This window comes from Morchella importuna (assembly GCF_003444635.1).
Source record: "Morchella importuna strain M04M26 chromosome Unknown Morimp01GS034, whole genome shotgun sequence".
In the NCBI taxonomy this organism is placed as follows: Eukaryota; Fungi; Ascomycota; class Pezizomycetes; order Pezizales; family Morchellaceae; genus Morchella; species Morchella importuna.
In genome coordinates, this window is record NW_025763431.1 from 1 (window position 1) to 63,124 (window position 63,124).

The window sequence follows — 63,124 nt, forward strand, 5'->3', positions numbered from 1 at the left end:
GTTCTCCTCTCCGCTACCTTACACTTCTCCATTCTCGCAACACTAACCACCGTATCCGCAGGTGCCGGTTTTACCATGGCGGACAAGCTAAAGCCCCTCATTGAGAAGGCCGGCTTTACGAATGTCCACCACGAATTAGCTAAGATCCCTGTCGGCCCTTGGGCGGCGAATCGCAAGCAAAAGACTATGGGCGCGTATGTCATGATGTCGGCCGAGACAGGCTTTGAAGCGTTTGGCATCCAGTTATTCACGACTGTGCTGGGAATGGGTTTGGAGGAGGCGAGGCATGTAATACAGATGTCGCTGAAGCAGGCACGAAATAGACATATCCATGGCTATGGCCAGCAGTGAGTTCATTCCACCTTGTTTGCTTATGATACGACGGCAGATAAGCAGTACTGACACCCCGGGGTAGCCATCTTTACTATGGGCAGAAACCGTTGGATGAGTAGGAGAAGATTCTTTATTGGTGGATAAATATCTAGTAAGGCTTTCAATTAAGTCAGCGTACTTCGAGTTGTGTCTTGATGCAAATGAAAAAAAAATGAAAAATACACGCCTCAAATATCCTGCATGTTGCGTGAGGAAACCCTTGGCGCGTACAGTGTAAGATAGGGGCCTGGGAGGTGATGCTCAAATCGACGCAATGTATGTAGCTGAGAAAAGGTTGTTCTTGTAAAGTAAGGAATCTGGCTCGCTAATCTCTTGATTCGAGTGATGAGAAATACTGCTTGGCATGAAATCTGGTAAAAATATCGAAATCAAGAGGCTTATTACTTTATTTTTAGCCTGTAGCACCATAAACGAAACTACTACTATTTCATGACGTTTCCGACACGACTCCTATACATGCCATACCCCCAGACATTCTTTTTTTGATGTGATGCAATATTTGGTCAGTAAGTTCGAACTGCATGAATAAGAGAATGTTACTATATTTCCCTTTGACTGTATTATTGAATACTTAAATAATGCATGAAGCTTGGCGTATTTTGGTATGGATGATAATTGGTGCCCCGAGAGAATAGGTAATATGCTGCATGGGGGTTGGTGAACTGAGGAGCATAAGATTGGGGGTAAGCTCTGGGGGAATACGAAGTGATGAGGTTGAATCAAATGCGCAAGAAAATGTAGATTAAATCGTGTCTTTCTAGTATAGAATAAATTCCATATATTACCTTACCCGCAACCTTCCCTATATCCGTATCGTATCATCGCGAATCGATGTATTTCGCTCCCCATCTTAGCTGCACCACGAAAGCCTACTGTCCATTATAGCTTCTTAAGTGTTGGCGAAAGCATCGGCACTCGGCCAGCTCTCTTCACACCGATTATAAACGAATTTGAGCATCACTCAACCATCCCGTGACAGAAACGAGATCCGATTATTAATGGTTGAGCCATTGCAAATAACCCTAACCCTGCGTAGCTCCCGAACTACAAACAGATCTTCAGGGATGCAAAGAACGCGGGGCTTGGATGGTTGACACTAGGGCTCTATGATTTTGTTTCTGACTGCGTGTTTTGGATGCCATGTCTCGCGCAATGAGAGTCTTCGCCTCTCCGACTCCTTTAACTCCCTTCATCAGCGTGTCCATCATAACTATCTGCGTACAGTGACGACATGTGAGCCAAACAAAAAATTGCCATCGAGATTTTCTATTCTCGAAGGAAGTGCTAACAAGTGAAACACCTATGAAAGTGTAGCGAGCCACCTTTCACATCCCCAATTCTTTCCGCCAGCGGAATTCAGGATTAAAAATATGGCGCCACGGCAAAATTGAAATAATAGATAAGGCCTGGGTCATCAGAATTCACACATAGGAGAAAGGCAAGGAATGCTGAATCTGAAGTCCCGAAGACTAGTTACCCTATATATTGGGCAAAGAGTTGTGTCCGTGTTATAGGGATACATGATTATTTTTGTCGTCACGAGCGCTTGATAAGAGATCCTCTTTTGGAACTATCACAAGGATCACTTGTACTCACTAAACTCGGCGCAACTAATCTGGAAGCGCGGTAAACACTATAGATATTACGAGTTCCCTCGTAGGCTCTGCTCTCTCGCGTCGCTTCGCAACCCCGCGCTTGCGAGGATTGGCGTTTGGAATAAATTAGACTCGACAGCTCGGTAAATATTGCAGCGAGCCCTTATGACACTCATGTATCGGACGCTGACCGATGGAATACTTTGCAGCTCTCTCCGTGACACGTCCTCACTAGGAAAAATACGGGTGAAGTACTCTCAAAGGCGAACTCATATAAATTACTCTTGGCCGACCAAGGTTATGTGCTGAAATTTTGAACTGCTCTTCTAAGCCTCGCTTTATCCCGTCTCTTAGCAGAAATGTACTAAAATATACTGCAGTTCCTCGCTTCGAGTGTCGAACGAGATGGCCCGGCATTGCTAGAGTGAGATATCCGCTCAGAGTCGCATGTTCGAGAATATATATATATCACACAGCAGGTTGACCCTCGCCGCTCCGAGCACGAGCCTGGCAGATGACAAAGGGGTGCCTCCGTATAATTAGATGTACGTATAGTGGTCCTCTAACCAGTGTCTCTCGTTCTTCCCTTATGACAGTTTGAAAGGGTTAGTGCCCACGACCCTATCGCCTTCCGACGCGGAGATCTAAGTATTATCTTTACTCCAGGAGATTTCTCGGCACCTGGGCTCAACATTGGAACGGTTTTAGATATGACAAATATATCTATCACTAGTCAATAAACTAGTCCAAACCTATATAACGAGACAGCATCTTCCGTTGTTACGGAGCGGCACCCAATAGTAAATCCAAATCTGTTAGTGTGTGTATCAATGATAAGGCCCCTTCATCACATATATAGCGCCCCACTCAGGATCTATATATTTTACGTCCGACGTCCAGATGCTCTCGAAGTCAATTCTGACCCTATCCGAGAATTTACTTAAGTCAGTTATTTCTTGAGCGTTTCGTATGGTTTCGTGTTTAATCGATTCTAAAATTCACTGCACGCTCGTACGCAGCGGTGAATTCCTTGCAGTTTTAACTAGAGGGCTTACCAAGATTAATACTGAGATTTGACGCCTCCTCCCATGTGGAAAGATCTTACCTGCCCCCAATCTCAAGGCCCATACTCAGGATCCACTATTATAGGGCCACTCGTGCCCCGATGAGAAGAGCGGATCTTGGTTCATCTCCCGTCTCTCGTGTTCTCGCCTCGACCCTACATTATCTCCCCGCCTTCCTAGAGAAATAGGGCGGGTCTTCTCTGTTACACCAGCATGAGTGAGTCGTGATAGTGGTCCAAGGAACAGCTAACGCTATGGCCAACCTTTTGAAACTGTTTGAGCTCGTCGCCCTTGTCTTATACTACTCACCATTGCAACAGTGAGCTCTTCATCTCTGCTAATATTGTAGGGGCTGCATTTTGTTGTTTGGAACGTTTAGGGGTCGTTCTACTTTGGTGGCGTCCTACTTTCCATTCTGTGGCTGAGAGTCCAGACAGCCTATTAACTATTACCTGACGAGAATATGAATGTGCCCTTTGTGATAAATATCAATACCATCGAAGTACTGACAGTTGAAAGAGCTTTGCGTTGCTCGTAAGAATCCATCCGTGTCTCCCAAGCTAAACACAGTTGTTCTCTGAATGTTCCTTCCATAACATAGAGCGAATCTTTCCTTAACTTGCCAATGACTCTCTCTATCTTTCCTGCTTAATTTCCGCCTCCTCCTCGGTAGGTCTTCGCTTTCTTGCACACCTCGCGAGGTCATCATAACACTTCGATAATGCCAGGAGTTGGTGTGTCATCGAGGCCTTCTTCGCCAGCCTCTCTCTTATGCAAAGCCTTGGCACACGCCCCAACTTTTCTTCCTTGCTTCCCACAGCCACCAAAATCCACCTGTTATCAATGATCCCTTGTCGCTCATTGAGCGCGGAATTTTGATTTTCCCTAACCGATACCCTATGAAATGTGCCGAGCCGTTCTAACGCCACTGGATTAATCCTGACTGACTCGTGCAACTCTGGCTGATCTAATATCTCCACGATGCCTCGCACCGGAAGTGCCCGAGGATACACGATGAGTCTTGGTTGGCATGAGGTGTGCGCCGCGACAATCTCTCTGCATTACACCGCGCGACGGATAAGTTGCTCATGTTTGCGTCCTTGCGCTGGCTCATAAGCTCGTTTTTTGGTGTAGACACGCGAATCTCCGAGTGTGCATCACAATAAATATCCACACACCCAAATAGGCGCTAATGTGATCGTTGCCTCGAAGGAAACTATTACCTGGGCTAATTTCCTGTTCAATCTGTGAAGGCCTCCCAATATAATGTCGTGTAATCCATTTGCAGAGCGAGCCAGATTGGTTTTCCACCGCCGTTACCTGCAAGGTATGCAAGCACCGCATTCGTCGAAAGCGAATTATTTGTGAATATGGTCCTTTCGAGAGGAAAGCGGTACATAAATGTACAGTTACTGAGGTGAAAGTGAAGGAGATGATGGACGCGTGTATTGTCATGAACTAGCTTTGGGATCAGGTGATTTCTCATAAATAAGATCTAATCGGTTAGGAACGTATGAACCCTCACTCTCTCTTTTTCTACCTATGAAACGTACGTGAACCTATAATCTTTTGAGAAAGCAGCTTTACTAATTCCACTATATAAGCGATGTCTGAGGCCGAGTCTCTCTTCTACCGACAAGTTCAATCGCACAATCAAGGCATTCCCCATCCAATTCGCGTGGCCGCAAGATCAAAGATATGAGAAACGGACCTGTCTTTCGTGTCGCCAGTTCGCAATCTCTCACTGTGGCGTTCCCGATGCGTGGGATGAGTGAGACACAATGCAAAGGGAGCAGGAATGGTACATAGTATCTAAGGAGATGGCGTCTCCTCGAGAGTCACCACCCTGTAGCTCTTCTATGATGACGCGCACGTTCGATGACCTTCGTAGGTATTAACTCTATGACACTGAAGATAGAGAGACTATTTGCTGACACAAGAGAGTGTGAAGCTGGAGAGTGACTATGAAATTGAGCTGTTGATTGGCGTACGATGGTTTAGGCTCTAATATGATGGCGTGTGTGATGTCGTAGATATAGCCTACTGCTGTGAATAGTGATATATCCATAGGATTGAGTTAGTCCATTCGCACCTTCAACGAGTGTCGCAGTCGTTTTCTTTCTCTACTTGGTAAGTGCTCCCAGAATTGGTTAATTATTTTGATAAAATAAAGCACTAATTACTATTCCCACCCTATAACTATATGCTCCCTTTGCCAGGTATACAGTCTCTTTATCCTGGGCCAAGCTCTGTCCATCCCAATATCTAGAACCAACTTTTCACTTGCGCGTTAGTATTGTAGTGAAATTTAGATTTGCTGGGAGCGTGTTGCGAGCCCATCTTCAAATGTTGAATAGACCTTTGATTGCAGGTTTCACTTCGTCGGTACGGTTCTCCAGGTACACAGAATGTATGTGGCAATTTGGGTGCGAAACTTGTCTTAATGTTTAATATCGGGAATGTTGCCATTGTTGTCTGGCTCGTAGTCTTTGTACTCCAAAAGAACTGGACTGTTATCTATCTCGGCCATCCGCTGGCTTCCAGAGCCTCCTCCAGGCCCTGTGACTTGGTTTTTGACTTTGTGATAGGGAATAAATAAGTCCGTTGCAGCGTCACCACTCAGTATCAACTTCCTCATCTTTGCACTTGGTCCCAAGCCGAGTGTCTTTGTATCAGGGTTTTCGGCAACACTGTGTACTTGGGAGGCCGTCAAAAGACTCATCCATATGACATCTTCGATAACGCGCCTAATTCTATCGTTCCAGCCCCCAAGGTCCTCAATCAGCCCTTCCAGACGCCTCTTTCCGGATGTTGACCACTGGAGCTTTCTTAACCAACCGCTGTTCGACTGCAAACCCTGCACCTGTGGGTCTTCCGGGACGAGAGAAGTGCCTCGCAAGAAGGTATCCAAGTCAAAACCGGTAGCAGAGTCGAGTGTAGTCAAGTTGTACTTCGCTTCAAGACTGGTATACTCTTTCAGCCTGGTAAAAAGCTGTATGATCATGGAAAGTGTATGGCTCTGGGTTGTAGGTGGAAGAGTTTTAAAGATGCCCCCATCGATGGCCGGCGTTTGCCCAAAAAGGAACGAAATACATGCTTTCATTCTTTGCTCCTCATCCTTCAGCCGAATTCGCAAGACTCCCGCATCAGACGCAAAGCGTTTGCTATTGCCACCAGAGCCGATATCTCGCCGATGAGGCTTAATATTGGTTGGACTAATCCTGGGATAGCTAAAGCTAGGCCCACAATCTCTGCCATATTTTTATGGTCTTAAATGCCCGCAGGAGGAGGTAGCTTTCGAATTTTGCGAGAAAGGCGCTCTGGGGATTCCTTGCACGTTTGTGTAGATACCTCAGGCTGGGGAAGAAGGTCAGGCATGTGTTTGACTATATACATGTAGTGTTGATGTCGTTAGAAACCTTTCTCTGTACTACATACATACATGTATATCTCCAACTGCGCCGCATCTTCACGTGGCTGTAGCCTAGAGCCCATCGTTTACCCCTGACAAGCTCCGAGCCGAGCCCAAGTGACGCGATCTGACGTGAGTCACAGTTTACCCGCATGCGCATATGTATGTAATTAAAATTTAACGAGCTCATGGGTTGTCATTGGTTGACCATTGAGTGTAAAGTACCTACAAAGTGGCTGTAAATCCGGGGGGGAACACGAACTGACATACATACAGGTATCTCTAAGCCACCAGAATCCGTTTCAATCCGGCCGATCCCCTGCTATCAATATATCTACCCTGGTGCCACTGTACGCTCTATCAAAATGCTCATCCCCTATCCAATTAGGACCGAATTTACCCAATTTCAGACTTCAAAGTCCCTCTAGATCAATGCTGGTATTGATAAAAACCTCGGAGCTTTGTTAATTGTATATATTGACATGCAGACTTAGGGATAGTGGAGAAATTTATTCCCGTGAAGCTGCGCCTTGAAACGATAATATTCGATGTACATCACCTCCACATCCCCGGGACCGGCAAGGAATTGAGATAGCTGATATTCTATATATATAAATCCCAACCTGGCACCTACTCAATCTTCTCTAGTTTATTCTCTCAACAGCATTATTGCTCTTTCCTTCAAGCCCTACAACCAATATGGATACTCAACAAGATGGAACAACTTACATCAAGTTACATCCCTCTACCACCTATGGGTGCTCGTCTAGATATACCTCCACTCGGGATTCTGTCCGCCAACAAGATACCAACAACTCCTTCTCCGTGGCAGCTTTATACTGCAAAAAGCTGGGCTCAAAGATTAAGGACGACATCGACCACTATGTCCACATAGGTACGAAGATGTTTGGCTCGGGAGGGTTCTCAAACGCAATTGGCGTCTCTGAAACTGGTGTCGCCAAGTTCCCTAAAATTGCTCCGGGCAGTGACGGATTCGGAAAAGGACTTCTATCGCGACCTGACCACCGAACTACGTACATGCCCGGTCGATCGAAGCACTCAGAGTAAACCCAAAGTTACCGCCGCGAACCGAATCACGCATCATGAGAAAAAAGGCGTCTGATCCGAAGACTTTCTGGGGGCCGGTGCCTGATCGCGATGCTATCCTGAATCTAGAGCCAGTTATACTTTTAGAAGACGCCGAAGACTATTTCGGCCGTGACTACCATGGCGACTCCTTCGATGAACGGCTGTGCCAGATTTACACCATGGTCCGGAATCCCGGGGGGGGGGGGGGGGGTAAGCGCCCTGTTTCCTTATCCACTGGCATGTACTGAGCGGCTTGAAAACTGGACTTCAATGTGGATTCAGATTGGTCGAGAAGGTTCATCGTAGCCGGAGAGTGAAGCGCGTGAAGTGATTGACCAGCTAGTGAGAGTTTGGGTCACCAGTTGCGTCTTCCTCATGTAGATGGTAGGTTTAGCTATCTTGATGTAGATCCGCATGATGTGTCTGTGACGATTGATAGATGCGATTGATACGGTCCCAGATGACTTCAATTACGAACGGGTTTAGATGGCATATTGCGTGTATATGTTTAACTATATTTTTCTTTACATGTAGTTAGTTTTCATTCCTGATAAATGGAAATTAAATATCTTCGATTTCTATGATTTCACTCCAGTATATTTGCGATCCCATAATCGAACTTGTATTCTTGGAAAAACTCACATCCTGTATTTTGATTCACCAGCGACCTCGTAAAGCTACATGACTCGCCGTCGTCACACAAAGACCCCCCAGTTGGTAATTACTTGGCGCATAGGGTATCACTCGCCCTTCTAAGCCTATCTCGGAGATCCCCGTGCTCGGTCGTTCCGCATGTAGCCACACGACAGACTAAATTCCGAGTATCGTATATAAGCCACATCCGACTTCCCAGCACTACCAGCTATCGTCATGGAGCTCTGTTTCCTTCTCTTTTCTGAACTGTCCTCCTGTTTTGATCGCGAGTGGTCAAGTAGGCAACATCAACATCGACTATGCAATCAGACCAGCCCACCGGGCTACGGACTTTATAACTACGTACGGAACCTACGTTTAGAAGCAGTTAGAGCTGGCGCATGGTATAACTTTGGGGGGATGATCCATACCGCGTACTAACTCAAAGACCAACTCAGATGCTAGGAGTCCCCGCTCCACCGACAAGCAGCCCAACGTCGACCAGGCCCTCTCCAACCTCTTTGGACATTGCCTCGCCTCTTCTATACACCTTTTGAAGTTCCGTAAGACATACATCTTAGTCTTCGAAGACCGAGGCCTAGGTGCTGCATGATCAACGAGCATCGTTTTCCTCCGCAACGACTACAAGTCTATCCCGCATCATGACATGGCCAAGCTTGCAACCTCCTCTAGGCCATCTGTATCTTCTCTCTCGAGTACCCCTCTATCTGCCTGCTCTTACGTCTGTGGTTTTCGTGGGCGATAAGGGATGGCCGGTCCTGAAGCTCTATGACAACGGGATGTATCCGGTTTATAGAAGTATGATCTTATTACCCCCCCCCCCCCCCAAAAAAAAAAAAAAAACTTCTTCAGGCTCTTTTCAAGGTCGTTTCCGTTTCTACGTACAGGAATGTTAGTTTAAATCTCATCTCTAGCTCTCCCTACCGCCTGCAAGTACTATCAGAGGGGGGTACTTACAAAGCCACAAGTTGCAGATTAATCCCATCTTAGCCCCCCCCCTCCCCCCCTTTTTTTTTGCAAGGGCTTCTAAGAAGTCCTTCCAACGTAGCCACTAGGCACCGGTAACCACTCCTCGGTAACTCTCCGACGGCGGCCTAGCCAGCCCGTCATCTGTTTTGTAGTAAGGATAGATGACCTTCTACAACTACCTCCATATTTTCCCCCATGGCTTTCGGAAGTCTCTTCATCCTATGCAGCGATGTTAGATACAAACGAAACATTTCTCTCTACAAAAATGTCATAGAGTGAAGGGAGATACGTACAAAAGATTCTGGACAAACTGCGTATCATGCTCTGGCTTGGGCGTTTTTCGTAGCTTTTAAAATTATGAAGTCTCCGACACGCAGATATAACCCTTCAATGGCTCAAAACTAACTCTTCACTACTCGTACAACTCCCGTATTGCCACCCAACATCTACCAGTAAGTGGCGGTATGTGTCATCTCCATAGGGAATAACCCATATGCATCAGACACTTGACGAAGCCCTTGCTCACTCCTACCACCTTACACGTCAGTTTAACTGCCAACCACCGAAAAACATAAAGGACAGGAACGTACAGCAGCCTAAGTGTACCGGGACACAATACCTTCACCATATCTGAATACTCGACATATAAAAATAGTCAAGCAGCTCATCCATCACCTCGTACTGCGACCAGGTAAGACAGTTGAGCCCCCAGATCCCACAAAGTGGTTATCATCACCATGCACAGTGATAACAACCACTATAAACCAAACCCCACGAGCCAAACCCCACGAGCCAAACCCCACGAGCCAAACCCCACATAAACCAAACCCCACATAAACCAAACCCCACATAAGCCAAACCCCGCAAACCAAACCCCACAAGCCAAATCCCAACGAGCCAAACCCCAATGCAAAATCCCACCGAGCTAACTATTTCCCAAAGAGCCAAATTACAACTCCCCCAGATGCTGCAACCCAAACTCCCCGAAAAACAGTCAACTCTATTGAGTGACAAAACAAATACCCAATCCCCAGCCAACGGTTCCGACGAAGACAGAGACCAGACACCCACTATGTCAACCCAAGAAGCCAACCAACCAACCAACCAGTCAGGCACAGAATCGTCATGCCGGCAATCGCAGAGTGATAGCTGTGCCCAACAATCCCACAAGCACAGAATCGTCATACCCATAAAAGGGCAGAGTGATAGCCGTGCATACCGCGGACAGTCCAGAACTCGTAAGCCATAGAGAAACGAACTGCCCACGGTATTGTATTGAGCCAAAAGGACTCTCTAGTCTAGGCCCAGAACTCCCCAAAGTTTAGGCCCAAACTAAAGAGTCAATCCCCCTCCACACAGTAAAATCTCACGCATTAATGTTATAATTTTTATCTATTGAAGAAAAAATAATTTTAGTGAAGGAAAAATAATCAAAGTAAATAAATAATCGAGAAGAAGGGATACTTAGCTTGTTGTTGAACCGACTGAAAAAGAGACGTCGATCCGAAATAAAATAAAAATAAAAGAAGTCCGTACTAGACGGAGAAGGGGGGGGGGGGGGTAAGTAGATTTGTGTTTTTGGTTTTTTGGGGAAGTTTTTTTGGGGGGGCAGTGTTGGGGGAATTATAAGTTTGGGGGGGGGGTGAGACATAGCGTTTGGTACAGGATATATGTATAAAATAATTAATAATGAAAAAAGGAAATTCTAGCTTCGTACCACTTGGCTCTGGGCAGCATCCCAGAGCCAAGTTTTTGTTTTTTGGTGATTGTTTTAGGTTTTTTTGTGTTTTTTTGTGATTGTTTTTTTAGGTTTTGTTTTTTGGAGTGGGGGGTAAAATAACTTTCTGGGGAAGTGCGGATAGACATAGGTTTCGAGACAAAGTTGATAAATATAAATAAGGAAAGGAAAAAAAAAAATTGGAAAAAATGAAATGTAAAGACAGGACGGGTACAAAAAGACCCAATTGACACACCGACACACCGACACACCGACACGTACTGAGAGCCCGAAGGCAAAAACGAAAGACACCCCTTTGAAGGGACATCAATCAAGGCTAGCCATGGCACGAAGGCCGAAAAAAAACGTTTGGTATTTTTTTAGGTTTTTGTGGGGTTTTCCGTAGAGAAAAAATGAAATGGTAACTTAGCTGTTCAAGTTCACATCAAGTGACACAAGTCCCGCAGGCAATATCCAGAAAAAAAGAATAAAAAAAAGGAGGGAAAGAAGAAAAGAAGGTAATGAAGATCAAAAATCAAAGTCCTAGAAGACAAGTTATCACACGAGGGCGAGGGGGGGGAAAGGTCAGCCCAGCGAATATAACGTGCAGCTAAAGAGTGCAGTCTAAAGCCACACATCACTGGACCACCTGCCCCCCCCCTCAGGGGGGTTGATTATTGTTCACGGTTATACGTACGTATACCTACCACGCGCCCCACAGAGAGAAATGTTGTCAAAAAAAAAATCCAGAGTCCAGGTCCAGTCAGTCCAGTTCCAGTTCCAGTTCCAGTCCAGTCCAGGTCCAGTTCCAGTTCCAGTTCCAGTCCAGTCCAGTACATCACATCACATCACACCACATCACGATTTCAAGATTATACGTACGTTCATTCCACCCATCCCATAGTCATTGTGCAAAGTTTTTCAGTCACTCGAGATAATACGTACGTTCATTTTTTCCACCCCTCGGTGGGCATTTCCTACACAGTGTGATCAACCGTGAGGTGTGAAGCTTCTGTGCAGGTCCACCGCACACCTCTGGTTTGTCCACAGAAGAAAAAAAAGAAGAAGAAGAAAGCATGTCAGTTAGTCACAGTTATACATACGTCCATGAGGCCCCCGCGGTGGGGGGCATCGATGTGTGGTGAGAAGAAGAGAGTCGTGATCAATCGAGAGGTGTGAAGCTTCTCTGCAGGCCCGCTGCACACTTCTTGTTTGACTACGGAGAAAGGAGAGAGAGAGATCAGTAAAAAAAAATTAAGGTTATACATACGTCAATGTAGTGTTGATGTGTTGATGAAGACTTTGTTGTCGAAAAAACATTTTGTCGTTGTTGTTGGTGGGGTAAAAAAAAGTGTGTTGGTGGAAAAAAAGTTTGTTGGTGGGGAGAAGAAGGAAGAGAAAAAAAAAAGTGGGGGGAAGGGCCTCTTTAAATACCTATAGGCAGGCGGGGCAACTGTGAAAATTGGGGGGGGGGGGGGGGGGAGGTAAACAATGGGTTGGGAGGGGGAACGCGCAATCGCGAGTGATATTCCATGATTCTCCACCCCCAAGTGCCAAGATTCGGAATTTTTACCCCACCACAACAGAACAGCAGCGACAGAAGGGCCTTAGTGGGGTGTTTACATCGATGTGTGTACCTAGTTGGGCAGAAATCTTTCTCTATGCGGCAAAAAAGGGGGAGGGAGAAGGGGTGGCATGTCGCTGCTTACACTGCGACCTTCAACCACATGTACATGTAGCTCTGAACCATCAACCTGCGAGCTCAACGTAGATGTACCCACCCACAGCTGCGTGTAATCACCGCCTAGCTACTACAACACAACATCCTTTACTCGTCCTCCCTCCCCAATTGTCTGCCCACACCAACCCTCTCTGCTCGTTTCCACCAACAGTCTACCCCCACCAATGTCAACACTGTAACCCAGGTAACCACATACTATCAGTACCACCACCACCACCTCCCACGTAAATCCTATCCCTCTACAATCCCCATAAGCTCCTACAATACAAACAGACCTCACAGACCTCACAGACCTCTTGCTCCTCTCCCTAGATACCGGTGAAAATTCTCTGTTGCCGACACACACACACACACACACACACAACCCCGCATATATCAGCTTAATCCTGTGCAAAACATCTTTGTAAATATTTACAAAACATATATATATCTACCAAGAGAAGCTGAGCTACTAGATGCCAATATAGCGTCTTATTTCGAGTCTCTGAGCTCAAGCCACTGTAGGTTGAGCAACTCATATAGCTAGCTCAATGTTGGAACGAAAAGGCTGTCTTTCCATCACTTCATACCCAGCCAGCAGACCGGCACATCACTCCACTTCCCAGACCCTCAAGCTCCACTTAAAGATAAAAAAAAATATCCTCGATATACCCCAATACCGCATCTTCCATAGGTCTCACTCGCTGAGTAGTAGAGAAATGATCTCCGCCCACCCTGCATCTGATTCGCCCTCCGAAACCCCTGCCTGCATGCTGCAGCTGCATGCAGGTCAACACTCGACGACAGGGAATCCATACCTGCGCCTCCTCTTAGCCCCGCAACCACCAGAACCTCCACATAGCTCTGCTCCAAACCAATTCTCCAGAACATTCTCTCCATCTTTTAACCACCTCGAATACCCTCACCCCCCCCCCCCCGATGGCCGAAGCAATAGGCGTAATCTCCGCCGTCCTCGGCGGTGCCGACGTCTGCCTCCGGTATCTCTCCCCTCCCCCCCCCCCCACTGGAGAACCCCCCACTAACCTCCCATTCAGCACCGGCCGAAGCCTCTACCAGCGCTACCGAAACTACAAAGACGCCGAACAAGACCTCAAAGACCTGACAGTGCTGCTGAAGAACCACTGGCTCAAAATCGAGGCCAAGCTCGGTCTCATCAAGGATCTCCAGGACGTTCTCGGCGAAACCCTACACCAGCACTTCACCGAGCTCTTCGAGATCCTGATCCGCAAGTTGGGAGAAGCCCAACACAAAATTGAGTCAGTGGACCGCAAACAGGGCCGTCTAAAACGTGCCAAGTTCGCCGCGCTGGTCAAGGAGTCGCTGGAAGCCGCCATTACAGAGCTAGATAAATGGCAGGCCCAGGTGGAGCTGCCGTATTACCTCATGGCGCGGATTAGTAACCCGCGCGTGGACGAGAAGCTGGCGGCGGTGACGCAACGGTCAAGGGGGGACACAAAGGGAGCTGAGGAGATTAAGCGCTTGCGCGACACGATGAAGAGTGAGAGCGATGGAGGAGGGACTACACCACGCGGCGGTGAGGGCGGCTGGGCAGGGAGAGGGGGAAAGAGCTGTTGGGTAGAGGCATCGAGGCTGAGTGACGGTGGGCGGGTGGTTGATCCGTACGCTAGCTCGGAGCTCAAGCTCGTCAAGCTGGCCGGCAAGGAGTATCTCGCCGACATCATCTTGATCAAGAACCTCCCCGATGAAGGCCAGATGGCGATGGCGGGGATCCGGGACGTGGCACGCATCCTCGCGCAGTCGGAGCCTTTAACGTTCGGCATCCTGAAGTGCTACGGCGTGGTGAAGGAGTTGCGAAACCACAAGTCAGAGATAGTTTTCCAGGTGCTCTTCTCGATCCCGGACAAGCTGGACCAGCCCCGCAGCCTCCGCAGCTACCTGACCGCCGCACAGGACGAGCGGCGGACAAAGTATCCTCTGAACGAGCGTTTCGCGCTGGCAAAGAGGGTGGCACGGAGCGTCATGTTTGTACACACGTCCAACCTTGTGCACAAGAGCGTCCGGCCAGACACAATCGTGCTATTCCAGGACAGAAAGTCTCTGCTAGGGGTCCCGTTTCTCGTGGGCTTCCAGAAGATCCGCCCTGCGAGTGGGGCGACAACGATGGTTTCGGATGCCGAGTGGGAGAAGGACCTGTACCGGCATCCAACAAGGCAGGGGCTCAAGCCAGAGGATACGTACAAGATGCAGCACGATATCTACAGTCTCGGGGTCCTCCTACTCGAGATCGGCCTCTGGACTTCGTTCGTGCACTGGAACGGGGAGCACAAGCGTTTTGAGCCGGGCCCGGAATTGAAGGTGGATGCAGACACGCTGGCGATGAAGGATGTTAAGAGGAAGGCAAACATAATCAAGGGTCTTCTGCTGAAAATGGCGATGGAGTTGCTGCCGGGGGCGATGGGGCCCAAGTATGCGGAGGTGGTCATCTCGTGCTTGACGTGTCTAGACAGGGGGAATGACAAGTTTGAGAGCGAGGAGGGCCTGGTGGACGAGGATGGCATCGTGGTGGGTGTGAGATATGTCGAGATTGTGAGTAGTTTTCCAGTGCTGTGGTTGAATAGATGCGGGCTGTTACTGACGAGATGGGGTTTTTTTGTGGCGGTGTATTAGGTTGCGATGAAACTAGAGGAAATAGAGGTCTGAAGCTCATTCACGGTGTGTTCTTTGGTTATTTATACAGGTTGTCTCAGCACAAAAGTTTGGGTAGTTTTGCAAATTTGGCATTTTCGAGCGAGCATATATGTGTCCTTTCTCATGAGCAAACATTTCCTTTCACGTCCACAATCGATTATAGGTGGTAAATGGAGAGAGAGTATTTATCAACTGCCAATTTCATTAATTGTCGCTTGAAAAATTGACTACTTGTACGTAGTGCGGGAGGCAAAACTGACGGTTCCCCTCAGTGGCCAAAAGAAATCCGGTTGACGGTGTAGCAAAAGAAACCGAAACACGCTGGCAGGGCACAGAGGCAATATTCTAAGCTGGAGAGCTCGGGCAACCACCAAAGCGATTTAGATAAATCTGCTAGATTTTCAATACTATGTACCACATCACAAACTATAACATCAAAAGCCAACATCGAATATTGCAATTAACCACCAAAACGTGGTATCACAAGAAAAAATGTTTATTATATTAACCATTTCCGTGTCTTGGCAGCAATCCAGAGTAGTTGTAATATTGTGATATTTTTTTCTCTCGGTATATCTCACAGTATGAATGCACCCCCCAAAAGCGGCACCTCTCCACTAAAATCCAAAGTTGATAGTTTCGACTGCCAGTTTTTAGTCCCCATAAATCTTCTCTCTTTCTTCCCGTCGCTCTGCTACTGGTTCGAGTAATAACGTAGCGATGTCTCTTGGCATGTCTACTACAAGTAGAGTGCTAGACTAGACTACATCATATGTACATGTATATACCATTATGGAAACCGCCCTGCAGCACTCCACGCTAAGCACATACATAGCAATCCCCACTAGAGGCTACTGCTACCTGCTACCATTCTAGACACCTCATTCTTTTTCCAAATATATTAATATTCTGCGTTATCCAGACCGCCGACCTCTAGTCTTCACTCTCTAATATATTTCCACCGCTCTCCCACAGCCCTAATGATATTCCAGCACCTGCAGGGAGCCGCGTACTCCCCCACTGCAACCCCAACCACAACCGAGGCCCCCAGCACCGAGTGACAAATCATGACTCACCCACACCCCAACCCATTCCGGTCTCCCCGCATGTCCATATATATAACCAGGTTCACTGCACTCAATATTTCCCGTCCACGATTGTTCATTCCTATCGAGAGTCAGTAATGAAGCTAGCACGAGTAAGACAGTAAGTACATGTAAGTTAATTATAAGTGAGGTTGCCCTGCGCTTTACCCGTACTGGCAGCAATATAAATTCGCTTAGAATGCAGGATAGCTCACTGGCTGGCTACACGGCCGATAGGCGATTTTTGTGCGAGCTTAGGGCGGCTGAATAGAATACGGCGGGCCTGGGTGCGGGATCGAGGGTGAACCGGGTTTTGCTTGCATTGCGGAAAGAGAAGGGGGGGGGGGTGAGTGTATATTGACAGAAGAAACGTTTTCGTGACCAAACATATATCAGCCGGACGATCCGACATAAGCTTCATATCTATAATGCATGGCGTAATATGATCTGCTCTCGTGTTTCGCATGTGTTGATAGATAGACCACCGTGCAATGTGTAATGTCGTGTCGCAGTATTCGTGTCGTTTGTACAAAGATTTATGGATCTCTGTGTACCCATACCCAGTCCTTGTGTGTATATAGGAAACACGATATCTACGACGACGATTAGCTGTGCCAAACACAGCAGGCTTCCCATAACTCAACACCCAGCCAGTTATCAGACGATCTGACAGCCACTGTTATTCCAGCTAGCTCCGTAATATAAGTTCCACATAGTACAAATAAATCTGGGGACCCATCGAGCAGAAGACAGCTGACAGAATTAAATCCTTCTTCACACCCTTAGATACATGCTACACACCTTGTGCGTGCCCCTCCAGGTATATACTGACTGGTGACCATAACGCGACTTTTCGTATTCGCCTTCATAGTTAAGCAGCCGTTTCCAGTCGCGCTCGGTTAAAAATATGCAGGGCAAACACGATCAGGAAGCATGTTTGTCTATTCTAGCCAGCACAAACTAATCTCGGAGATGCAGTTTAAAAAAGAACCCGAAGCTTCATGGCGTCATGGCCACCTACATTACTACGTCCTGGAAATGGGAATTTAATTCCAATACGTCTTTTGGAAAGGTAGCTGGTATCTGTCCGTGTTATCGATAGTCGATCGGCAGTGTCAACTTTAGTTGAGTTCGCCCGGTAGTAGGTGCTATACTCAAACAATCTACAGGCTAGTAGTTTACATCTGAAACACGACATCGAGAATTGCGACAGCGCTCACGACGCCGGTCGAGACTCTCCAGAAGACGAATTTCAGCTGGATGAACTCTAGGCTAATTTCCTTCAAATTACAAATTATGTGCCTTATCCTTTTTTTGTTGCTAGGAATGTTTGTAGCCTCGATGGTCAATGTGTGTAGCGCATGTCGTACAGGGCTTATCCCTCCGGTGAGACATCTTCAACCCAGCATCAAGCCTCAAACACAGCACAGGCCAACCCCGTGGTACAAAAAAATGGGGTTTACTGTAAACCACGGTGGGGTTTACTTTGTACACCACCGCGGTGTTTACTGTAAACCCCACAGTGGTTTACTTGTGGCCTCGGTTGCGGTGTGCACTTGGTATGTAGGTAAACTCCACAGTAGGTTAGGTAAACCCCAAGTAAACTCCACAGTAGTTTACTTTAAACTCCACAGTAGTTTACTTTAAACTCCACAGTAGTTTACTGTATACTCCACAGTGGTTTACTGTATACTCCACAGTGGTTTACTGTATACTCCACAGTGGTTTACTGTATACTCCACAGTGGTTTACTGTATACTCCACAGTGGTTTACCTACACCCCAATTTACCAGGGACTACGCGTATCGCGTTCTATATAATAATATTGCTCGATCCATTTTTATCGATATTAATATTAATATTATAATTATATATCCACCCAGATCCGTTTACATTTATTTTGTACTAAACGAGATCGATCCAGCTATCCACCTCTATTAATAATATAAGTATCCATCATGAAAAATCAAACCCATAAAGTATATGCGAAATTCCTATTAACTCCTAGTCATGAAAGAAACCCCTATCGACCCCCCAATCCTCCGTTAGATGCCGGTGCACATAACTCCTATTGATGTTGGTATATCTATTAATATGACGTCGCCCGAATTAAAATATTATTCGCTTATTCGCCGAGTAAATGCAGGTAAAAGAATGCCCAGTATGAAATGTATTCGTGTATAGTCTAGATCTACTTGAATTGTTAGGCGATAACCGAGTCAGGTGTCTTGAAACATACCGTTCATTATTGTTTTAGTAATCCCAATCGTTTAGAGTGCGAATTCTTCTCGCTTGCGCTTTAGATTTTGCCTGGATACCGCAAGGCTATTAGCTGCTTCCTTCAATGCCTTATCGTCCAAGGCTTGGACTGCTTTAATACTTCTTTTGATGGCTCTCCCGCTCGAACTCTTGGCAGTGGCATTGGAGGTAGTTGCATTGGAATTGGTAGTCTTTGCGGCACCGGAACTGTTCGAATTTCGCGTCTTAGAGGCCATAACCGGATCCTTATGGATAGAAGTCTTACCCTTTCCGGCCGCTGGACCACGGCGGCGCAGAGCTTGGATGCCCTGGGTCTCTGGAATCTGGGGCTCCGGAATCTGAGACACCGGAATCTGGGAATCCGGAATCTGGTATCCAGTCATCTGCGCACGCTTCGCTCTCCCCTTTTTGGGCTTCGTCCCAGCATCAACTGACAAAATGGCTGGATCTACTGCACTGGTATCCATAACCGCCTGTTCCAGACCCTATTATAGTGTTAGTGGTCTTTTCTGTGACAAAGGGTGGGGTACGTACCCAATCAGCTGCATCTTCATCAAACCACGATTCATCTACAACCCTCACAGTTGCCCCAGCTTCGCCACATATCCGGACGAGTTTGACCCAAGCACTTTGAACTCCGACAGTCAACCATTTCCTGCCCGGACCTGCCTCATTGGGGAGGTATACTAAGAATTTGTCGTCGGGGATTTCAACACGTTGAGCAATGCGCCTTTCAAATTCTTCGTATGTAATGTTGGTAGGAACATACGTAGGCGAGAACCCAATCATTCGGATGGGTATGTAGGCCGGTGTGTCGTTACCATGAGTTTGTGAGGGGGGTGGTGAGCGATTGGGTAGCGGTCGTGGTTGAGTCTCCGGAATCGAAACTGTTAACTCTTCGGGTTTCTGAAGCTCCCTCAGGACTGTATTTTGATGAATTTGAGTGCTCTGTGAACCTCCCTTTGCCGTTGAACCTTTACCTGCCAATGGAGACATTGTGGACGATGGACTGGTTTCGGTGGTGGTACACAACTCGTACGCTGCAACACTGTTAGGTACCGACTCAGTTGGGAGAACTCCTGTTTCTGTACGCGTAGCTGTAAGAACCACATTAGGTAGTTGGTTATGGTTAGGCTTGTCCGCTCTCATATGGATGGGGGTGACAGGATTCTGGCGGACAGGGGAACGCGAAATATCAGCGACACGGGCTCTAACAGAATCGATCGCTGTCGCTGCTTTCTGGCTAATGAGGAATTGGCGAGGATCATTGTATGTATCCAAGTTCTCCTCATCTCCACCCTCTTCATCATCATCATCTTGGTCCACCCCATACCCTTCTTCCTCTCCGCCATCTCCGCTATAACTATTTTCGTCTTCATCGTCTCCGTCATTATTATCGGCCTGTTCGTGAACTGTGGCGTGAGGTTGGACGCTAGCTGGTTTGTCGATAATTGCAGCTCGCTTCATCGAAAGGGGTAACTTATCTTGTTTCGGAGTAGTGGCTGCCATATTGGCTGCTGCCGCCTTTTTCCGTTCTCTCTCCAATTTTCTTTTAGCCAGGGCATTTTTATTCCGAATTTTGTCGATGCATATGGCGTGAATCAGGTCTCGGACCAACTCTTGAGTCCACCATTCGCCGTGTAACTTCGCCATATCGGGGGTGACGTTCCGTATAAGCTGAAACATTTTAGTATCACGGAATGCTTCGAAATTTCGATCAAGGCGATAGCCTCGCCTCAAACAAAGCATTCTCATGTCGGCCCGTATATCCCGAACTTGGTCCTTGATAGCTCCGTTCTCGGGGTTAAGGTTCATACGCTTGCGCAGTCTTTTCCGATTTTTGTATAGGCGATGCTCCTCCTTTTTGTCTGCTGCGTTGCCTGGTGCTACCTGGGATGATAGTTGGGATTTGGTGGACGGATTAACTTCGTCGTTAACGTTTGGCATCGCGGCAGTCTTGCTGGGAGCGGGATTTTTTTTTTTTGCTGGTATTGGCGTGGGTTCCTGTAGGTCGTCATTGTCGCTGTTGTTGTCAGAATCGGAATAGTCGTCAGGTGTTGCACGCTGTGATTTCCGACTTGCCGAGTGGGGTGTCTGCGGGATTGGATCTTCGTAGTAAGAGGTTTTTTTTTTTGATTTTTGCGGTTTATTTTTAGGTCCCGATTCCCGCGGTGGCTGACCCTTTCCGCTTTTGGTTTTCAAAACTGGAAGAATGTGAACAACGATAAGAATTAACGGAGGCGGGAATCTGACTACTAACCAGTTGGGGCATCGCTAGATGCTGCTGACGCTTTTTTGTGCTGTCCTTTCATCGCAAACCAATGCTTCATTTGCTCGTTCATGAACGCCTGGAGTTCAGGGTCGTTGAAAGCATTGACATCCATGGCCAAAAAAACTGTATGACGGCGGAATGTGGTGATATATAATATGGTGGGGGGGGGGGGTTAAGAAGATGTGTACTGGTGATGGGATCAAGATGCGGCGGTGTGGGTGTTCAGGGGGAGGTGACGTTGAAAATTTAGCGAGAAACCAGCTCGCCAAGATAGAACCTAACCGCTTTCGTACTAAATTCTTCGCTAGTTAACCTACAACAGACTAGTGTATTGAGTAATAATATAATCTTTGCTATCGTTTTTTTATAATCCCAATGAGCTGGCGAATTTGGGTGACCTCAATGACTTCCTTGGAGCCTACGCCAACCTTTCGAAGAAGTCTGTCCTCTAATACCGCCTCAATCGGCTCGATGTAGGCGAAGTACAGCGGAATATTCTGTTCTTCACCGACATCAACATCGATATCTTTCATCAAACGAACCATATCGCCTCTATTGATCGAGAAGAAAAACAAAACCTCACAATAGCCACTAAATAACGTTGCATCTGACAATACCTCATAACGAACCATCGAAGAGCTTCTTGTTGAATTACCACGCCTCAGCTGGGATGAGACCACCGTGAATATATTGTTAGCCGGGTCTTTAGACGTGAAGGAGGCCCATCGGATACAGTCCCTCGGAGTTGTTATGTAAGGCACCGCAGTATCATCAAATCTCTGGTAAAAAAAGCTCCGTAATGCTTCTCGCTGCCACCTATTTAAAACGCCAGATCTTTGTGGGGGACGTAGCCCCCCAGCAGTCGAATTTTGAAGAATAGGGCCATTACGAGTTAGTCTTTTTGCAACCAGGCGGTGTAATAATAAAGCTCCGTCCGCATCCTCAGCCTCGGCTGCCATATTAAAAATATTCTGTGGTAATACGTAGGGTATATGATTCCGCTGCTCGTTCAATAGCATCGTCAAACCCATGTTTCTATTTGCACATACTCTGGACTTTGCGGACGCTGCTATCATCCCACAGACTCTTTCCATCGGCCATTGGGAGTATACGTACATGGGGCCCAGCCAGCGAATCGCTTGAGCTACGTGTAGCACCTGGTGAATTACCGGCAGGCATGATGAGAGCCTTTCCCAAGACCTCCCATAGTATCGATTCTCGTAATAATGTACAAACCTCCGTAGACGCTGTTCTATCACAGGAATCTCCCCTTCGGCTATCATATTATCTACGGAGAGGCGCACGGCATCGATCAAGTTGAGGAACTCAATGTAGTCCACGTCCGGCAGTCTGCCCTTCATGTATATAGGCGCCATGAGAAGTGTGATGTTTTTCCACTCTGCTGCTTTGAGGCGCTGGCAATGTTCGGCAAAATCGCGAATAGGCTCTCCAAATGATGCTGGAAATGTTGCTGCGCTACTGGCCATGTCCTTTCCTATTCTTAACCACTCGTTCGGTGCAATATTATATTCATCATTGGTTTTGATGAATTTTTTGGCTTCTGCAGGGCCCCGCTTGTTTGCGACAGATGGCACGCCAGCCCTGCGCCCACTCCGGCGACGTTGGGATCCAATGTTCTCTTCTGGGTAAGCAGATTCAGTTCCCCGGCGGTGTTGAGAAGCGGGGCGCTCTTCCGGATCGGATTCAGTATCAGCATCGTAGACGGGTGCATGTTCTGAGTCCTCGCTGACAGGTGCCCCATGAGTGAATTTCCCCCGCCAATGGCGAAATAGATCTGGAATGACGTTTTCCCACCAAAGATGCATGCCATCGGGAGGGAAGCTCCTTGGGATGTCGATAGCCACCAACCCCGCGAGACAGCTCGGACCCTTGATACCATATTTCTTGGCATTCTTTTCGTCGCCAGTCTCTACCACATGGTCGGCAATCTTACGGGAACCCTCGTCTGTGCGCATAGGCAGATTTGCGGCATCGTAAGATTTCCAGCTCTCAATTACCTCCCTCTTGGTGCTCGGAGGGGGTTTAGGGGCGGGTTAAGCGGGCAGTATATGCCTCTATTATGAACCCCGTGAATATAGCAATATGGACAGTAGCTGGTACCCCGGTTACCTTTGAAATTCATTAATTTCTCACGGCCAGGCATGTCAGCAGCAATGATACAAACATGTGCTTTTAACGTAAAATATGTCTTCCGAGCACCGTTCCAGACATACGGCACCCCTTTCTCGAGCTCCTTTAGCTCCTTAACAAGAGGAAAGAGGAAAGAATCTAGGTCTTTCGGATTATTGGGCCCGGGTATAAAGCCAACTAACAGCATATTACGCTTCTTAAACCTCTGCTTGGGTGGCATGTTTAAATTCATCTATAATTATTGTCAGCGCTGTATGCTCATATATGTAGATGTATAATTAGGTATATCATCAATACTAACCAATAGAATTGGCCAGATGCTAAAGTTTCTTCGGCTTTTGAACACCCGTACACCATCTGTACTCAACAATAGGCCAATATCAGTATCCCTAGAAAAGTGCATTTTCTTCTCCTCGAACAAATCACTCGACCAATAATCACTTCGCTTCCCCCTTTGCCGGTCCTGCTCGGCCATGTGGCGGTACGACGTCATTAAATGCGCGGTCTCCGAGTTCGAGTAAAGAAGCCGCAGGCGGTGCGTAATCGGTATATAACCATGAGTTGCATAGGGCTTTTTTTTGGAGGCTTGCGAGCCAGCTGCAGTGGGCTTCCACCGAGGGTGCTGACATATCATGCATTCTTCCAACTCGGGGTACATCGCATAGGATATATGACTGGATGGGCAACAGTCGTAGAGGATCTCTTTGATACCAGTCAGCTGCTGGATTCTTTTTCTTGTCGTACGATAATCCAGTAACTTTACATCGTTCGCAGCAGAGAATAGTTCAGAAGTGGCGCTTGCACCATCCCTGGGAATTCTGTACTGCAAGGCAATATCCTGCATTGCCAGGGACAGCAATTCCTGCTTTGTTGGTGGATCGCGGAGAGGGTCATTGAAAAGAAAGGTATCGTCTTCCTCTTCAACAACGTCGTCCTCCTCTTCAAGTAATACCTCAGCTCCAGGAGTCGATTCAAAAATATCAGATTCCGAGCTAGATTCAAATATAGCCGTGTCGTCATCCTGGACTTCTACAAGGCCTCGACTCATCTGGCCGACTGGTCCTGACCTGTCACTATCACTAAAAGGCCCATCCTCGTTTGCTTCATCAACATCAGCGACATCCTCAATGGATTCCAGTTCAGAAGGATAATCATGCTCCTCGATACCGATATCCATCAGGTCATTTGAGATGTCGTTGAATTCAAAACCAGGAGAAGAATGCGGAACTTGACTCTCGTCTGTACCTCCCGGCTGGGGGGGTTGGGTTGGTGAAAGGAATACGTCATCAGGATCATAATGGATATTAGGTGTAGAGGAGCTCGAGTTTATCATGGAATCCGAAAGAAAACCTCGAGATTCGTTACTGGTGTGTGACCTAGGCGAAGTTGCATCTTCATAGATATCATCGTCGTCCATCAGATGTACGGGTAAGATATCCTCTGCAATCCTATCGGGTGAAGAACTTATGTCGGCGTCTGGGGAAGGTAAGTCTTCATCAGCGGAGGGTACAGGCGAAGGGGCATCTTCATCATAGTGCACCGGGAGATCATCTGGGTCATCCTCTGATGAATGTTGATTCGGGGCTGGGGGTGGCGCATTCGAAAGATGCGCACCGAAGGTATTTCGCAGAATATCCCTTCGTTTAAGAGCCTGATGTCTGGCCCACTCCTGTTGATTGGTGACAAGATGAGCAATCCCCCCATGCATGGAGCAGTCGCAAATGACCCTCATCTTTTCGATGTAATGACGTTGTTGAAGTGGTGCTGTTGATGGTCTAATTGTGGTGTTCGAATTCGTCGAATTATTCCGGTGTTGATTGGAAGTGCGCGCGACGTCACACACATACAATTATCTATATATATATGTGGGATTGAAGTAAACCCCAGGTACACCCCATGGTGGTTTAAGTAAACCCCAAAATTCTAGCGAGGAAAGATAAACCCCAAAGTGGTTTAAGTAAACTCCAGGTAAACTCCAGGTAAACCCCATGGTGGTTTAAGTAAACCCCAAAATTCTAGCGAGGAAAAGATAAACCCCAGAGTGGTTTAAGTAAACCCCAAGTAAACCCCATGGTGGTTTAAGTAAACCCCAAAATTTTAGCGAGGAGAATTTTCAACTCCGTGGGGTGTACGTAAACTACCCTGGAGTTTAAGTAAACTACCCTGGAGTTTAAAGTAAACCCCACCTATGTGCATGCGTGTACCACAGGGCAACCAATGCCAGACAGAGCCTCAAGCGATGCAAACCCTCCAATAGCCACACGCACATAACGAGAGGATGCAAAGGGCATGCACTCCCGAAACTGCTGCCCCAACTACCGCCGTTCTCCCTTCCCCAGACGGGGAATATCATCTGATGTCGCGTGAGTTCAGGGTCCAGGAAATTCCAGCTACAGGGATCATTGGCCTGTCGAGTGCCCGATGAAGATAACGTTCAGGGATCATCCCGCGTTAGACGTTCTTCTGGAATCATACGACGTTTTCCCTTCCTTTTTTTTCTTTCTTGCCCCCCGTGTTTGATTTGCTTTCGTGTTCTAGAGCTGATGATCTCCGGTGGTTTCCGATATGTGCAAAGATTCTGAGCTCCTCTTGCCGAGGATCGAGGGTAGAGGGGAGTGGCCTGTCGCTAACTTGTTCATAGTGTAATTGGAGCGGTAGTTCTAGTAGCTATTTGGTAATATCGGTCTTGATTTTTTTCTCCTCAGGATGATCGGAGCCGGACCACGTAGGAACTCAATTGAGGGTATATATAGGATTGCGCTGATCACTGTTCTATCCTTCTTCTAAGCTGGGGATATTTTGGCTGGAGATGCTCTGGAGACGTACCGCAAGAATATTCTACTTACCTATAGGTTATCCGTCCGGGTGTGTTTGATCTTCTTCGTGCATCTACTACTTAGCTTGTTGGGACTATTGTTACTATTCTTATTATTACCTTTCTTCTTCTACTACTTTCACTACACCCTTTAATCCCGAACTTCAAAAACATCTTCATCATGGATAGCACCTGGGCAGACTACCCTTTTCCTCTCATCTCCACTCCAGCCTGCGACATTGGAGTAAGTTCATTAGTCATTCCCCCCCCTTCTCCTTTTTCTCCATCCTTACTAACCGCCTCATAGTACACTAATCAGTTTATCAAATCCGCCTCCAAAATGGCCTTGACTCACAACATCATAATCCGCGGAATGAACAGCATCTATCTCCAATGCATGCATATTACGCCTTACAATGCTGCAGACTTCATAACGTACTGCCAATGCTGGGCCGAATTCATCCACAACCACCACGAATGCGAGGAGGCCGCTTACTTCCCTCTTATTGAGAAGGCGGTTGGAAGCGAAGGCATGGCAGAGGAGAACATTGAACAGCATGAAGCATTCATGGGCGGGTTGAATGATCTCGACGCCTACCTACGACGTGTGGACCCGTACAGCTTTTCCGGCAGTGTGGTGCTACAGATCTTGGAAAGCTTCGCTGCCAAGCTGCAGATGCACTTGACAGACGAAATCGTATGGATCCAGAGTCTAGCGACGAAGTATCCGACGTTGAACCTAGCCGAGATTGATATACGCCATGGAGCATATGTAGGGGGCCGGTCGACACGGACGAGGGTGCTACCGTTCTTTCTCACAAACCATGACAAGACATATGAAGGCGGCATTCATTCCTGGTGGCCGACGGGAAACAAGATCAGAGACTGGTGGCTGCGATATATTTGTACGCTGGTGTACTCGGGAGCATGGAAATTCTCGAGTTGCTCAAAAGGTGGCAAGCCAAAGAGGTTGGAAGGGATTAGGAGAGGGGGATTGATACAGGAGGCGCCACAGGAGAGGGGGGAGATTGGGGAAGTAATGGAGATGGCGCCGAAGAGACCAGAGGCGTCAATTAAGATCCAGACGAGAACAAACACAGATTGGTGAGTGTAATGGATTCTTTGGGTATTAATGGCGACACGGTGCTATGAGCTTTGGGAATTGGAGTAAATCTATAAATGTACAAAAAAAAATGATTTCAGTCAGAGACGGGTATCGGCTGTATAGCTTGGTGTTTTTAGATGATAGTACTTGGGAGATCTTGTAATTACTGAAGCTTTTCTTCTCTCATTTAGTTTCTTTAGTTTTGGAGTACGAGTCGAGTGACGTTTTATGACCAATGTAAATAAATCTTGCAACTCCTAATCAGCTAGTTAGTCAGAATTCCACTATATCTCAGCCCCGTGTTTTAGATTTGATTTCTTTTGAATGTAGGTTACCTGATCGAGTAGTGCTGTCTCAACACCCGGCAAGACCTAGCCGGCCATTTCGTTGGGAAGCATATGCCAACATTAATGCCCCACCAAAAACAATCATGTCCTCATGAATTAATCACCACATCTCGTCCAGAAATCTCACGATCAACTCTTCAGATGTGATCCCTAACCCGTTACATCCCGGAGTCCTATCTCACTCAACCATCTCGCCCCTGCTTCTTCATCCAAGCTTCAAGCACAGTCCCTGGATTCACACGTCACAACCATTCCGGTGGTAAGACCACCTCTACCCCTGAACAGGTTATCTTTAATTTCCACGTGGGCTTTAGGCGTCTAAGCCGATTCTTCTCGAATACTTCCTTTTGCAACGGGGTCGGTGCTTAGGCGGGCCGAGCGGATAATTTGGTGCATGGTAGGGAATGCCTTGCTTGCTAGTTGGTAACTGAGACTACACTTTAGGCTGCTTGTATCTCTTCCCAGCTAGGACGACACGACTATGCCGACCGATATCGGGCTGCCAGGAAAGCCTGTATATCCCAACTTAATTCTGGGCCGATATGTCCTGTCAGATCTCAAGCGCTTTGTGGTCAGCGAAAGGAAATATAATTTTATCCTCCATGAGGCCAGTTTAAAAACGAACATAACATGCAAATACCCCCCCCCCCCTCTATTCACTCCACTGAAAATCTTCTTGAACCACAAATCCAGAGTTCGTAGCTCTCGAAGAACGGTGTCTATGGATTTGGGAACCTGCCCTAAAGAGACCTCCAGGGGACCTTGATATACTTTGGCCGGGAGTCCAGTTACTCCTACCTTTGGGAGTTAGATCTATCTTTTGTCATTTGCAGTTCCCTTTTGAATTGGGCTATTATATGGGTAGAAGATAATGGAACTCAAGGGAGAATATACCCATATAGATATAGCCAGAAAGATTATAATTCAGGTTAGGAGCCTCGTAATGAGAAAGTAGATGAAAAGGGTTCCCTCCAGTTTCCCCTTGGTTTGCTTTATTGGCTGCTTACGGAGTGCGTCTTCTCTTCAAGGCCATCTGACCTATAGCTAGCTTCTGTAACTTTCTGATGTGTCCCGTCGGAACGCGGTAGCTACGTATACTTGTGGGGCCCGGCTAGCTTTAGCTAAATTCTTGGCGTTTGTATTTTGTCAACTCACCAACTTTTCTATCTTCGCTATCTTGATGGAGGTTTCGACTCTACTCTCACCCCCTCAGCTACATACTACAATTCTGTAACTCCGATTCACAGGTCACACTAAAAGGAAGGAGCTGGTCTCGATATGTGTACACCGCCTTGATATTGATCATCGAAGGGTTGGTGATGTGACTACAAGCTTTTCAGCCATAAAAGGAGAAAGGCGGCAAGTTAACAATAGCTTTAGATATTTTTTCTTGGTCATTCCAAGTGCAATTCTCTGTCGTGCCAAGAATCACGACATTCTAAATGTCGCTGACCTCCTCAATTCTGCTCCTAGTAATGGTGTCTTCTGGGTATTTACTAGAACACTATGTATCTATGCCTAATCTTTCAAATATATACCACGTCTTGCAATCAATCTATATGATATCTACAGATGCATATGCTGGTATTCGTTAAATAGAGCCTAGACTCGAAACCCATATTCCAGTTTCAACGCCTTCTAATTCTCCGCATCTTAACCGCAAAGGTACGTCGAGGCGAGGGAGCTAATTAGCAGATGTACACCGCTCTCAATCTAGCAAAGATGTCTCGAACTACTTCACAGAATACTTCGATTTCATCGCCGCTAACCACAGTACTCTCAGCAGGGAAATAAATACCAACTAAATACTAGGTTGGAACATCAAGAATTAATTTCCCTCGCCCAAAGCCACCCAATTATAAATCTATAGCGGAGGTTCCGAGCCTGTGAGAGTTGAGCTTCGTATATCTCATGCCGTAAATTATAAAAGCACTAGTGTAATAAATCCTCATCTCCCAAACAGAGAACTCACGCAGGTTATCACCCGAGACCTAGTCCTACGCAAACTGTCAAGCCTCACATCTCTATATTCCCCAGCTACGTGTTTCTCCCGCCATCCAAATTGAGTTATGGCATATACCAGGAGTACGGGCACTAAAGGCCAGAGGAGCAATAATCTTTATAGGCCGGTGATCTGCCAGAGGCGCCAAGCCTATTGGCAGAACTTGACCGCCGAGTGATTGCCTATGATTCTTATTTCGCATAAACTGAATTTGACCGGCTGCCCTGATGGGGACAGGAAATAGTTGCAACCCCTATCAGCGCTTCGAATCAGACAAACTCTCTCGGTTTTGGCGAACTATCGTTAACGCATATGCATTGAGGTCTTACTTTAATTAAATATGTTTAATACCCCAGCCGCCGAACCGCCCAGGACTCAACACACGAAGATATCAACCCAAAAAACCAAGCAGGGGGAATGTTGATTGATGGCCATTTTCGCACGAAATCTCTAATATATTACAGTCAGTTCCAGCACACCCTACATTGGTGCATACAACTAATGACTTAAGCAAGAAAAAAAAAAGACACCGCTACGCCAAGACTATCATTACCGAGTGATCTTCCGTGAGTAAGTACCGAACCAACATGTTCAGAATATTGCTAATCTGTGGAAAATCTGATATGACATATCCTTGGCTGTCTCTAGATAGACCGTGTGCACCTGTGTCGAGCATATACCTGTGCCGAGCACCTTATAATAAAGGCAGCATTTTAGCCACCATTTGGAGCGGATCCCTAGAGATCAGATAAGATGCTCGGCACAGGTACATTCTCGGCACAGGTGCACACGGTCTACCTTCCGATAGTTAAATTTCGTTGTAAAAACTGCATACATGCTCCTTGTGCCATGGGCTGGGACGTTTCATGAGATATTAATGTGTTGTATATAATCACCGTCATCGTTGGTAAGAATTTACTGCAGACTCCTTCCTCTTTAGATACATGTAGCTATTTTAATTACCTTGGTACTGTTGATCTGCTGCACACAACCTTAATTCCGCGGGTAACAACAATGACACCACGATCAAAGAGAGGAAGCGAAAAAATATAGCGTAATCGGGCACCAATCCCTAACTTAACTATATAATATTACAAGCATAATATTGTTATTTTGCATCATCTGATGATCTCATCCGGAAAAAAACAAAAAATCCAGTGCAAGCACCGAGGATTGAACTTGATAGCAACACCTCGTTTCAATCGAGGGGCCTCCGGGTTATGAGCCCGGCGCGCTTCCGCTGCGCCATGTTGCTGAGAACTCAAATCAATTTTTGCTACTTGACCCACCCCAGATATACAACTAATTCAAAAGTTTTTCTCAACGCCCTGTTCCAGATCACAAAAAACAGTGCCTCAGGCAAAAAAGAACACGAGCCCCACGGAACCCACGAAACCCACGCCGCGCACATCTCCTACAAAGAAAAAAAATCATATTAATTAATCAAGTACTGCAATACCTCCCCTTAGCGTCCTTGTTGCGCCCGGGTCGCTATCCACAAATCATTAAAAAACAAGGAAACCGAGTGATACCCCATGATTGTGCGCGTCTCTAACGTCACAGGGAACCCATATCCCAGCTTAGCGCCTAACCTCGAGCCTGACAATCTCTAGCAGGACCATGATCATCTTGAGTTTGCGCGATATCTCGCCCCAACGACCAATAATAACATCGGACAAGTAACCCCTGCAAGATTCCCTTGACGTGTTGATTTCAAGTAGATATTCTAACGTCATATATTCGCCCTGTGAATATTATAATTACAACTTCAGCCAATTGTTTGCGAATTAAGGAGATTGTAATTAGTAAACAGACATAGGAAATAAAGTAGAAGGAAACCAAGCGCGAGTAGATATGGTAATGTTGTGGGTGTTTGGTTGGTTCACTATATGTATTGATAAGATCTCTGACACGACAGTGAATGTGTCAACAACTGTGTGAAGAGTGCTATCGTTCGATGTTTGGTCCTTGCCTAAAATTCAGCTTATCTAAGGCCAGAGTCTTTGTAACGTATTGACCAGGCCAGCTAGAGATGAGATACAGAATGGTTCGATATAGCGGATGAGGCCTACTGGGGGCAACCGGGTCACAGGATGCGCTTATGCTGGTTAGGTCCTGATATGCATAAGTACATGTATATATATGTAGTTTATATTAGGGGTACTCTAGAGTACATAGGCGCGGATGAGTAAATGCAGGACATGGTGTTTTTAGATCACTTACCCGCCCCTTACTTACTTTAGGGAGAAGCTTGGTTGATCCGCCTACATCATCATAATCAAGTCTACATGCCATGTAATCTAATCCGTGCTTCCTCATCCGCGTATGCGGACATCTGCTCGAAGTCAAAGTTGGACTTGACAGCGGATCTGGACCGAATGCTCCAACAACAACGGCAAACCGGCGAAACGTTCTTCCCTACCTGCCCCGCAACCCCTCTACTAGAGTAGGCACTCGCTCAATCCCACGATACCTGGTTGAACCTACGTAACTAGCCTGTTAGCACATCCTACCTATCACATCCATTCCACCATCGCCGCGCCATCCGCCCTCAGCTCTACGCTAGCTAGCTACATGTACTATTCCCATCCTCTCTCATCTCTGAGCTTCCATTCGCTCTGCCATGACAGTTGTTTAATTTACCAAACGCCGTTTTGTTGGGAGAACCCTTCCCCGGTGCCCTGGTGCTAGGAAGAGTAGGTAGACAGAATTAAAAAACTCATCATCCACGATCTTCTGACCAACCGCTGCCACCTCCACCCCTAGCGGCGAGGTTGTTTATGCAGTTGGATTTTTGACGCGTGTGATTGGTTGCTGGAGCGAGAGGGGAAACCGGTTATGCTGCATGCATGAGCAAGCATGCAGGGATTGCGTACTGCAGGGATACAGGTGGGTGTTACCAGATTAAAAATAGAGCAATGGATGTGGTTAGTGGGGCTTGGGGGTTTTGTCGGTCCGATGGGTTCTGTAAGTTCTGCAATCGTGGTAATTGATAGAGAAAAGGGTCAGTGACAAATGTGGGGGATGCATCATTTAGTTGGGTAACGTATGCTATCTAGTGCCTGAGTATCCTGCTGTGAAGGATATCCTGTTAGTGATTGTAACTCGTTGAGGTGTGTGCCTTGGGGGTTGGAGTTTCCCAAGGACCCTGATATTGGAAACAAAGCAGTGGCTACCTTTGATATAGCCGTTGCGTATGATGGGGGTGGACCTAATGCTAGGAAGGTGACGATATCGGTTCCTAGAGTGATAATTGTTGACCCTGTCATACCAACTCGTTTCTCTCCTCTGTCATCCATGGGGATCGTCCTGTCCTCATTCTTGAATACTTAGCTCATGCTCATTGATCGTCATATAGACCAGAGACGTACATAGAGTACGTAGGAGGAGAAAGAGAAGGTAGAGGAATACTTCCCCCTATATACTACAACTCTGACACAGCCCCGTCTCCCCAGAAAAGAAAAACGGAGCTGTATGATCTTCTACAGGGGGGGGGGGCTGTCAGGATGAAACATCCGCTTCACACTGCCTCGGAACGCGGGGTCTTGTGCCAACCGTGGTTTGGGAGGAATTTAAGCTTTTAAGGGGTGTTTGAGAACTGCGGGGACGTGCCAATGGGGGGTCTGTGGTGTGTGGGGGGAGCCGATGATGATGGTGATGGAGATGGCTGTGGGGGAAGGTCTGTGGTTGGTGAGCTGTGTTGAAGACGTTAGTAGGGCTGTTGTGCTGCAGGTGGAAACCCTACGGCCACAACTCCAACGACAGCTCGCTTGAATGCTTACATCTTACATACAGCACAACCAACAAGGCTTTCTAAGGAACATTGCTCTGGCCTTTGAGGCCTAGATAGGGGCAACAATTAAGCCTCATTAAGCTTCTACTCGGCATGGAAAAGCCTTCTCCTTGTTGGATCTAATTCAATAATTAATTTTATGCTTCTAGGCTTCATCTAACACATCTCGTTTCTCCGCCGCAGCTTACTTCAGCTGGCCTTCAATTCAGCTGAGTATCGCAGAACATCATCTATAGAACCTGCTCCTTCAGCAGCGTCATGAAGATCCAGTCGTCAAAGCAATCCTCAATGAATCACTCGGTTCACCATCCGGATACTCGGCTGTCTCACTCGCGATCTTCCTCAAAGTCATCATCATCCCCCGAGATGGACGGGAAAGACGACTTTTGTGACACTTGACACAACCCACAAATAACCGGTGGGGGGGGGGGGGGGACACACAAGGCCAAGGATATGCAAATCGGCCCCACGCATAATTACGCACCACACCCATGAACCAACCACAGGACAGGGGGAAGGGCAGGCAGGGGGAGAGACAAGAATAGCTGCGCCTTGCGCGTGCGGGAACCCTACCATATCGGCCATAAAACGATGAGGGATGAAGGGAAGCGATGACTCGCTAACTCTAAATCGGGTTCGTTAAAGCACAAGAGAGAAAAGGGAAAGAGGAAGGGGGAAGGGAAAGGGAAATGGAAAGGGAAAAAAAAAAAAAACCAACAGCCTACAGGAAGCGAGGCGCCATGCATGCCTCGTGAATGGTCCAGCCCCTGGCTCATGCGTTCCAAACGATACTCTAGACCTGGGCACACCATGTTCTGTCCCACATGAATAATGGCCACCAACATCAAATTCGGCCCTGGTTGTTTCCCAACGACTGGACAGGCACCCCATGTAGCCGCCATTTGTATGGTTGAGGGCATTTTATTTTTATTTTTGGGGGTGCTGATCCTTTTTGTCTTTTTGTGATGTGATTGACTGACAGATCCAGTGTTTGTGTTGCATAGCTGCATAGCTGCATAGCTGCATAGCTGCATAGCTGCTGTTCCTCACGGTCCACACACACCACTTGTAGCTGGGATTGGGTAAGACAGGTACGCAGACACACCCTACGGATATTCGCATTTTCACACATTGGCCACTCACACATACAAATCCACTAGATGGTGATAAATACCATCCACATCCCCCCTCAAGTCAAATCTCTATCTTCCATCCTCATCACCATCCTCCTCCCCCCTCCCCACCCGCTACACCAAGATCTCGTACTTTGATAGTCGAGTCTCCCCCTTACATTACTTTTTTTATATAATAAATTTTTCGACTTTGATAGTCATCATTCTCTTCTTTAATTAATAATTTTTTTTTTGCCCAACTTACCCCAATTTGCCCTATTACCCTATTTACAACTACCTACCCAAATAACCATATATAATCAATTACTCAGCCATGTCTTTCCAATCAACCACCTTCAAGCTCCGCACTCCAGCCCATATTGAGACTTGCCACTTGCTTGGCTCATGGGATAAGTACGAGAAGAAGATGTCCATGGCCCAGGATACCGCCGCTGGCCCCGGTTTCTGGAAGATCACCCTAAAATTCCCTGCTACCCCCTCCAGGTTTTGGTACTACTATGTCCTCGATGGATACTTCGAGTCCCACGACCCCAACCAACCCACCTGCAAGGAGCCTACTCGCGGCATCACTCTCAATATTCTCGAGACCGGCGTCGCGTCACCTCGTGAAGCCAGCCCGACCTCTTCGACCTCCTCCTCCCGCAGCTCATCCCGCTTTCCCTCCCCAAGCTCTTCGATATCTTCCCGCGGCTCTTCACCCGCCCAGTCTGAGCGCCGCAGGCAACAGTCCCCACCAAGATATCGCCCAGCGTCCCACATCATCCAGCCAGTACCCCGAAACCCCCTCGCTATGCACAAGCTTACCCTCGACACCAATATCCGCCCAGTAAGTGTCATGACCAGCGCCGCCACCACATGCGGAGACTCTCCAATCTCATCTGCATACTCATCTCGCTCAAACTCGACCGTCTTCTCCGACGAGGATTCACCAATCACCCCCATTGACGATTGCGACTGCCCATTCACCGAAAGCCACGGCCACTCGTACTTTGAGGATGACTCCTCGTGCTCTGAATACTGCTCGTCCGAGGATGAAGAAGAGTACGAGCGCAGGCAGATCCGCGTCTCAAAGCGCGCGAGCTACCACCCCTCAAAGGGAGGTCATGGCGGACAATTGGCATACGAACTCGAGCAGAGATTGAGGATGTAGAGCCCTAGTGGTCCATCCGTTCCATTCCTTACTTAATCGCTTTTATTAAGGCACCACCACTACTATTACTACTATTTATTAGTAATGACTCTCTTTACGGTAGCGACAAAAGTCATTTGATATGATTAGCATAGCGGGGTTTTATTTGTTTTTTTTTTGGGATACTGGCGATTCTGGATGTTTTTTTATTAACTTAATGGTGGGACTGTTGGCTACGATAGGGCATCATGTCAGCGGTCCTGCGTCCTCCTCCATCTTCTCTCTCAGTGTGATTGTGTCAATTTTTCCGGCCACGGCGGCGGCGACAGAGGCGATTTTTTTTACGATTTTCTTTTGTGGTCCGAAAAATCTTGTTTCTCTTTTTCCTCTTTCTTCTTCATCCTATTCTCTTTTTTTTTTTTTTTGGCTAGCTAGCTTTTTCTTCTATCGGTTCATTAGTGCGTCGCGAACACTAGTGACCGGTAACCTTTTTTTTCTTTATGGATCTTTACGAGGGGGTTTTGGGGATATGAAGGGGATTTGTAACGAGAGACAAAAAACCAATCTGAAAAAAAAGAAATGAGTTTTTTAATCCATGAACAAAATGGCCTTTTCCGCTATCATTCTGTGCACATGTGACTTCTGAAAATCTTACTATGGACACTAACTAATATGCAGCAAGGGATGGAGGTCGGGCGCTTCCAGTAGTGCACTGAGTTGAGTGAGTGCATCGGCCTGCAGGGGGGCGGCTAATTATATCTCGAGTTTCAGCGACGAGTAAAAATAGGCTAGGAATAGGGGACGGAGGCAGGAACGGTCCACGCTGAAGTCTGATTGACAGTTGCAACTGGCCCGGCGGGAGGTTGCAGTGTGCGCGGTAACTAATGATAGTGTGATTTTAACGGTGATAGGGTTCGATTTGCAGTACAGGCGGGATCAAAAGTCTTGAACCAGATCCTCTAATCTAGGTAATCTCCCTTCAATCAGAGCTGCCGATTGCGAATCACATTACCGCCAGCGAGATGCAGATCAATCAATTCGTCCAACGGGCCGGGGAATAAAACGGCTACAATATACTGATACAATATAATTTAATCGCCTGAGGATCCCGAGGCAGCGCAGCTAGCTGGCTGGATGATCTCCAGGAGCCGATCGAGGCCGAGGGATTAGATCTCTTTGCTTGAAACAGGAGATACCGGGTTAACGTGTGAGTGGTGTATTTTTACATTTGGGGGTATAATGGAGATTATTGAGGGTGGATTGAACATTAAGATGGAAGTGAAGGCGGGAGGGTAGAAGGAAGGAGGCTGGGGTGGGTTTTTTCCGTGATTGATCATTTCCGTTTTGCGATGTTGACTCCGAGGCAGATGGATAGATCGATTGAACAGTGCATCTCATGAAGAGCCAACAGAATTACGAAAGATGTAAATGAGAATAATTCAACGATGGCATGGAATTTTCACTGCTCTCCAAAACGTCCACCGGGGTTCCAGCATGATCGCCGGTTAATTAATGATGCGCTTGGGGAAATAATTGAGAGATAACTATATTACAAGCCATCATTTCTCTACCCCAAAGAACGAGGAGAGTCTCATTTCATCTGCTGTTTTGCTCGGTATCTCACGTTGATCCGCTCTTACAAAAAGCCGTGCTTCGGGACCGGGCTAAGAATACTATTCGGCAGATGAACATTTCACGGCGGTAAACTTCGAGTTGTAGAGATACCAATCTGGAAAGCATATCACGGATCATACGGAGATCATAATTAATTGAGTGTTAGACTGGAGACATAGGAAGTCACAGAGCCAGGATTAACGATCTTATGTGAAGGTGAAGGGGTTTAGGGTTGCAGCGCTTTTACTATTTACTACACTGATAGCATTAAGGCCAGGTAGTAGCTAGAAGAGTGTTCAAGGAACAACTCTGTCCATTGCCACGTATCATCTTTGTTTTCCTACAGCGAGTATTGGTTTGTTTATGCTGATCCGATTAGACCCTCTACAATTTACTCGTTACTGATCATGGACCAGGTTAAACACTCATTCGCCAATGGCACGGACTTTATTCAGTCGCCAGAATCTCAAGCCAGACCCGGTAGACTCTGCAAACCCTCTTATCTCACATTCTGAGGAATAACTATTGCACCAGCCCTTCGATCCATACCAGCCCCACCATGCCAGCCCCGCCTCGAGAGAATCTAGAGCGAGAGTTGGCCCACGATGATCATGATTACAAGTGCTGCATCCTGCACGGGCTTCGGTTATTCCTGCGATGCGCCTGCGATGGGTGTTTATTGTACAATAGGCTGATTGGCTGGATATCCGGGACATGAGTTGTTTTCCATCGAAGTGAGGAGGTTGTGCATATGTGTGCTGCGGGATGGACGGGATGCGCGGGGTGAATATGTACCGGGGAGGAGATGGACGACATGGCATGGCGGGCCGATACGGTTTGGGGAGTGTGTATCCGCAGTACTACGGATATGGAGATGGGACAGGTTCTAGGTGGATTAAAACCATTTTTATGGTTAAGTTCTTGAGCTGATTGGAGTCTTCGATGTCTGTCATGAGGTAGGGAGTGGGGTAAATGATTCACATACATAACTGTTAGGCAATTGTTTACCAGAGTTGAGCTGAGATATATCAACGGTGGCCTTAGCACAGCCGCTACATATTTACCTACTATCAGCTTTCTACACGATAAGACCAAACCCTTGTCCCCCAAGGCAAATTTTCTCCCGGTTTCGATGGATGTAAGAACTCGTTATTGAGCTCGTGACGGATCAAAGAGTCTCACTTGTCACTAAGTAAGATGGTCACATTCTACGATATCTCTAATCGCGCTGGGATGCCTGAGACGCCGCTATCATGCAAGATGCTGTCCTATGATTGATCATGACACTCATATTGTTAGAGTTCCTAGGATCATATATATTGTTCTTAAGAAAATAACACTAAATTACCCCTCTTTGGCCAACCTCTTGATTATTGTTTTTGGAGAGACGCCGCTACTGCATAATTTTGGTCTGTGAGCGCGTGCGATGCGGGGGATTGCCATGGGTATGTGGGGGTTTTATATATTGAGGTACCGATTTATACGAGCCGCGTGATGCCGCTTTGGGAATTAAAGGGTAATAGTAGCAAAGTCAGGTTTTGTTGAACTTTTTTTGCTTGATCCAGAAACGGTGATTATGGTTTAGGAATTCCATATTACTCTGAATCTTCCAGAGCAGGGGTCAAGTCAAAAGAGCCGGTTGTCCCCCCAGTGCAGCATCCCCTAAACCCATATCAGATATCACATCTGTCAATCTGCGTGCCTACAATGCATGAAAATTATATTAACTTTTTGCAACTATGCCTAAAGACCTATTTTAGGTGAAATTTACTCTCTGCGCGCGATCATCCCTTCTTTATGCATTAGATTAAGGGCCGTCGTGATTCGAACTCCTATCGCTCGCGCGTATGTACCAACATCGTACATGGGATTGAGATTGCGATAACCGTTACAGTAACGTTGTTGTTGCGAAGGAAAAGAAAGAGATATCTTTAGAAGTTTGAAGCGCTAGACGCGTCCCCCTGTTTCGGGCGTTAACGCCACAACTTCCCCGCAGGTGTCAAATATTATGGTTAATCTGCTAGCCGTGACCTCAGTTGGGTCACCACTTCACAGCTCGTAGTTGAAGGTGATGCCAATATGGTACTTGGTGATTTTGGTTTGCAATCGCGTCTGGTTGTTCCGTGTGCATGCTGTCCTTGGCACGGCCGGGATAACAAGGTGTGAAGGCTTTCTTATCTATGATTAGATATACACGTAGCCGTGTTATCGGCATCCTGGGCCAAGCACTCCAGCGCGAATCCTACGAGCCCAAACTTGACGAATTATTACCTTAATATTATGTAATAAACCAATGATTACTCGTCGCTTTTCCTCAAACAGCCAATTGTACACCCACAATACCATTATTCGACCCAACACCGGCATCCTAACCAGCTAAGCCGGCTACCCGCGGAAACCAAAACCCCCGCCCAACCGGCCATCCAAAAACGTAGATATCACCATGACGAAATCAAGACGGAGGCCCTCGGGCGAGGAATTGTGTGTCGTCACCCACCACCCAGCTCGAGAGGATGGAGGAATAAAACTCCAAAGTATCCGTGGACAAGTTCGAGTTCTCTCTTAGATTCGGATTCCTCCTACCTTTAGCACTTTCTAGAAAATCCTAATAATTCATATTTTCTACGAACGCCATCATGTCTCTACCACGCCACATCAATGGAAACCAGAGGGAGGACTCGCCTCTTTTACCGAGTAACAATCGCGGGCGGGATGAAGGGCCACATGGGTGGAGAGATATTTTGGAGAACAAAATGACATGGGCGTGAGTATGGCATTCGAAAGAGATTCACAATTTGCTGATCACGATGTTGATAGATGGTACACAACAATCATGTCCTCTGGTGGTGTGGCGTTAATAATTTTCAATCTACCCTATGCGGTCAAACCGCTTTGGATTGTTGGTACGAGATCAATAATGCTACCCTCATTTGGGTTATGAAAGCACTACTAATCTTAACAAAATAGGTGGCATCGTTTATATGGCATCCCTGATTGGGTTCCTACTATTACTACTAATCCACCTAACCCGATTCGCACTAAATCCCCGTGTTCTACCAGCAAGCATAACGCATCACTCGGAAGGCCTGTTTGTTTCAACGTTTGCCGCAGCCTTGGGAATTCTGATCATCGATGGGGCTACCTACAGCGAGAAAATGCATACCACGCATGGAATGGCGTTGAGGGCGTTTTACTGGATTTTTGTTGGGGTCGCTGTGTTATTTGGCGTTGCCACCCCCTTATTGCAGTGAGCATTTTACTCACCCGATATCACTCGTTACCACGGTCATTGATGGAACAAACAGGTTTTCGCGAACGAGGGCAGCTGCAGCTGTAGTTCGGGTTGATGGCGTCGACGCGACTCCTGCAGCAGTATGCTCCAATTCTTCCTGCAAATCAACGATATTTCACTAACATGGCATCTTCAGGATTACTCCCCAATGGCAATTCAACAGATTCTCCCCCTTACTCTTGTCGGATATGCGGCCTCAACAGTCGTGTCTCACATCGATCCTATCAAGGGGCACCATCTCGCGATGCCAATCCTCTACACTGCAACCGCGGTTCAGGGAATGGGCGCACTCCTTGGCCTTGTCGTACGTTTCTCGGGTCTATGCTATTCATTAATGAGCTAATCGTGTCTCTAGTATCTCGCTGGATTTGTCGATAGCCTCTACCGCAATGCCCTCCCATCCATCGCAAGACGCCCGTCAATGTTCGTCTCTGTCGGACCTCCCGCCTTCACAGCATTATCTTTCGCCCTCATGGCCGAGCAATCACTCAGGCACTTCCCAGCAGACCCTTCTGCCCCGGGTGGAACCTTTGAAGTTGTTGGCGGCGTAGCACTGTACTATATCGGTATGGTGATGGCATTGATGTTCTGGGGACTGGCTGCTTGGTTCTTTTGTGTCTCCGTGTTGGGCAATATCGTGGCTTTGGGAGAGATGGATATTGGCGTTCAGCAGTTACAGATGTTTGCACTAATCTTCCCGAATGGTGAGTTCCTATCCCGATGTGGTCTTAGTTATTACGGCAGGGTGCTGATAAGTGTTGTAGTCGGGTTCGCGCTGGCAAGTACACATCTTGCAAGACTTCTGGGATACCCTAAGATTCTGGCTGTGGGTGCGGAGGTGCTGGATTTGGTTGTCATTTTCTCGTGGGCTATTGTCGCTATTGCAATGATCTTTGGAGTTGTCAGTGGCAGGATCTTTCGTGGATCGATTTAAGGAGATTATTCAAGTGGGGAGGGAATCGGACCGGTTTGTATGAATATTGGTCATGGGAATGGATGAAATGTGTATGATAGCTGAAAACATGAGTAGGAGGAAACTGGGGAAGGGGCAGGATGATATGAGGGTTCTTCGCATATAAGGCATGATAGGGATGCATAGTAATACTTTCGTTTAATAAGGGATTTCTTACGTGGCACGGCTTTAATTTTGTCTCATCAAGCACATACTTCACTTTTATTTAGCAGACAGCATCAAAGTATTTCAAATTAAAGGAAAACTCCAAAAGCTCAGCTCCACACTGTTCCAAGCCTACAACTCAAAAAAACTCACCATTGTTTTGACATGTCACATAATACAAATGTAGTTAGGCCTTAATTAAAAATAAGGAAAAAATATGTTTAGGATTGTTGGTTATTAAAATTATCCGGACGCTCGTACACAAATTGGCTAGAACAACTAAATTTTGAAACCACTTCAATTGAGCTCATATTGAAGCTTAAGATAATAGAGGAATAAGAAATCACAAAAATCAAATCTTTTGTACTCTCTCCTCGTGGTTGTGGAAAAACGCAACCTCTAAGAGCCGTGGAAATGTGTACCTGAAAATATTAAATAATATACAGTAAAGTCGTCGGTAAAGCCGTTTTTCGAGCTTAGATTTACGTGGGTAATGTCAATATTTTGGTAGAGGGAAAGTCGTTTTAAGGGAAATCAGACGACTTTGTAGACGACTTTACAGACGACTTTACAGACGATTTTACTGATGCCTTTACCTGTCACGCTTCTGTCATATTTTGAGCGTATACACATGGGGTGATAAGTTTGGCCACCGGTGATGCTTCACATGATTAATCAAGGCCATCGCCAATGAATCGAATCATCACAGAGCATCCTACTATTATACCAGGAGCATCAAGCAAGAAATGCCTACATGTATATGCCAAATAATGGATCCACCAAAATGAAATTGTATTCCCCAACTGTTACAAGCCCATTGATGCCAGATACCATTTGATGACCTCACCGAAATATTTTGTTTGAGTACCCAACTATCTCGAGATCTAGAGGGGGCGCTTCATTGATTTTCCGGCGGAAAACGTGAAACGCCGGAAACGGTCAGTAAAGTCGTATTTTATTGCCTTTAACATGCCTTTAACATGCCTTTAATATGCCGTTAACGGGGAATGTCGTCAGTAAAGTCGTATCTTATTGCCTTTAACAGGTGAATACATCAGTAAAGGTGTCGGTAAAGTGTCGGTAATGGGACAGGAATGCCTTTAACACAAAGTAATGCGGTTATTGCATCAAATAATGTGTATCTCGCAACTTTTTGTATGGGAAACGTCAAAATTTATGTATTTCCACGGCTACTAGAGAACGTCAAATTTAAAAATTTAGTTGTAATATCCAGATGACTTTAATAACACAATAACAGTAAAAATCATGGTGGTTGCGAAAGAACCACGTGCGCCTACGTAGGGAGGGGTAGAGTAGATGTTTAGGTATATTCGTTCATGAGATATCACTCGATCGTAGAAGAAAGTACTAAAAAGACTATATGAAACTCGGGAAGGATCGGCCCCGAGAGGGCAATGTAATATCCCCATTAGCTTGGTCTCTATATATATAGAAGCTCAGAAATAACCGCAAGACATTCATTGGGGTGACCTTGCGAGGTAATTAGTAAATCATGAATTTTCTTTGTGAGACTCCCGATTGTTTTATTTTATTTTGTTTATTTTCCTTTTTGTCGAGATAGCAGTGCGTGAAGAGCGTTCCAGGGAGAAAAAAGTTTGTATTGATTTATGCTGGGGCGGAGACTAGCGAGTGTCATAGCCTTTGGGTTGCATACACGAGTGGGTTGTCAATCAATCAATCGTGAGACTCCCGATTATTCAAACATCTTAGTGAGCAAGTCTTAATGATTCATTTTATCAATTGAATCGCTTTTTTCATCGTGGGCTGCTTAATCAGTGGTACTCCCATGGTGAGTACATTATTTATGATCCATTATAGGGGTAGGAGAGTGTGTGGGCCGAGTGACTTTGAAAACTTACTCAAATTGCAAGACTTGACATTTTATCACAGTGCATTGCCTGAGTATTTGAAATTTCATAACACCACGTACCTGTCAAGCGAGTATGGACAAGAAGCCTACGTTATTTACCATAGCTAGACCCCAAAAGTTACCGAGCTTATGGAATCCAATATACTTACCCTTTCTAGGCCAAGTCAGGAAATATTGGTGAAATTCCAGCAGAATCTGAACCCACCAGCATGTTGCCTGATTACGGTGCGGGTGTACCGGGGTTACATGTAATTCGGTACTTCCGGCCAGACAGTGCGCGGCGCATCACTCATGGCAAGAATTACACCACCCACCACCCACCCCCCCCCCCGGGCCCCCGGGGGGGGGGGGGGGGGCACTGTATCTAGATCAGTGAAATTTCAAATATTTGTTCTATAATGTAAGGCTTCTTCTACAACAAAAGAATTAATGCATATTTTCCGCTTCTTATAAATCTATGGCCTATCAATTAAATGATAAGAGAACTTGACATACATATACCTGTAGTCTCCGGGCTGCGAACAACTGGTGAGTCATCAATCATCAATCATCAATTCAGTGATGAGAGGGTGCATGTATTTACATAAGTACTTATGTATCTGAGCGAAGGGAAAGAATGACAGCGTTAATACCTGTATTAAGCTTAAACAGAACTTAATGCCCGACGATCGGTGAGCACCTGCTGCGTGAACTAATTATAATTACACTAAGTGTGAACGGACTACATATCAGCTATATTCACACGAGGCAATAGAACGTATTCTGTCACTTACAAGAAGGCGTCCAATAGGGTATATCTAAGTACATCTAGTCAGCCTCAATCAGATTATCAGACATAAAGCGTCTACAACCAGCTAACGCCAATCCCTCTATCCCATTCGATCCTCAATGGCACTCATGAAACGGATGCGGAGTAGGTATGGACGTATCTAGTTTCGTTTGTACTCCCTTTGAAATTAAGAGTTCTTTCATTTGAAATCTGTGGCTACTTTGAAGTAAAATCCTATGAATGAATCTGGAAGGAGGCTCGATGGTGATGAGCTTACTTTGGTGGGACTAGGGGAGTACACGTATCTCTGGGCCATCAAAAGCCCTAGCTCCATTATAGCGTAAGCCTATCAAAGGAAATAAACTCTTCAGAACCTCATAAAACCCAGTTCACCTTCAAGCCTTGTCAACCACATTTACTCATTCATCACCGACCTCTAATCTACTCAAGCCCCTCGCTCTTTAGATATAACGTCTTCTCAAAGCATACTCCCTCGATCAGAATCATCTCACAACGAGTCGGAGGTCGGAGGGATTATTCAAATATGCGAAGACACAACCCTGGACCTCTTTCCATAGCTCAACAAAGACGATAGGGAAATGTTCATCTAGAAATGATTGTTGTGCTTCTATGTGGATGTACTATACTGATCGTCATCTGTTTAATAGGGTGAGTAACTCATGATCATGTCACGGCTCCAATTTATAAAATAAGGGAGGGGGAGAATCTCAGATACTTTAACATGACAGCGACTGATTTACCAGGATCATTCGCTCCCTTCCTTATACGTAGCCGATGTTTAGGAAGCACTGGTCAACAGCTAGATATATATACACACAGAGTAGATATTATGTATGTCCTCTCTCCCCTCTCCCGCCCTATAAGTTATAATGACGATTCGAAGCCCGCCCAACTACTAGCCCGGAGACAGGAAAGTTACTTCAGCTAAATTATAAAACGAATTGGCCGAGTGGGCTTTCGTAAGAATTTACCCGTAATTACGCCGCGATAGTAGTTAGGGATCTCTCAAATCTGTCGATCCTTCATAATTGACTCAGCCTCTACAATTCATAGTTACCAAGTCGCCGTTACTGTGGATACAATACCTTCAACATAGTACCTCCGTCCTCCGCATTTCCGCGTGCAGAACAAGATTGTGCCAAGGGGACTGAACGCCGGCCACAGGTTTCATAAATTAAGCACCATAGCCAGCCTGCGCATATTATACTAAATCAGTAGTGGGAGGCGAGCTCCATGCAGGTACAGGGACACTGCATTTCTCCACCCATAGGGCGGATTAACTAGATGGTTGCATGCAATACAAACTTTCTTTCGGGAATCCAGACGGTAACAAGGGAATACCATTTATTGGATTATGCTTACTACTTCCACCTCGAAGCTCCTTACCCTTGCAGCAAATCACGCATGAGATCTTGTTTTCATGGTACAAAGTAGCCATGTACTGCCGAAAGATCCCACTAGAGGATCCTTTATCATGAATATAGTATTCCAAATACTTGAATTTTGGAATCTAGTTTGAGATGACATCAGCTAGACCATCCCGTGGGTCAGAACACTTCAAGAACCATAGGCGAGAATATGTCTACTATCACGTATTCAGTGATTCCCCAACAAATGCCCAGTTAATACCACCCCCTTCCCCCCGGGATGTTTTTCCGGCTTCCAAACATCCGAAAGGTGCATTTAGGCTTTTGCCCTGCACACGTGACGAGAGCCTCTTCTGGAGCTGGCCACTTGCTTATTTATCAGCTAGTAGAAGTCTTTCCTTCATGATACAATTCTCGGCTAGATATGTTTGTAGTCGCCTAGGCGCGCATCTTTTAGACACTTACTGCACAGAAAGAAAAACCCTTACGGGTGGGGTTCCATAAAGGTGATGAATAAACAATCCATGTACATACCTTGTCGGGGAGTATCGGACTGGACCTTGCATATCGCACATTGAATCTTGTAATACGAGATAGAGCTGATAGGCAGGGTTGTTCCGCAGGACTCATGTGGTATCACTCGTTCTTCAACCCCTATCGCAATGAGAATGTTGAGGCTGGTCGCGTACGGACGAGTACTATTAAGAGCTACCTTCTTACGTCATCGTAATCTAGTCTGGTCGCCAGTAGATGAGTATTTTCTCATCTGAGTCAAGCACGTACTCTCGAGATCATCTTCGAGTGAGGTACAGCAAGAATTAGTACAGTTTCAAAAGCCAAGGGACCCGGAGTCTATGGCTTTTTGTACTAGCTCTGCAACAATTATTTACTAGAGCCTTTCCAAGCTAGCCAACCCCTTTACGACAAGGGTTTAGGCACGTCCTAGTGGGCCAATTTCACATCATTAATTCAGACAGCATAAATAAAGCAGTTAAGGTACAATACTCTGGATTCCTATTACAGGCCTATGCGTTGCAGAATGGTCGCTTAAAATCAAGCTTCTGGAAATAGTCCTCAACCCAGGACGGGGTGCTCATAATAATTAATATATACAAAAGAAAGTCATATTTTCGTCTAAATATATGTATGATATCCACCAGGACACAGTGCAAGCAAACGCAAGGCTGTTGCTCTATTAAAATTTTAGTATGAAATAACCTCATGAAACAAAAACACCAGAAACAAAGCAAAAAACCCTGATAGGGATGGACGATATTTCTAACAGGCTTCATGCCCAATCGGACCATTGTGGCCATTTGTCGAAATATCAGTGTTATAAGCAACTCTAGTCCAACTCTCGTTCCGTAGAGGTGAATCATCATCCTGCTGATCCTTCCCCGAGATCTCACTACTTTGGTCCATATCCTCCACCGCTCGGCTTTCCACTATCACCTCCTTATGCACTACTACCCCGCCGTTCGACATCATAGCGCCAGCTGGCGGACCTCCACCAGAGATGTGGTTGCGGTTGGTACTATGACTGAGTTCGTATGTGCCAATGCGCATGTCGTTCTTCTCGCTGGCTATCTTGCGGATTAAGTTGGCCATGGACATCTCAATCATGAGCTTAACAGTGTAGGCGAGGGGGTGAAATTGCATATAACTAGATTACTGTTAGTAAGATCTTAAGAAACAACCAATATTCTTATTTCAATGGAGGAGGGCTAGGGAGACAAACACAAAACTGTTTTTAAGACTCATAGTCCCAATGATCAAACACTATTACGAGGCCGCGTGTCAGTCAAGTCCTAACGTCCGGGGTAACCAGTCCGCCCCCCAAACACAGCATTATTCAAACTTACGTCCATCAACAACGACAAAAAGATAATCCTGATATTAAACACCACCAACCGATTATATTTCGCGCTTCCTTGCTTCACCAATCTCTGCCTGACGACCCTCACAAAATACCAATTCAAGATGGCATCTACCACAAGATATATCACCTTCTCACATCGATCCCATACCTCGTTGATATGAACAAATCTAATCGCCGATTAGTCTCCCGAAAAACTCAACGCTATTATGAGTTTCGAATGAGTCCTTACCTGTCCGATATCTGCAAACGAGCCGGGACCCAGATGCAGTATACTGAGATGTTGACGGCGGTGATCAGTGCGGCGACTCCCCATTTCATGTAAAATGCTCTTTCATGGTCGGCAAGAATGACAATAATACGATTGATGATGATTTGGAGGAGGAATTGGACTTGGAGTGCCCACAATGTCACTGTGGTTGGGATTGGTTGGTTAGTATTGCGATTGGTTGGCTGATCTCGTTGAGAAATCTGCAGTAGACAACGAGTACAACTCACATATGCAGAAGTAGAAGGCAAAGCTGCAGTAGCCTGTTAGCAAATGATTGGGCGAAAGCAAAAGCGAAAAAGAAGGACACGGAAAAAGATTCTTCTTCAAGCGAGGAACAGAAAGAAAAAATAAGTAACGAACCTTGGAGGAATACTCGCATCTAGGTGGATCCAGCAAATAATCGAAAATATCAAACAAACAATAATCTCCATCCAAATCATCCATATATATGTCGATCTAAGGGGGTCTCGTGCCCTATTGGTCTGCCGTATCGCTTCCCAGGTCGTCAAGAATCCAAAACCTAATGTGAAGCCCCAGCATATCGACGCTATATTCATGTCAGTCCTGGTAACCTCCTGAAGAACATAGCGATCAGGAATGAGTGTAATCATTTTTTCAGTGGTATTAGTGGTGATGTGCTAGTTCGGATCTGACATGGGGGAAGGGGAGTATTTAGGTGGAGATAGAGGCGGGGCCATGGGAAGATAGATATAGAGAGCAGAATTGGAGAGGGATCTACAGAGCGCTACCTGTTCAGTATTGGTAACCGAATTGAACGGACAGGAGGACAAGACAAGCTATGGGGAGCCTACTCTCATAGAGTACTACTGCCTGTGAGGTGAGAGTTCCGACCAGGGAATCGGGCCGTTTCACATGTGCACCGACAGCGGTGGACCTTGTTAACTATCTTTGTGAGTCTTTTACAGGACTAGAGTAACAAGACATCTTGTGCAGCCAGGCGGGCGCCCAAGGTCGGTACTCCAGGTGATGTGGGACATTATTGTTTTACTAGCAGGTCCTACGTATGTGTTTATGGCATGTACAATGCTTGGCTCCCTGCGGGCCTAAGGTTAAGCCATAGTATTTGCTTTTTAATCATCCATCTCTCCAAAGATGAACCCTGAAAGCTACTTGCCGGTGATAGGTACCCATTACGGCCATTTTGCGGGGTCGGGGGGGAGTTTTGATACCCTTAATTGTATGGCATGTATCGCATATGGCCCTGAAAAGGGACGCAGGTACTTTATTCAATAGCTAGGTATCATACCAGTAACCCGAGAGATCGACGTCGGTTCCCTAGTGCCCGTACCTTCACCCAAAATACACGAGTAGGAACTGAGATGGGCCAAATACCTACATACCTGAACCAGATCCTAAACTAGTTTTCTGGGATGAAGACAGACAGGTGTTAGATTTGTTCCAGCAAGCACACAAAGCTGGCTCCGATTAACCCACGGGTAAATCAAACTAGTTACCCTATTTTGAGAGACATGACAATCTGTCACCTGCCTAACAAATTAACGGCGTCCAGTGTAAGAAATGGGTCTGGTTGAACAGAAAATGCTTGATTTCTGAAGCCTGCTTCCGGGTATCTGGATGCTGGGCTGCGTATGTAACTGTTACATGGTGGCTTGGAAGTACATCTTGCAAACAAAAGCTATGTACCTATAACGTATAACTATTTTTTTCTTTGGAGTGTGGTGAGATATCTCTCTCTCCTGCACTTTGATAACTTCACGAAACCTTAGGGATATACTGTATGATCTGCACCAAAACATCCACAAGTGACATTAACTTCCGGCCCGCACAACCAGCATCATATCACGACGATATGGAACCCTAAACTCCTCACACACCAATCGCCTCAGCGTGTCGACGATGGCGCTATAAGGGGGAAAACTCGTGTTTGCTCGCGTGCCGAGTCGCCATTCGGACCTGGGGAAAGATTGGTGGTGAATTTCTTCTTTCTTGAATTGCTATTCTCAGGGGTCTGAGGCCGGATCCACGTGCTGATCCGATCATCATGCTGCACATGCAAAGTGCATTTCCATCATCCCGGTAAGTGCAAGCAAGCAAAAGAATTCCCAGCCAGCCATAGAGCAGGTGTGGTCCCCGTGTGGAGGGATGAAGTACTAATAGAGATCGTTATTACCGATTCCAAGTGTGCACTGCACGTAATTCGTCCCCGCCCCCTCGAGTATGCCTGGGATTTAACACTACCCTTGAACCTAGTCCGTGGACGCCGACGTATCTCACACTGGTTCGAGATGTTTTCGAAACTTACCGAGCCATCTCAGTTGTGTTGACGAAAGCGAAAGATAAAAAAGAGTGCCTACCATGCAAATCCTGCTTTACAGACAAGCCAGTACTAGCTAGAAAACCGCTTATTGTTTTTTCCGTCGCCCAGATCGTAGCCAAACTAGATGCCGTGCCGGCCGTTGAGCTTTAGGGGCTATGGAGCCGAATCGCTGGCCGCCCATGGTGATACAAAGGTAACCTGGTCGTGTTGGTTTTTTCTCATGTCTTGGATTTTTTATAGGGGGAGGGAACTCCGATTGTCCGGGGGAATATTTGATGAGAGGGATCTGATATCTTGCCTCGCTCAGACCTATCCCAATCCTACTTCCTTTTTTTTCTTCTTCCTTTCTTTGCTTCTTTAGCTACTCCTCTTTTCCCCGCAATCGGTTTGAGATTGGGGGAAATGAATTGGCTGGTCCGGGTTGGCGCCCGGTGATGAAAACGAGAGAAGAAGCGGAAGAAGCTTCGACGTCCAGAAAAAGAGACTAACTGGGACATGGAGTTCCTACATACATCGCGGAAACTTCGATGGGATGCCCGAGTCAGAGGTATATCAAGAGGGCATTATAGGTCCCTTTTGTAGATTTCTGGATTCTGGATAGGCTACTTGATCATTTCTTGTCTGTGCTACTGCGCTACATATTATCCCCGCTCAGGGGCGTTTGGCAAGCTCGTGTGAGATCACTGGGTACAGGATAGGTAGTTAATACCGTACATGATGTGCAATTAACCACATAGCCGTCCGAACATATCCAGGCACAGTCATAAATCTAATGTGATAGGTGCTATCTCCAAGTGCTATTTACGAAACATCTCAGTAATGGGGGACGGTATCCTGACATATAGACAGCTCCATAAATCACGAATTTCACCTCGACCTACTTTCTTTAGCCCTATACAAAGTATATATGTAAGTTCTCGAGCAAGCCATTCCTCGCAATTTGTTATATATATTGAGTCGAGTTTTGGTCTTTGATAACCCCCAGACCCCAAGTCATATAACTCTCCGCCTGTCAGAAAAATAAAGCAAAGGAATGAAACCCTAAACTATTTACTGCTACATTGCGCGTCATCACTGAAATGATATGGCACTGCAAGACATGCAGTATCATAATTGAAACTCTCCAGGGCAGAATTAGAACATGATCATCTTCGGCTGCTCCCATTCAGAAATCTGACGATCTAGAATTAGGGCATGATAAAATGCCTTCTAAGTACACGGGCTGAATAGCGGAAGCCGATAGCCTAGGACAGCGAAATAACCGAAAGTCATCTTAGGGCTTTGACTCCGCCGGCTAGCTAGCTAGCTGTAGAAACAAGCAATAGGGCTTGTATTTTTTTTTTACAGCGGAAGCCAGCCTCGATGGGTGTCTGCGACTAGGAGTCGATCGAATTTCAAACATCCCGAATCATTTCGACCCAGTCTTGGCTTTCCTTACACATACGCACACGCCCGCCTACCGGCCAAATACCTCTCTTTCTTCCTCCACCACCACACCACACCACCACTAAAGCCCGGTCCTCTTCAATACTTGTGTTGAATTGAACCAATACAGGCGCTTTTCCCTCCACCGCTCACCTGTCCATCATGTATGTAGCTAGCTAGCTGCTCTGCTCTACTGATAAGTCTTATCAAAACTCTCCGTAGAGTACAACATACGCCTAGACCCGTACCACCCTAAATCGTGTTTCAGTAACGTAATGGCAACTGGAATAAGCGTTTTGGTACTGTCTTGCAGCGTTATTTGCTACTCGTGCGAGTACGACGTTTGTGTATATGGCACAGAATCGAATCCCAAGTACTCTACTTCCAAGTCTTACTAGTACGGTTTTAACCGCGGCTAATGACCATCTCATGCAAGTCGAGTGGAGACGTCTCTTTCTCAAATTCCTAGCTGGTCCAAGATATGCGCTGCGCAGAGATTCTTTGAGGGGGGTGTGGTGGCTTGGCTGTTGAATAATTGTAACTCACATACCTATCATAATGGCTGCGGTCCGTGGTTCTAAAACACGTCTCTAATATTCATATGCAGTAAGCCACATACATCTAACTGCCGATGTTGACTGGTAGAGTCAATAGCACGCTCTCATATGGAACCAATCCCAATACCAAAACCAGGTCAAACATTACAAAAGGTATGATCCACACCCGCCCAGCCCCAACTAAAAGGTTTTTTTTCCTCCTCACGTACAGAAACACCCCAGCCAGAGGAATGAGCAGTCTCATAACCAACCACTAGTGCAGCCCGTGACTGATCTGGAGCTCCTCCTCCTCCTCTAATAGATGGATATTGCGTCCTACTGCCCCTAGTTCATGTCAGGGTCCAAACGGGAATGGCGTGTCGACGCCTACGACTACGACCCAGGGATGCATGTCGGGAAATGATCCAATCAACCAGTGCACCTACATAACATCGCTACTACTATCATCTTCGCAAAGTGCCTGCTTAATTCATGGCTAGAATAATAAAAAGGTTATTCATTAGTCTCTTTCTGGGCATCTGTCTAGCCTCCATATGAATGGCTTGTGATATAAGCCTATACTTACATGTGTATATGCTTAACGAGAGCTATTGCAGCTAGAGTACATACACGTAGGTACTAGGTCTTTTATGGTGTGCAAGGGCTGAACACCGTACCTCAATCTATATACAATGAAGGAATGAAACCTGGGGTTCCTACCGTTGCCCCAAACATCTCCATTAATTCGCCTAACCCTAAAATTATCTTCACCCTCTTGCTTCTCACCTCACCTCAACCTCACGGATTCAGATACTCCTTCTCTTCCGTCCACATAGCCACCACTGCTGCCAATTGGTCTCAACTTTGCGTCATGATAATTCCGACATAAACCAACCGAACCAACGAAAGTAAACTTCCAGGCGCCACATTCCCTGAAGAGCCCATACCTATCCATATGCATCGAGGGTATACGTACCAGGTCAACAGCTAGATGCCTGTCTTACAACTAGATATAGGGTAGAGTAGGATAATTCTCCAACGCTCGGTACCCCCGGTTTTACCTGCATCGCTCCTCTCATTCGCTCAACCACCTTCTCAGATCGGAGATAAATTATGCATGCATGAACCAGGTACAGGGGGGGGGGGGGGGCGCGAGCTGCAGAAGATATGTAGGAAAAAAGCGTATACATATATTTGTATTTACGTAAATGGTAAATCCTCACGACGGTGCTGCGCTGCTCAATCATCGCCACCGGCTTCATGTGCGCTTTGCCCGTGTTTGAGATCAGCTATGCAACTATTACTGCTACTCTAGATCAGATAAGGTGCTCGATGGAGAGGGAGCGAGAAGAGCCGATCTCATGAAGGGGGCGGTGGAGAAACGCCATATGCAGAACATTGGGCATCTCGCCTTTTCAGTCTGCAGCGGCGGCTGCGGGGAACCATGGGGAACGGCAAGGCGAGTTGCTGTTGCTGAGGGTGTGAAGGTGGCTTATTTGGATTACATTACCTGGAGAAGGGGGGGGGGGGGGCGAAGGGGAGGGAGAGAGGGTTTTGGAAATACAAATATTTGCGGGTAATAGCTCACAAACTGTCTAATATCATGAATGTATCTCGTTTCCAAGTTTCTCCCCCCTTGTACATACGTAAGATGTCTACTTTTACGGCCCTATCAGAGTCCAGGGACGGAGAGATCTACGGCTTTGATATCAAGCCCCGCACAAATACTTGAAATTCAAATGTTCTGGAAGCTACGAATAAAAGACCCAGCCCTCCGGCGCGGCATTCGAACCCCTTTGAGACTTTCAGCGGGTAGGTGAGGTCCCGTACTCAAAGTATATACGAAACATAAACCCGGAACCACCACATCATACAGTAGAGTGTGAGCCCCCGTGCTCGATACCTTACTATCTGAGCAAGAATATCTGATCAGACGCATCGCTCTCCTGCAAAGATGGCGATTTAGTTTAATCAGCTAGCAATCCCGGTAGACCTACGTCCATCTCGTATTGTGATAGTGATTAGCACCTTAAAGGAAGTCCTATATAGCCAAGCATGCAATAACATCTCCCCATAATGTTCCTGCAAGGCCCAACCGCCACGCCACGCCATATCATGGACAACAACAACCATAGAGAACTTCGCTTATCCCTTCGTCTGGCAAAAAATGCTGACCCCCCCCAAAAAAGCAAACTTTTGTGTGGCTTTACTAACAGATCCTGTTGTCTCTCTTATCAAATAATAGATCTCCCATACAAATTTAATTCCTCTATTATAGGGGGGTCAGCATTGCCAGACTAAGGGATAAGCCACAGTAAGACATATGTAAACTGCTCTGACCGCCGGAACTGCGTATATCACTCAATTGTTGCTGTCTTATGGCGAAACTGGGAGGTGCGGTCGTAATCACTATCGTCCTTTTTTTTCCTTTTTTTCTGTTGAGTGAGATGGTGAATGAAGCGTGGCAGGAAATATGACTACCCGTGACAATTGGCGAATCTGACTGCAGAGAAGATCATAATATCATAACGTCGAAAGAAGGTCAGAGTGAGGGAGGGGGGAAATACATGGACTTCAGTGCGTGCGCAAGTATTCTGCTCGCGGCAACCTCTTCCAGCCCCGAATCCATCTGCGAGATTAATATTCGGTCTTCGCCGTGCACGTGTTAGGAGCATGTATGGAAAAAGTAAAAATGAAAGAGACGCGGTCGATCATGAAATATCACCCGGAATCTTAACCGCCTGTAACAGCCGATGTAATCTTATTGTTACAAGCTCACATGCACATAGCACTACTATTTCTCAAGGAAAATGCGTACAAATCCTCCAAAGAGTATGGCTCCATCGAGTAAATGTTTCATCACGACCTAGTACGCCCTGGTATATATGAATGGTCCCGGAATACTCCTTCCTAACAAGATAAGGGACGGTCTGCGCCCGGATTACGGGTTTCTTGATATCCGAACTTGCTCGGGGCTTGGTGTCGGGGTCCGAGGGGGGTAGCTTTGTTCTGAAGAGGTGAGTCGAAAGCTAGACAGCTCAGTCTTCTGTAAAACATTCCTAACGCCAACCCTGACCATTCCCTATCTGGACAGGTTGCGAGCTTGAAGAGTAGGTTGAAGAGATCCGGAGCCGCATAGCAGCCACAAGTAAAGTGGTTGAGATTTAAAGCAAATATCCGCGCTGAGTCTGGGAGTGAAAGCCCTATGGCGTTGTTTTCCACGATTCTGGGCACTGCCAAGCTGCTGACAATGGAACAGAAAGTGGTGCTAAGACGTTGGAAAACCCGTCTGTAGTGCACCCAAGTAACGCTACTACAATTACAACACCAGCACATTATCGCGATAGACAGTGCCATCTACTCGGAGCAGGCAATTATAACCCGAAAATTCAAGCCGTAGCTTTTCTCCAGCCGCGAATCAGAGGTACGTCGTTACTATCAAAAGTCATTTTCAGCTTCTTTTTACCTGCTGCCCCGAGTATGTATTCACTGTTATTACAGAGCCTCTGCCATATCCAAACGGTGAAAGATTTAGCTGGCATAGGTTACCTGCATTTGCACGCGTATAAACACGTTCACTCACTTCCTCCAGCACCAGGAATCAAACACCCATAGGCCCAGGCCTCGATCATAAGGATAAACAAACGTATTTAAGGCCTCCCAGAATTCTCAGGTATGTAGTAGCTCCGCCAACCAGATCAAAGATGGAGGAATCGATGACTCTTGATCGGTTTTCCCGCCACAAGTGAGCATGCTAAGATAGAAGACTGGTCCTCATGATCACCTATGTATGTGTTATCCAAGTCACAGTTTTATAAGAGACTGAAGAGAATCGAATTGTATAACTTTGATGAGAACAGAAGGAACAGATATAGTGCACAAAGACATGATAAATAAACACGTATCATCAAGACAACCGGACTCGTTGTCTTGACACAGTACTAATAACAGATAGAAAAGACTGCAAAACAGGAGTATGGGCCACCTGTATTTTTCACGCGTGTAAACACCCTCGCTCACCACCCTCCAGTGCACCCCTAGGCCTTCGATCCATAAGGACGAATAAACGTACCTCTGGCCTCAAAACACTTAAATCGGTACCAGTTCCGTCATTGACCGGTTTCCCGCGAAAAAATAAGCTAAGGCTGTTGAAAGAGTAGGGAGGCTTCGACGACCGGTTACGCTTGATTTTTCTTCTCTATGTGACAAGAAGAAGGAAGAGAAGAGACAATAAGAGTAGAAGGGAACATACAGTGCGAGCCCTCCGCCCCGTCTCCCACCTCGAGGGAAGCACCACTGCTACGAAGACGCTAGTTTCAACAAAGACCTTTGAAGACTATTTATTATGCCATGTAATTCATCTGCCTCTGAGTGCCAGATTACTACCCCATTTCAAGAATTGGAATAGACGTATGTCATGATGTTGTAACGTCAAGTACGCGTCAAGTAATCATTGATATCAGTGCTTGAATAAATGATTAGTCAGTTAGATTAATTAACCCTGACACTAAAGTAGTTGGAAATAACGGTCTAACCCCGATATAACTACCAATTAGTAGGCATCATATAGATTCCGATCAATGACATCGTAGCGCATATATCAAATACTCATCAAATCTATTTCTTTGCAGCCGAACCATTTCTGCAGCTACATCTACCCATATGTACCGTACCTACAGCAGGCAGGATTCGATCCCATCCGCACTGCACTTCTCGGCTGTGTCCAACCCCTGCCCTGCCCCTCATATAATTCCCTACCCATCCATCCATCACCATCACCAACTCAACCCGAACCGGTCTTGATATGATGCCGGCCTACCCGTATACAGCACCTCCACAGAGTACATACCATAGTTACCCGAGTCCAGAGCATCCTCTCACCGTCTCCATCTCGCCATCTCGCCATCTTTCCCGCGCAATGACAGCACTAGTTCTCCCCTAAGCTTTTCTCGTCCACAAACCAACATGGAACCGGGATGATCCCCCCCTGGCCCATTTTACCCCATATTCTTCCACCCCGGATATACTCCACGCCCAGCCTGCGGGGGTGAAAAGTATGGGGAAGTCTTCACCCCGAGATTAGGACACTTGCCAGGAACCGTACCACCGTACGGGCCCACTAATCACCCCCAAACCGGGCACTCGGGGTCACTACACGGAGTGCAATAACCCGGAGGCCCGAATCGGCGCCGCCGATGCCGTGTTTTGGCTATTATGGATGGCCATTCATAAAAAGGCCAGCTTGAAGGCGGATCCTCTCATGAGCTTCTCCTGCTAAGCAGCTCTGCAATTGCAATTGTCGCCGGAATCACTCAATCACCACTTGCAATGGCGCCCTCGATGCTCAAGAGCGCCCTGCTCAGCGCCCTCTGCGCCCTCAGCGCCGTCCAAGCTACCCTCACTGTCACCGAGACCTCCTCCCTCGTCACGCTCAAGAACAACCGCCTCACCGCGATCGTCGGTAAGTCCAGCGGCGCCGTCATAGACCTCACACTCGACGGGCGCGACCTTCTCGGCGCGCAGTCCGGGTCCACGGGGATCCTGTACCTGGACTGCTACTGCATCCCGAGCGGCTTCTACACGGTCGGGTCCACGACGCCGTCGATCCAGGTCGTCAATGGTACTGATAGCACGGGCACGCGCTACGGCGGTGTCGTGCTCTCCGACACCTATACGCCCACGGGCCAATTCTTCCAGCAGTTTTGGTTCCTGCGCGACGGCGAGACGGGGCTGCACACGTTCACGCGCCTGTCGTACTTCAACGAGACCACACCGTTCCTGCGGAACTTGCAGGAGCTGCGGACGCTGTTCCGCCCGAATGCGAACCTGGGCTTATGGACGCATCTGTCGACGAACGAGGAGCAGACGGCGCCGTTGCCGTCGAAGGCGGGAGTGGCGAAGCAGGTGGTGGTTCAGGACGCGACTTGGACGCTGGAGAATACCCCGGATGATCCGTATTATAAGGAGTTTGCGGAGTACTTCACAAAGTACACGTTTTCGAGCGGTATGTATTTGCTTTTTCTGCTCTGGCGCGGATGCTTGCAATTGCGGTTGGTGATATTGGTGAAGTGAGCGTTTGCTGATAGGGAATGTAATTCTTGCAGACTGGAGGCAGACAATTGCCCACGGAATGTATGCGGACGGCAGCACATCGAACGGTACCAGCTTTGGCGCGTGGCTGGTGATGAACTCGAAGGACACCTACTTTGGCGGTCCTCTGCACTCCGATCTCACAGTCGGTCAGTGATATCTCCTCCACTCTCCTTGAAATACCTCATACCACGCACAAAGACTAACCACAGCTCCCCACAGACGGCATTGTCTATAACTATATCGTCTCCAACCATCACGGTGAGGGCACTCCAAACATCACCAACGGCTTCGACCGCACCTTCGGCCCCCACTACTACCACTTCAACTCCGCCCCCGGTGCTAGTATCGAAACTCTCCGCGCCGACGCCGAACAATATGCCTCTCCCACGTGGAACGCCGACTTCTACGACAGCATCGCTTCCTACGTCCCCGGCTACGTGCCCAGTGCCGACCGCGGCGTCTTCGAGGGCACCTTCAAGCTCCCCGCTGGCGCAAAGCGGCCAATCGCTGTGCTGAGCAAGTCCGGCATCAACTTCCAGGACAACGCCGAGGACACCACGGCGTACCAGTACTGGGGCGAGATTGATGCGAGCGGCGCGGTCAAGATCCAAGGGTGAAGAAGGGCACGTACAGGCTCACAGTCTACGCTGATGGGGTGTTTGGCGACTACATCAAGGACAATGTCAAGGTGACCGCCGGGAAGACGACAAAGACCTCGGCGACATGGAAGGAGGAGTCTGCGGGGACGGAGGTGTGGCGGTTGGGAACACCGGACAAGTCGTCCGGAGAGTTCAGACACGGAAACGCAAAGGACCTGACGCATCCAAGGCAGCCGCGGGAGTACTGGGTCTATTGGGGTGGCTATGACTTCCCAACCGACTTCCCCAACGGCGTGAACTTCACCATCGGGGAGAGTGACCTTGCAACAGACTTCAACACGGTGCATTGGAGCGTCTTTGGGCCGACCCATAACCGTGACAACATCTATAACCAGAACATGAACAACTGGACCATCAACTTCGACCTCACGGCCGCAGACCTCAAGAAGAAGAAGACTGCCACGCTGACCATCCAGCTCGCAGGTGCCAAGACGGCTGCGGGAAACACGGATATCAATTCTGCTACTGAGCCATACGCAAACCTGCCGCTGACGACGTATGTAAATGGGCAGAGTGAGGGGCTACCGTTTGTCATCCCGTACTATCACAGCAGTAGCTGCATCGTGAGAAGCGCGGTCAGCTGCTACCAGGTGGCGAAGAAGTTGACATTTTCGACCGAGTGGCTGAAGGTTGGCAGTAATAAGTTGGTGTTGAACTTGCCGTTTAATGGGTCGGATACGGAGACAGCGGTATTACCGACGGCATTGTATGTGCAGTATGATGCGCTGAGGTTCGAGTTGTCGTAGTTGGTTAGATTGTATATATGTAGCCTTTAAAAATTAATTTTGTTTTTAGAGATGATCTCTGTGAAGTAAAGTAGAGAACCGAGAACGTAGCTATAGAGAATGTACTGTGTGGACTGTTGAGTAGAAACAGAGGAGAGAGGTCGAAAACTCTCTCTTTGTAGTTGCGATTTAGGCCAAACTACATACCTCTAACACAAAAGACAGATAGCCTGGATCTACCGAATTATAACGTCCAAACTGCATAATGAAACGTTTAACAATGCGTATGCAATGCTACCGTGATCAAAGGCGTAATTGACACCTCCTCTCCATAGGGATATGAAATGCGCAAGCCGGAAAGTTCGAACAGCAAGATGATAACTACTATGGTATCCTTTTGACGTGGGTATTTCACAACTTTGCAGGCGTCGTAATAATATAATGCACTGGGGAACGGATACCGACATGAGAACTCGCGGCTCCCTTTCCCGTGTCATGTTTGCTTAAAATCTCTGCTGCTGCTGCCTGACTCTTAAGATAGAGGGGTGCGATAGAGGGGTACGATAGGCTCCCCATTCATTACTGTAGGGAATTTGAACGAGTATAGAGAGAGGATGGTGGGGAGACAGGGTTACGGTCGACGAATTGGTTAGCTAGTATAAAGACCCTCATCCCGTCCCGCTTAGCTATCGACTAACTCCAAAATCTACTTAAGCTTTCACAAACCAAGCCAAACCAAATAACATACGTTCCTACTATCACTATCATTATAATTACCATTACATTCTACCATTACCATTACTATTCCCACCAACTATCGTCATATCATCTCTACGGCCTTACTATTCCCAAACCACATATGTATGAACTGCCATTACCATCATACCATCTCTATCATTACCATTCCCCCATCACGACCACTCTCCCAAATGGCCGACGGCTTCAAATCTCCCATTTGCCCTGCACCTGCAAACGCCTTCGATTGAAAACCCTCCACAGATCCTCCTCCTTGCTAGAACAGGGTTCCCATTGGGAAAGTTGACTCATCAGTCTACCCTTCCGATTATTTATTTTTCTTTATTTGATTTTTCCTTCGGGAAATTCGGGTTTTCTATTCATCATTTCTTTATTCTTTTCTATTTTTATCATGCAAGAAAGATTTTCTTTGTCCTTTTTTGGGAGTGGCTGGAAATATTTCAGTTTCTAGAACGTTCCCTAGTAACTTGATGAAAAGGTTTTCACGACTATAGATAGAAAGCCAAGGTAGACAATCACAAACCATCATTCGTTACAATAGTAAAAAGTCGACTAGACACGTCCCTTTCTGCACCCTCCTTGATACTCCTCACCGATTCCACCTACCAGACTACCATTCCAACGGGGGCCAGAGCGGGTAAACAACGTCATCGATTGTACGTACCAGCTCGCTAGGTGAGGTGTATCCTTATATATTAGAAAACCGGCTAATTCAATTTTTATATACTGCTAGTTAGCGACAGCTACCTCACCTCAGGACTGGGGTAGGGTTAAATATAAGCGTGTAGTTGATGGTGGAGGGGTTGGGCCACAACTGGGTTTGTGTTGGTTTTTGATGACCTTGTGTAGCAGGTTTTTTTTGCATATATATCTGATTGTTTTTCGTTGATGCTACTGTATACTACATGTATGATCCTACTTAAGTGGTACTATAGACTGTGTGTTAGAGAGTCGAGTCTCAGCTGCACTGGTTAGACAGAAAGTCGGGCACTTGCACAGAAAGACCTAGATATACCGCTAGCTTATTGGCAAGTCTTTGCCTCTAGGTTAAGTCTGCTAGGCTTTCTATCCAACCTGCCTGGGTTTCTGTTTCATTGGCGCAGCTAAAGCACTTCAATTTATACAATGTAAATATCTTGTCATAGTACGTCTCTGGGCTGCAAATTATTAATCAATCGAGTTTTGCAGTCGGTGCAAACAACCAGGGAATATCAAGTAATCGTGATCAGTCCTTGTAATCGCGGTATTGCTCACAATTAATAGTGAACTGCGGTTGCGGCCGCGGTTGTAGCGGGAAGTGTCGAGTGAGAAACTATGTCCCTACACGTGCACGTGAGGCAACGAGCCACCTCCAGAACTCAACTACAGTCGCGCCTGCTGACACGCATCACTTTCACCCGCCAAACAGAGCTCTGTATCGCAGCGTGGTGTAAGGTCTCGTTGGTCCGGCTCCACTTAGCTTATATATCAGAGTGATATCCCATGACTGCAATTCAACACGAGCCATGCATGCATGCAGAAAAGCCGGGGGAGACACATCAATCTCTCAGATCTACACATCTTGATTTCTCAAATCTAACTCTTCGAGCCAAGGCACCATGCATCGAACCCTCCTCTCTTCCCCTATGTATCTGATCGGCACCCGTCTAGCGTACCTGTATACATCATCTACACATGCACATCTCATCTCAACATGATCCAAATCCAGATCCAGATCCAGATCCCAGCCTTCCCAGGCCAACATCACTCTTCTCTATCCAAATCACAACCCCCCTTTCCTCCTTACATACACCCACAACCACCAGCCCGCACCCGCCGATCCCCCCCCCGGACCGCACGTCAATACTTGCCCTCCATCACAGAACCACCGTACCCAGGATCGGGACAGTCCCTGCATATGCCCACCCACTTATCTAGGTACAAAACCATGCATTATAAGCCATACTCTACTCTACTCCATACATACCAAGAAAGCCAGCGGCGTAGATCCCGAGATTACTTCGCATACTACTTCCCCGCCGCGTCTATGTGGCCGCGGTACATGTGGTAACATAATATCGGTGCCGGTACCAAGTACGTTAGTTAGCTAGCTAGTTAGTACTATAGTAGCAATTAGTAGTATAGTAATACCCGCAATTGTACATGTCAGACCAGACTAGGTAGATTCGACATTGCCCAGCTCGGCGTAGTCGGGTTGGTTGGGTTGGGTTGGAGTGTGATTCGGCTAGGTTGGCCAATTGGGTTGGGCCGGTGTGGCCAGTAGTGGGGGGTGGATTAGATAACATTGCAATTGCATCACAGCCGCGCACTCGCCACCCCTTCTACCACCTCTCCTCTCATATCCCCTCTACCGCCCACCATCCAATACCTCTTCTCTCGCCACCACAACCACTACCATCTTCGCGCCCTCTTCGCGCCTAACAAGCACCCACCCCCAATCAACCCAGTCAAACCATGCAATTAATGAATTAAACAAAAAAAAAAAACCCCAGCCAAACCCCTAACCCACGATGACAACCCTGCCCTGGCGCCCAACCCAACCCAACCCCAGCCTGTCACCGTCCCCGTTTCATCCATAGCACCCCACCCCTGGCCCCGTCCACCCCTGGCCCCGTCCCTAGCTCAGGGTCTCCATTTAAGATTACAGCCCAGGCGAGTTCCGAGTCTCGGAACGTAAAAAAAAAAAGCGCTAGTATATGTATCTGTGGCCACGAAAATAGCCTCGTAATAACTTCATCCATTTGTTTTTATGGTTCCTTTGTTTCTATGTTCATGGCCGGTCTTAAGAGTCCCCGTGCAAAGTGTTTTTTTCTTTAGATTTTTTGCCAACCCCGCGCACCAAACTCCACGTTCACACCACGACAAGAAGGAAGAAAAAAAAGCATACCACAACAGTAAATATAGCCACAAAAAGAAGAAGAGGAAAATATACTACTGTGAAAGGAATAAAAAAGAAGAAGAAGAAAGGTGGAAAGAAGTTAGATAGCACACATCACATGCACACACCAGATCCGCCCATAAGTAGTAAGTAGTAGTAGT

General features: G+C 46.8%; 14 protein-coding genes across 14 annotated transcripts; 10 read left to right on the forward strand and 4 right to left on the reverse strand.

Moving 5' to 3' along the window:
* Nucleotides 1–5,492: 5,492 nt before the first annotated feature.
* LAJ45_09080 (uncharacterized protein) lies at nucleotides 5,493–6,056 on the reverse strand (the record flags this gene model as incomplete). The annotated part of the gene is made up of 1 exon (XM_046118625.1): nucleotides 5,493–6,056. One exon carries the CDS (start codon nucleotides 6,054–6,056, stop codon nucleotides 5,493–5,495), a length of 564 nt encoding a protein of 187 aa, XP_045968010.1.
* A 1,107-nt stretch (nucleotides 6,057–7,163) lies between these two features.
* LAJ45_09081 (uncharacterized protein) lies at nucleotides 7,164–7,532 on the forward strand (the record flags this gene model as incomplete). The annotated part of the gene is made up of 1 exon (XM_046118626.1): nucleotides 7,164–7,532. One exon carries the CDS (start codon nucleotides 7,164–7,166, stop codon nucleotides 7,530–7,532), a length of 369 nt encoding a protein of 122 aa, XP_045968011.1.
* Nucleotides 7,533–8,423: 891 nt separating this feature from the next.
* LAJ45_09082 (uncharacterized protein) lies at nucleotides 8,424–8,743 on the forward strand (the record flags this gene model as incomplete). Its single annotated transcript, XM_046118627.1, has 2 exons — nucleotides 8,424–8,549; nucleotides 8,645–8,743. 2 exons carry the CDS (start codon nucleotides 8,424–8,426, stop codon nucleotides 8,741–8,743), a joined length of 225 nt encoding a protein of 74 aa, XP_045968012.1.
* A 4,809-nt stretch (nucleotides 8,744–13,552) lies between these two features.
* On the forward strand, nucleotides 13,553–15,295 carry LAJ45_09083 (uncharacterized protein; the record flags this gene model as incomplete). The annotated part of the gene is made up of 3 exons (XM_046118628.1): nucleotides 13,553–13,611; nucleotides 13,669–15,181; nucleotides 15,263–15,295. The coding sequence occupies 3 exons, from the start codon at nucleotides 13,553–13,555 to the stop codon at nucleotides 15,293–15,295; spliced, it is 1,605 nt and encodes a 534-aa protein (XP_045968013.1).
* Nucleotides 15,296–18,621: 3,326 nt separating this feature from the next.
* On the reverse strand, nucleotides 18,622–21,011 carry LAJ45_09084 (uncharacterized protein; the record flags this gene model as incomplete). Its single annotated transcript, XM_046118629.1, has 5 exons — nucleotides 18,622–18,678; nucleotides 18,749–18,834; nucleotides 18,893–19,112; nucleotides 19,162–20,831; nucleotides 20,888–21,011. 5 exons carry the CDS (start codon nucleotides 21,009–21,011, stop codon nucleotides 18,622–18,624), a joined length of 2,157 nt encoding a protein of 718 aa, XP_045968014.1.
* Nucleotides 21,012–21,252: 241 nt separating this feature from the next.
* On the reverse strand, nucleotides 21,253–24,782 carry LAJ45_09085 (uncharacterized protein; the record flags this gene model as incomplete). The annotated part of the gene is made up of 3 exons (XM_046118630.1): nucleotides 21,253–22,923; nucleotides 23,085–23,282; nucleotides 23,352–24,782. The coding sequence occupies 3 exons, from the start codon at nucleotides 24,780–24,782 to the stop codon at nucleotides 21,253–21,255; spliced, it is 3,300 nt and encodes a 1,099-aa protein (XP_045968015.1).
* A 1,264-nt stretch (nucleotides 24,783–26,046) lies between these two features.
* On the forward strand, nucleotides 26,047–27,192 carry LAJ45_09086 (uncharacterized protein; the record flags this gene model as incomplete). Its single annotated transcript, XM_046118631.1, has 3 exons — nucleotides 26,047–26,109; nucleotides 26,173–26,969; nucleotides 27,162–27,192. 3 exons carry the CDS (start codon nucleotides 26,047–26,049, stop codon nucleotides 27,190–27,192), a joined length of 891 nt encoding a protein of 296 aa, XP_045968016.1.
* A 7,366-nt stretch (nucleotides 27,193–34,558) lies between these two features.
* On the forward strand, nucleotides 34,559–35,395 carry LAJ45_09087 (uncharacterized protein; the record flags this gene model as incomplete). The annotated part of the gene is made up of 1 exon (XM_046118632.1): nucleotides 34,559–35,395. One exon carries the CDS (start codon nucleotides 34,559–34,561, stop codon nucleotides 35,393–35,395), a length of 837 nt encoding a protein of 278 aa, XP_045968017.1.
* Nucleotides 35,396–36,819: 1,424 nt separating this feature from the next.
* Nucleotides 36,820–37,575, forward strand: LAJ45_09088 (uncharacterized protein; the record flags this gene model as incomplete). The annotated part of the gene is made up of 6 exons (XM_046118633.1): nucleotides 36,820–36,878; nucleotides 36,931–36,989; nucleotides 37,059–37,075; nucleotides 37,266–37,343; nucleotides 37,405–37,468; nucleotides 37,523–37,575. 6 exons carry the CDS (start codon nucleotides 36,820–36,822, stop codon nucleotides 37,573–37,575), a joined length of 330 nt encoding a protein of 109 aa, XP_045968018.1.
* Nucleotides 37,576–39,624: 2,049 nt separating this feature from the next.
* On the forward strand, nucleotides 39,625–41,214 carry LAJ45_09089 (uncharacterized protein; the record flags this gene model as incomplete). The annotated part of the gene is made up of 7 exons (XM_046118634.1): nucleotides 39,625–39,752; nucleotides 39,806–39,891; nucleotides 39,956–40,235; nucleotides 40,294–40,360; nucleotides 40,417–40,584; nucleotides 40,636–40,984; nucleotides 41,045–41,214. The coding sequence occupies 7 exons, from the start codon at nucleotides 39,625–39,627 to the stop codon at nucleotides 41,212–41,214; spliced, it is 1,248 nt and encodes a 415-aa protein (XP_045968019.1).
* Nucleotides 41,215–46,723: 5,509 nt separating this feature from the next.
* On the reverse strand, nucleotides 46,724–48,203 carry LAJ45_09090 (uncharacterized protein; the record flags this gene model as incomplete). The annotated part of the gene is made up of 6 exons (XM_046118635.1): nucleotides 46,724–47,108; nucleotides 47,184–47,224; nucleotides 47,308–47,491; nucleotides 47,554–47,734; nucleotides 47,820–47,842; nucleotides 47,953–48,203. The coding sequence occupies 6 exons, from the start codon at nucleotides 48,201–48,203 to the stop codon at nucleotides 46,724–46,726; spliced, it is 1,065 nt and encodes a 354-aa protein (XP_045968020.1).
* Nucleotides 48,204–51,591: 3,388 nt separating this feature from the next.
* LAJ45_09091 (uncharacterized protein) lies at nucleotides 51,592–51,961 on the forward strand (the record flags this gene model as incomplete). Its single annotated transcript, XM_046118636.1, has 3 exons — nucleotides 51,592–51,689; nucleotides 51,753–51,853; nucleotides 51,924–51,961. 3 exons carry the CDS (start codon nucleotides 51,592–51,594, stop codon nucleotides 51,959–51,961), a joined length of 237 nt encoding a protein of 78 aa, XP_045968021.1.
* A 3,141-nt stretch (nucleotides 51,962–55,102) lies between these two features.
* Nucleotides 55,103–56,040, forward strand: LAJ45_09092 (uncharacterized protein; the record flags this gene model as incomplete). Its single annotated transcript, XM_046118637.1, has 6 exons — nucleotides 55,103–55,139; nucleotides 55,275–55,276; nucleotides 55,354–55,396; nucleotides 55,808–55,826; nucleotides 55,883–55,949; nucleotides 56,008–56,040. 6 exons carry the CDS (start codon nucleotides 55,103–55,105, stop codon nucleotides 56,038–56,040), a joined length of 201 nt encoding a protein of 66 aa, XP_045968022.1.
* A 1,140-nt stretch (nucleotides 56,041–57,180) lies between these two features.
* On the forward strand, nucleotides 57,181–59,350 carry LAJ45_09093 (uncharacterized protein; the record flags this gene model as incomplete). The annotated part of the gene is made up of 4 exons (XM_046118638.1): nucleotides 57,181–57,856; nucleotides 57,957–58,091; nucleotides 58,165–58,513; nucleotides 58,579–59,350. The coding sequence occupies 4 exons, from the start codon at nucleotides 57,181–57,183 to the stop codon at nucleotides 59,348–59,350; spliced, it is 1,932 nt and encodes a 643-aa protein (XP_045968023.1).
* Nucleotides 59,351–63,124: the final 3,774 nt, after the last annotated feature.